The 72,089-nt window shown below is 45.6% G+C and overlaps 1 protein-coding gene and 2 long non-coding RNA genes across 3 annotated transcripts in view; 1 reads left to right on the top strand and 2 right to left on the bottom strand.

Annotated features, from left to right (window-relative positions):
- Positions 1-10,157: 10,157 nt before the first annotated feature.
- On the bottom strand, positions 10,158-36,419 carry LOC144141496 (uncharacterized). Its single transcript, XR_013316620.1, has 4 exons — positions 36,299-36,419; positions 28,472-28,572; positions 23,988-24,180; positions 10,158-10,212 (listed from the first exon to the last, which is right to left on the bottom strand). It is a non-coding gene; the product is annotated as an uncharacterized LOC144141496 (long non-coding RNA).
- A 6,260-nt stretch (positions 36,420-42,679) lies between these two features.
- On the top strand, positions 42,680-48,279 carry LOC144142486 (uncharacterized). Its single transcript, XR_013316996.1, has 3 exons — positions 42,680-43,190; positions 45,628-45,712; positions 48,176-48,279. It is a non-coding gene; the product is annotated as an uncharacterized LOC144142486 (long non-coding RNA).
- A 20,614-nt stretch (positions 48,280-68,893) lies between these two features.
- LOC144142487 (uncharacterized) overlaps positions 68,894-72,089 on the bottom strand; it is a 14,543-nt gene continuing 11,347 nt past the window's right edge. Inside the window, exon 4 of the mRNA XM_077674029.1 lies at positions 68,894-71,241. Within this exon, the coding sequence (XP_077530155.1) occupies positions 71,170-71,241 (72 nt within the window). The 3' untranslated portion in view covers positions 68,894-71,169. The remainder of the gene's footprint in view (positions 71,242-72,089) is intronic.

Raw genomic sequence — 72,089 nt, forward strand, 5'->3', positions numbered from 1 at the left:
CAGAAAATCTCACTTGTGAACAGCAATAAAATCCTTGTCCTACGAATAAAATCTAAAGGTCCCAAAAAAGATGGAATCCTTAACCTGGAAAATAGCACTCACATCACCGTTGGAGTCATGTCGTAAGTGACAAAGAAGAATAGACGTGTGAAGGAAGACACGCCCTTACGGCTCGTTGAAGCCTTTGTTGTTAGAAAAATCACCTAGTGCATTCCTTTTCTATATTTTAAAGCGACGAGAAAATGCAAAATAATGGCTTAATTAAAAACATTTTAAACAATCATATAGATGTATCGCTAACCGTGCCCAACGACTATTTCGAAGTACTAGGCTTCCACAACGCGATCGAAGAAATACTCGGAGCGCAGAAAAGGACAATCGGAACGCCTGTGTAAAATCAAAACGGGGAGACACATTCTGAAGTTGCTCGGATTTCGAATAGCAAGTTCCCTCCAAAACGAAGTGGACCTCCCACACGAATGGGAAAACTGCATTCGCATCCCGCCATTAGCAAGAAATATGCACCTTGAGCTATACGTGGAAAGAAGAAAAGCTCGAGCAGCACGAGACCTATAGAGAAATTGTGAGCCATGTCACCGTTGACGCTGCCGATTGTCTCAACGCCATGACAGTTCCAGTCATGAGCAATGATTGACTCACAGAGGCAACGGCATCTACGACGGCGAAAGATCCCTCATCTACCCGAGTGAGTGTGTGAGTGTGTGAAAAACGTTTTATTGAGCCGGTGAAGTGGGAGTGCTTCCCTATTCCAGGAAGTCATATGATGAGCGGGCAGCCTTCGTTCTCAAGGCTAAAAGTGTCTGGACATCCAGATCACTGCTGTCACCAGGTTCTTCCACAGCTCAGGGGCGGGAAGAGGGGATAGAAGAGGGGGATGTTGGCGTTGTGCTTGCACTCTAATATGATGTTAGGAAGAGTACCGGTAGAAAGTATACCTTGCGTTCAGTCGGAAATGGCATTGAGAACGTGCGCTGGAGGCGGACTGTGCGAGGGAAGGTATAGCTCTACAGTCGGCGAAGTAGAGATTCTTATTTTGAGAGGTTAGGATGTGGAGGAGGGATGTGCTGTAATTCGAACCGGTTATATTCGAACGGCAGCACTTCCCCCTTTCACATCCTAATCTGAGCGACAACAATCATAAACTACTCGAAGTACACTCTACTTAACTTTGCGAAAGGCAGGATCTCCCCTACGGCAGCCTCGCTGTTAGAGAAGACTCCCGATCAAAGAAAAATCTTTTAATATGAACTCCGGCCCATTACAGTCTACCGGGGCAATGAACGGACAGAAGCAACCACTCGAGCTTTTGAAAACCGAGTTGTGTTACCAACGACGACACGACAACCATCATCATCCCCATACCAGACAGCGCAGCAAGGCCACACAAAAGCACACCCAATAGTAAACTCAAAGACAGACTAGTAACTTGCAGGGATATTACGAATCACTACATGTTAACCAGATGCAACTATTCACCGGCCCAGCACACCCTTACGAGGGAAGAGGCAGTCCCGTGGCGGCACTTGGAGACAAACAGTTTTCGAAGCTTTATTTCCCCTAGCCGTTGATATCCAGACGTTTAGTCAAACCTACGCACTTTGAGCGACTGCATAGAAGACTTGGAGACCATGATATGGTCTTGCCCTGAGCTCCAAAAAAAACCGACTCTAATAACAACTCCGGTATGAATCATGAATACACTTAGAAGATATAATATTAGGGCTATCGTACAAAGGGAGACTGTTCTGCTTAGCTCCACACCGGAGCCGCATCTCACAGCAGTCCGGATGGCTGAAGCCGCCGCTAGAATTCGAGGAATTCTGGCGGACGGCGGAGGAAGCAAGGCCGATGTCTACCCTTTAGATCCCCCCTCGGGCTCCGAAGAAAGTCATAATCACCTATCTCTCGCTTTGGCTCTCTGTATCACAGCTAGAGCACGTACAACGGTGGATAAGTAAAATACGAACCCAAACATATCAGTCGGAATCCAGAAATAGCGCAATTGCTGTTTACGCAAGTAAATTGTCGCACGGCTCGACAACAGTAACAATGTTTGGAAAAGTGACTTTCAAATATAGAACAAGAGGGCCTTTAAATTATCTCTACTAAATGGAAGCTCACATTTGTGTGTTTTGGTTCATAATTTAATGTTCCCATTTCATTTGACCATGAGTAGGATTATTAATGCTGCATCGCAAGACTGGTTCTATCGGAGCTTGGATACCTTGAAAATGTAAGCGAAAGAAACGTTTTCACACTCTTATAGCAACCCCATAGTATTTCAGTTTAAATATTAGTGATAGCAGCACCTCAGCGTTTTGATGCAGGATAAATATTAGTGATAGCAGCACCTCAGCGTTTTGATGCAGGATAAATGATTGCCTAAACCGATGCATTAGCTCCGACATAGCGGCGACTCTAGTGGCAGCTTTTGTCCTTGAATGAAACGGCGGCCCCAGTTTCGTGACCAGAAAGTCATTGAATGACTTTGTAAGAAGCTTGCTGAGATGACGACGTTGTAGCGTCGTAGCTGCTTTACTTTCCACAGTTCTCGTTCCACTTTGCATCACTCTTAGAGCAAATACTAGCTCTGTAACGCGAACAAAATGATTATTCAGCGCAGTCGAACCAACAATAATTAAGCTACCATGTTAAGCAGATCTGAAAGCACGCCACCAACTGATCTGTACCAGTGCCAAAAGCCTTACGTAGGACTGGGAAGAAAGCGTGTAATAGGAAAGCGGGAAAGAATTGGTTGATTTGGAAATGCAGATGTTTACGTTACCGCTAGGGTACTAATGATTCCAAGTACAAAATTTTGCTCTTTTTGGCCGCCGTTTCTCGGTGTACCATTGTAAACAGTTCGTAGGAGGTTGCGTTCTTTTATTGGTAACATTTGCTGCAGAATTTCGCTTCAGAAATCTGTTCTTTATTTCCCTGACTATTACTTTCTCTACGTATCCAGGTAGCAGTTGCATTTTCACTGTTTGTGAAACATTGTCGAGAAACACTATGGTCGCTATAAAGACAAGACGTTATCCCTATCTCTCCTATGGCTGTTTATGACAGCATATAAGGGGGTACAAGCAGTACATATGATCAAAGGTCTTCTTTGCCCCACTCAGTCTTACTCAGTTTGGTAGAAAACTGCACGTTCTGGTATACGTCCCGGCTGCAGCAGCCCTGTTCCCATTGTTTAGTGAGACGCAGTATTGTCTAACCCCCCTCCCCCCGTTTTTATTCCGATGAAGCCGGCTTACTCTACGCCGCCCTGGCGTTCCATTTCGCCACCGCCCAGACCTCTTTCACAACTGTTATTTGTCGTGGTCTTGATGTTCAGGCACGCGCACCAAAGCAGCTGCCGGTGTGTGCGTGCACGTGCGGGAAGTGGAGAGGCGAAGGGGGCATGCAGTCCAAGCTATAGTTTCATGTCCTCACTGATGACATGTCCGTTGTGTTGGCGGCAGGCTTACACGCATACGTCAAACAGCAGAATCCGACCTGTCTGGTGTCTTCACCGGTCGAGCGGATCGGGTTGTGTGTAATAAAGACAGTACGATGCCTACGGCGCGGGACGGAAACAGACAGCCCCATGCTTGTTCGCTAGAGTAATGCTCGAGTCCTTCCAAGTTTCAGTCAGCTAAATGGCTAGGAAGTATGCTCACTCGCAAATTACAACCAAACGTGATAGTTTCGTGCACTCCGCTAACTGCTTCGAGCTTCGCAGGTCATCATTCAGTTGAAGAGCACTAATTTTTTTCTTTCTCGTCTGCTCTCATAGCTGGCGGTGGTCACCGATCGAATTGCATTAAAACCTGCTATCCAGTACTTAACATTATTTGTTTTCATTTTTCACATTATTTAAATTGTTTTTCCGCCAAAAATACTTACTTTTGACCGTCTGGAGTACCGCCCGTGAAGACCGCAAAGACGGTGACGTGGGAGCCGATTGGAAGCGCGAAACCAAACTCGTACGCATGGTTCTGCGCACAGAACAAGATCATTGTTTCTTGGTTAGAAGAAACAAATATATGCTATCGTATTCAGTTTCTCTACAACACGTTCTGCGAAAGTTTCCTTGAAACAAGTTGTTAGTCAATGCAGCACCTAATCGTTCCCAAATTCCTTGTCTTATATTAACCCTGTATTTTTTATCTACTCATTCAGATTTCTTTGTTAACAATGACATTCCTAATTTCTTTGGAGTCACTGGTATGCGATCGTTTCGTTTCTATCCAACATTAATTTCTGCGGTAACACAAAGTGTGGGTGAAGCTGACTGATGCAGTTGAGACGACTGGATATAGGCTCCTTCTACGTATGCTGAGTGAGGCTTGTTGCGAAACATTGCAATTACTTGCGCCTACAAATACCGGGCTTGCCAACCTCTTTCTAAGTTAAAAATGTTTGGTTAAGAGCAAATGCAAACAATCGCCACTCCTGCCGTCGAGTGTTGGATCACATTGCTATACGGTGAAAACTAGTTATAAAAATCTATCCAACTATTCAAACACTTGCCTTATCAGATACATATTTTCACTAGAAAATTTCTATTTGTTACGGCAAGGCATATTAACACAGAATAAATATTTTCACAATCACGCATTAAGGACTTGGATATTTCACAAGGGATGTGAATACCGTGATATGAAAGCACCCATGAAAATTCAGAAAATTATAAAAACATTACCCTCCCTAGTCAATGATACTGTCATCACCAAAGCCACTTAGTTTTATTAAAAATACCTAAATACGCAAGAAACGCGGGCACGAGAACAAAACGAACAGCTCGGACGAGGTGCCACTTCCAACTGAAATTTATTAATATATTAAAACTGCACATAAATGTTATTCGCCGATGATATCATCCACTGCTCCCGCTGCGGTGGTTCAGTGGCTGAGGCTTTGCGGTACTGTGCCGAAGGACGCGTTTCCGATTCCCGGCTGCGGCGGTCGCTTTTCTGATGGAGGTAGGAATGGAAAACGCCCGTGTGTCCGTGATTTCTGCGGACGTTAAAGGTCCCCAGTCGCAAAAATTATTCCGGAGCTCTCCACTACGGGTGCGCCTCACCGCCTGTGTCGCAGCGGCGAGTAAACCTCATTATCATAAAATCACCTAAAGTGTTCCAGTACACTTTTTAGAAATTCAGTCTCTCTTCCAGAAAGGGCAATAGATGGTGTGCTGATGCACTCCTCGCCCGCTTTTTCGATTAAAGACACTTCGATAATTTATCTCTCAAGAGTATCACTGGCCCCGCACTGGCATCTCGTTTGCTGTAACCTCGGTGCGCACTTACATTTTTTACATGGTCGGATATCTGCCCGCCAACTCTTTTTTTTCACAGCCTATTTTGGTTTCGTTAAAACAGTGATCAGCCTGCCCGATATAAACTTTGGAGAAGTCATTAGGACTTCATACACACTTTTGTGCTCTCAGTGTATTGCGTGTCGTGCTTCTTTGTTCACTGCGGGCCTTAGTCCTCGACATCATTTAGCAAATCTTCGACATCTTGCCAGGTGCCCTTAAAACGATATTCCCGCCACACCTTCTGGCTACTTTCTATGCCACGTGAGATGTGGGGTCTTTGGGGTATGACGTGAACGTTCTTCTTGTCTATCTTTAGCTGCTCATCCTCTTTTTTCCTTTGTGCTTCACTTCCTGCTAAAGAGGCTCAGAAACACGACACAAAAAGAAAGATGGAAGCCCGGTATCCTCGAGCCGTTCAATTTTGCAGTCAAAGACTTCCTGGATACAGGACCTGTTTACGCAGTGATTAGCCAACTTTTGGCCACAGCTTTTTTGTGCATTTTGAGAAGGAATGCGCCCTATGGCGCACTGCTCCTAAAGAGATCATTCAAAATAAGCGGAATATTTGCGAAGACATCGTCTTACGACGTCGGTGTGCCGTTAAAAGGTGCAATATGCCGGGAATTCCTTCACCGATACTAAAACACCAGACCAAAGTGTGGACCACTTCGGTGAAGTGGACAACATGGCTAAAAAGAATTACGATAGCAAGACGGTGCTTTGAATTCGTGTTTACATAGAGATAACCCACTAGTTGGAAGAAATTAAGTGCAGTTAACCTGCCAACAAGCAGACGATTTGTCATATATTGTTGATCCGTTGCACACTCGTGTGCTGCGTGATTGTTCTTAATCATCAAAACCATACTTTCAGAGCGAACAATCGTCCAAAAGGGCGTATTTTCTCGCATTCACAAACGCAGCTCACAAGTGATGAAGGGACCGCTTTCAAAACGACTTAAAACCCACACCTCTCCCAACCGGCATTTCTTCCATACCAAAACTACACCGAAGTATGAAGCCGCAAGTAACTACTGTCCATATCTGGGCACCTCATAGCATCACGTACGAAAGGGATAGTGAACACGAGGTCTACAACTCATAGCCATTTCTTCCACCGAACAGTGGACGATGTGGTTGGCGAGCAAGAACTCTATGGTCCAGCTTGACGTAGTGAAGAGGGCCCTCGCAGCCCGCAACTAATAACCAGGGTATCCCGGACTGAGGGCCTGTTTACAGGCGGGTGCCCCAATAGACACGTTAGATGCTTTTTAAAGATTTCATTCATTCATTCATTCATTCATTCATTCATTCATTCATTCATTCATTCATTCATTCATTCATTCAAACAAAACGTGTCAGATGTAAATAAGAAATAAATGAAAAATAACCTACAGTAACCAAGGGCAATCACCCGCTCGAATATTACTTATCGGCTTCGCCACATGTAAAGACAATAGAACTTCGCCCCCGGAATTCGGTAAGAAAGGGGTCGTTTGCATACATTAGCACCGTTTTGAATGTAATCTCTCTCAGGAGAATATAAAATTTCCGCAACATGAAAGGCTTCTGAAGCACAGCTAATTTCGCGTCAACCTTGGGCTTGCCGCCATATACCAAGGGACACGCCGTTCCAACTGTCCCACCCCATTTATGGATGCATGAATCACTGCTAAGCTTGAAAGAAGAACATATTGGGCCACATCTACTTTCGGCGTACCCTGCGCAGTAGGCCTCTTTAATTGGTGCGAGGCAGTGGGCACAGTAGGTCTATCTAATCTATGTAGTCGCGTTACTTTGTAACGGTAAATCCTAGGAGAGAAGACGATGACTATGTAAATCTTTGAAATGCACGGGGACTAAAATGCAACCGAGATGATGTCGACGAACCAGGCCTTAGCGAGAAGCGCATCATTATTACATCGCCCGCTTGTTGCTTCATCTGGCTTGCAGAGTACCCCTACTTAAAGGTCTGTTCTCGACTTTATTTCCGGATTCGGGCCTTCAGGGAAGTTATGGATTATTCTTAGGTGCACATTTGCCTCGATGTCGATAAGTGTAACAGAAAATATTTACAATGGGTGGACAACGTTGTTCATGAAAAGCATACATAACGTTGTTCAAATGGTAGGCGCTGTCAATGTAGACGGTGACGGGTGTGTATTTCTAAAAATGCTTCGGTTTCTGGTTTCTGTTTCTGTTTCGGCTTCTGTAGCCTACTCGAAGACCACATGTGATACTGCGCTAGTTGGAGTTTTAAAAGCGCAGCTAATGAACTGTCAGCACCACGCGATGGAGGCATGACGATTTTTGTGTGGAAATTACCCGATTGCATCTTCAATGACGAGCAGGTTGAAGTGTTGCAAAAATTGGCATGCGCTTCGATGAATGCATCACAACACTAATTTAGTTAGTTCGCGGACTCGATTGCCGACCAGGGCGGCCACTTTTCTGAAGGATTCGAAAAGCTAAAATGCTCTTGTGTACGAGATTTCTGCGAGCGTTAAAGATCCTCAGGGGCTTAAAATTTATCCGAAGCTCTCCACTTTGGCGCTCCTCATCACCTGCGTTGCGTCGGCGCATTACACCCTGCAATGAATAAATCAGATGAAGTCAACTAGTTTGAGTTATTTAATGGTGGATACATTTTCGACCTTTCCGCTTCTTTTGAGGTGAGAAAAATGGAGATGTGTCAAATTGCATGCATCGCAGGCGTGAGGCTGAATTTGCGTTCGTACCTCAGCCCCTTTGTTTGTTCGACTGCTTTTAGTTCTTGTTTTCTTATGCCACCCATTGGTTGAAAGTTTACGGGTCTTTTACTTCCAGTGTTTTATTCTTACGTCTAGATCAGTCATTCTCATCTTTTTGGACGCTAGACGTGTCATGAGACAGGGTAGTACAGTTCTGTGGCTGGAGGCAGGGCATGCACCAGGTTTAAGGGGCAAAATACAGGTGATGAAATGGATGATGATGGGTATAATATTAAGGGAAAAACAGGGAGCGCAGTGGGTCAGGAAACAAACGTGTGCTAGGCACATATTAGAATAAATTAAGATGAAACCTGTGTGTGCAGGGCATGTAATGCAAAGGCAGGGTAACCGTTGGTCATTAAGGGTAACAGAGAGGATCCTTAGAGAAGGCAAGCGTGGAATGGGGCGGCAGAAGGATAGACTGGCAGATGAGATCAAGAAATTTGTTGGGACAAATTGGTCACAGTTAGCACAGGACTGGGGTAATTGGAGATCTATTGGAGACGTCTTTGGCGCGCATTGGGCTTAGATAGGCCGCAGCTGATAACGATACAGGTGGCATCGTCCCTGTCCACGCATGCTCTAAAAAGACGCCAATCACTTTCTTTACCTTCGCCATCATTGTGTAGATGGAGGTGCGTTGTGCATATGAGATCAATGTTGCTTGTTAGGGAACCACCATAAACGCAAACAGGCGACTGTGTAGGGACAGGATTCATATTAAAAGCGGCTTCGGCAATATCTACATCACCGGGTTTGCATCTATAATGCGCTGCTTTCGAAGAACCACGATTCCATCCTTTATCTGATGTGTGTTTAGATAAGCAGAGAATAGGATGGGTTGTGAACGCAGGTATGTGTGAGAGCGCGTGGAAACAGAAAGTGCTGGCACTAAAGATGTAGCTAGATCCACTGAGATGCGTCCAAAAGGGAGGTGGGAGACTGAAAATGTGATTCTTTCAAATGATCGCCCTTGAAAACTGTCTGCAACTACACCATGCCCTTGAGTCAAAAATCGTCAGGAAGGGACGCCAAATGGTCAGCAAAAAGGTAGCTCCATACAGGTCACAGATAGTCACCAAATATGGCTTGCACATGAAACAAAGGACAACATTTAACATCAATCTTTGAAAGTACCTGGGTAATAATTATAGAAAAAATGCTTTACTTACCAGGCCTGCGGATGGGAAGCTACTGCCAACTTCATCGCATAGGTGAAGCGAAACCATATAGTTAAGCCCAGTATAAATTTTCGTATTCCAATTTTCGTCTGTTAGAAAAGAGCAGTAAGGGTACTTTGTGATAACGAATTAAGCATCTTTGGACCGAAAGCACATCTTCACGGAAGAAACAAAAATTGGCCGGGTGAACGACAGTGCTGCTTGTCATCATCATCTTCATCATCATCAGCCTATCTACGCCCACTGCAGGGCAAAGGCCTCTCCCATTATTCTCCAATTACCTCGGTCCTGTGCCAACTGTGACCAATTTCTCCCCGCAAACGTCTTGATCTCATCTGCCCTTCTAACTTTCTGCCACCCCCTGCAACGCTTGCCTTCTCTAGGGATTCATTCTGTTACCCTTAATGACCAGCGATTATCTTGCCTTCGCATTACATGCCCTGCCCTCGTCCATTTCTTTTTCTTAATCTCTACTATTATGCCCTTAACACGTGTTTGTTCCCTGACCCACTCCGCTCTCTTCTTGTCTCTTAATGTTACACCTGCCATTTTCCGCTCCATTGCACGCTGAGTCGTTCTCAATTTCAGTTGTACCCTCTTAGTGAGCCTCCAGAAGTATGTTTCAATGGAATGATCAAAGATGTTAGAAGTAGACTTTTATTGCGGCCGAAATTACCACCTCTTAATGCTATAGGAATTCTGCGTACTGTCTTTAGGATGCAAAAATTGAAGTTGGATCTATGTCACTGCCGCGCCGTAACAGTTGACACTCTCCTATTGTTGCCTTTGCCAGTGTGTCTTAATACCTAATGCGGACGTAAGAAATCAACAAGGGCGAGATAGTGCAATAGCGAATGCTCGGGTGCTTGGCTATCGCTGTAAAACAAACGATACTCACTAGCGATTGTTTTACCTATGTTGTATCCAGATCCAACCCATTCGTCGACCAAAGGCTGGAAAAAGTTAGGAAAACGTAGCACTTTATTTGTTTGTATTTGCAGGAGTGATGGTCGTGCATGGTGGTTAACGGGGCAGCGAAGATCAAAGACGAGTTTGGTTTATTGAAACAACTTTATTGACCCAGCAACAACGATTACAACATTAATTCAAACGTCCAACGAACAAGCTATAACTATTACGAACAAACAGTAACTAGGAAAGCAGAAGAACTGGTGGAGTTTCACGGGCCACTATCCAGGCAAATGGCTTTGACGTCAAAATACTTTAAAAGAATGCCTGTATCCGGAACTAGCGCGAAATAATTGTTTTTTCTTCTGTTTCCATCACGGGCCGCTTCGAGGTAAGCCTCGCTCAACCGTCGCTCAACCGTTTTTTTAGGTTTTTCAAAATTTTCTTCGACCGCTTATATCCGCTAACTCTAATATCACGATTACTGGTGGAACTTTCGCGAAATCTGCATTATAGTGGAAATGCAGAGTGTTAGTTGGTTCGCGACTTTCCGTAATTTTCTCACATTTTTTGTTTTCTGGTTTTTCAAAATTTTGTAAGACTATCACCATTTACGCTATATAACGTTACTAATGAATCTTTCGCAAAATTTGCATATCTGTGGATATGCAGGATGTTACTCGGTTCGCCATTTTCGGTATTTTTTATATATTTTCTTATTTTGTAGGTTTTCCAAATTTCTTTCAACCAATTATCTGCGTTCACGCTATTATGCGGATTACACGTCGAACTTCCGTGTAATCTGTATTTTTGTAGAAATGAAGGGCGTCACATGGTACGACATTCTCCCCAATTTTTGTTCATATTTCTCTCATTTTTTAATTTTTCAAAATTTTGTTTCACCAAGAAGCTCCATTTACGCTACTGTAATGATTACAGTCGAAACTTCAGCAAAATCTGCATTACTGTGGAATTGCTGGGAGTCACACAGTTCGCCATTTTGTGTATTTTTATATTGCATAATTTTTTTAGTAATTTTGTTTTTGTTCAACCGAATAACTCCATTTACGATATTATGATTATTACAGGTGGAACTTCCGTAAAATCTACATTTTCGTGGAAATGCACGGCGTTACACGTTTCGCCATTCGCCCTTCTTTTTCATATTTTTGGTATTTTTTAGTGTCTGAATATTTCTTATCACAAAGTATATCCATTCGCTCTGTGATAATGATTGCAGGTGAAACTTCCCGAAAATCTGCATTTTTGTGGAAACTCAGGCAGTCATATCGTTCACGATTTTCTGTATTTTACAATATACCTATTTTATTTTTTATATTTTCGAAATTTCGTTTGACTAATTCTCTCCATTCACGCTATTGTAACGATTACAGGCAGAACATTCGCGAGATTACCATAATTGTGGTCATGCAGGGCGTTACACGGTTCGCCATTTCTACTAATTTTTTGTATTTTTCTTTTTATTTATTATTTCAGAATTGTCGTTCGGCCTATTATCTACACTTACGTTATTATAATGATTGCAGGTGATACCCTTGAAATCTGTATTTTTGTGGAAATGCAGGACGTCACATGGTGCTGGCTTTGGGCGGTACTCGCAAAGAATGCTGTGTATAGGGTGTATTCATAGGGCTTTTGGCCGCGCCGCTGCGCAACCTGCGCGGCGGCGACGACGCCATATTTGAGGTTGCACTCCGCCGCGTGGGCAGCTCGTTTCCCGACGCGAAACGTGGTTTGCGGCGTGGTCCTGCCAAGAACCTTCGTGCGGACGGTGTTTTTTCTGCGTGATTCGTGGGTGTGAGAATGCTTTGTCGTAATCAGTAGTCAGCATTGTTTTCGCTGCGAAATTCCGGACTGCGCTGTTCACGTCTTCTACAACCTCAGACCCGAAGCATGCCGAACGACGAAATCAAGCGCGCTGGGTATTATTTTTTTTTTTTTGTTGTTTCGAAGCGAAGGCCAGGGCAATGCTTGAAGACGGTATAATTTCGCGCGACGAATACAACTGTCCAACGGTATGACAGGCACCGCCAGCGGCGTGCATAACCCGGCCCGTTTCGGCGATTTCGCGCTATCTTGGTGTCATCCCCATGCGTCGATTTCCTTTTTTTCTGCGTTGCTTGAAACGACCGTGGCTCGAGTTGAGAAAATTTCTTCATCCAAGGCTGCGAAGATATTTGATGTGGTGGTGGCGTGTGAGATGAGGAGCTGGTTTTACGGTGTAACCCAGGCATTTTGCGCGCAAGGTAAGTACGTGGTAAAATTAGGTATGGTGGCGACGACAAATATCGCGCCGATGATTTCCAATTACTTTTCTTTCGGTAAAGAAGCGACATTTATAAGCAGAACAACATTATGGAACACGCTTTGGCTACTTCGAAAGCAGCGCAAAGACAAGTGACAAAGAGTGTTCTAGTTTATCCCTGCATACGCTTTCGTCTCTGCGCTTTTCTTGAAGTAGTCAAACTGGGTACCCAGCTTCAAGCTGTAGTATCTGGTCACATAACACGCATGGTCATTATAGAACAGTTGAAAGCGACGAGGAAGAATTGGATGCCCGCAAGTACCCGGGAAGCGACATTGCATGCACGCTTGCGTTCATCTCAACACAAGAAGGAATCCATGTTAAGGCTGGCCGCCCAGTATGGTTCGTCTCATACATAAGTACGCCGGCTACGTTAATTTGTGAACATATTCAGCACTGCGTAATCTTAAAACTTGTGTCCAGCTACGAGGTGAAAGCTCCGACGCCATCGATCGTCCCGAAGCCCACCTGAATGAAATCAGCTACAACAGATTCGGTATTGATTAGCCATATTATCGATAACTTCTTTGGGAATTCGTCGAATGGAGACAGACCGTCTTCAAGCACTGCCCTAGCCGTCGCTCCAAAATAGCGAAAGAAAAGAAATACCCGGCGCACTAGATTTTGTCGTGTGGCCTGCTTCGGGTCTGCGGTTGTAGGAGACAAGCGCAGTCTGGAATTAAGAGGCGGAAACAATGGTAGCTACTCGTTACGACAAGGCATTCGCATACTCACAAAGTACGCAGAAAAAACACCGTCCACACGAACGTACCCGCCAGCACCACTCAGCAAACCACCTTTCGCATCGGGATACCCGCTGCCAGCGCGGCGGAGTGCAACCTCAAATATGGCGTCGTTGCCGCCGCGCAGGTGGCGCCGCCACCCGCTCCAACGCCCTGTGAATACACCCTATTGCTAGAGAGTGTCTGTACGTTGGTTGTGCCAGCCGGACGTTTTACTTTGGAATACGCTTGACGTAAATTCAGTTCAATTTTCTCGTTACATTCAACATATGTGCAATTTTCACTTCGGGTTACGTCGGAAGTAACTTAATGCATTGGGTTACTTTTCAGAAATTGCCCGCTGCTGTCCGAGTAAGATGAGAAAAACTGAGTCATTTGGGGAAGAGGCGAAATGGAAAAATTCGAAACGGGAAGGAAGGGGACAAACGAGAAAGCTGAAATGAAAATGGGCGCAAATGGGAACAGGCACAGTAGGAAAGGGTCAAACTGGAAGGTTGCTTCGCATCGGGTTGAAACAGGAGGGACCAAACAGGAAGGTTGATATGGACAGGGGATCAAATGGGAGCGTCCCTTTCCTAGTGCTATCACAGCTTCCCTTTAAATGCTCTCCTGATGTACCATGCTATCTATCAACTTGGTCCGGCCGTCGCAAACGAAGATTTTTAGTAAAATAATATTTTTCATGAGGTATATACTTTTATAAGAAACGATTTCATTGAAACGCCAACATAAAAAGTGGTCACCTAGCATAGAATTTGTGTATAAAAGTGGAGTTACTCTCCAGAAGTTCAGTGTGAGCTCGGGATTTGTAAGCAGGGTTTTCCACAATTTGTGTTCCACCGTGAAGCCTGCTCACAAGGAAAGGCGCCAGGGGGGACTAATGTTACAAGAGAAGACCATCGACTATGATCGGGGCGCGGCCGCGAAGCGTATGCGCGATGCCCGTCGGGACCGCCATTACCGCGAGGAGGAGGGCGCAAGACATCGGCGCGGCTACAACCTGGTTGAACGCTTACCCGGCCCCACGCCGCGGCTTCAGTAGCACTTTGTTGCCAACCAATAGCCAACAAATAGTTCCGGCGGTTATCCAACTCAACGGAAAGGAATGGCTCGGAATACAGTCGACTCGCATAATTCAAACTTGAATGGACCCCAGGATTTTTTTTTAATTATCCCAAGTTTGAATAATCGGAAGTTCTCGTATATATGACTCTGTGCAAAGTGACAGCACGCACTATGGTTAGGCGTTGATTTTAATCGCGTTATTTTAATTTTAAGCGTTTTAAAACCATAAATGCGCCAAATAAACATACCAGAAAGACAGATAGAAAAAAAATTACACCATCTTCCCACGTGGGAACCCTGAGGGGATGCAAAGCCGTGGAGTAGTAGCGTGTTAATTGGTTGTTAAAGACACGTGTAGTAGCGTATTAAACGTCTTCTTTATTTATCGAGTAGTGGAGAACGTTTTGCGGCTTCTCCTTCTCTAAGCGAAGAATCCCCTGTTGGACGTTGTCGTTTCGAAGCGTGGTCACGTTGCCGAACGCCATCTGGATCAGCTATTCGCCGCTGGCGTTTCAAAGCGGATTCTCGTTCTCGAAGCGAGCAATCCACAGCTCCACGCTGCCGTTCGTTTACGTTCGGCGTCGCGCGCTCGCCCCTGTGCAGCCTTGTTTTCGGAGGTGCCCGCGGTTCTGACAGTGTTCTGGCTGGCGCTAGTTGAAGGCGTGACAGCCAGTTCACGGCCAGAATCGTTGGCCTCCATTGTCAGCTCATCGGACGGCGCAGCGTTGTCTCGACAGACAGCATCAACTGAAGGAGCAGCGGCGCGGACCTGGTTATCTGAAATAGAGAGGAGGAGGAGCGCAGAAGTGGTGGGGAGATGGGGAGAGCAGGAGCAGCGCGCGCTTATCGCACAGGTGGTCTGGAGTAGTGGAGGGGAGAAAGAGCGGCGTTATCCCAGCTGTTGTGGAGAGGAGGAGAGGTGTGAATGCCGGACCTCGGACGACGGAGCCTCGACTAAGATTGGCTTTGCATCAAAACTTTATTCCGGGTAATGCCATTCAGGTCGCGCTCTTAGCCGGTGGTATCCACTCACCAGCGACCTCCTCAGCCCTGTCGATTAACCGGACCTGAAGGTCGGAATCGGAGCAGCGGGAGGGGGCCTCGCAGTGCCTTTCAATGGTGTTTAGTGAGAACGTGTCCAGCGAGCATGCCCATATTATGTGACATAGGGTGGCGTGTTCACCGCATAGGTGGCCGGCTGCGGTTGGGTAGTGGTTTGCGTGTATGTGGGCAAGACGGGCTGGGTTGGCGAAGTGTTGGTTTGCAGTAAATACAAAATGTGAGTTTTGCTGCTATTAAATGGCTGGTCCGCCGGTGGGTAGATCCGGCGGGAGAGGCGGTAGTGTGTGGTGATGTCATTCAAGTGACCAGGCGATCCCTCGCAGACTGCGCCCCGTGATAGGGATAGAGATAAGGTCCTGCCCCGACCGTGAGCCCTCGGGCGTGTTCATGGGCTGTCTCGTTTTCCTCGAGGCAGGAGTTGCCGATGACAAGGTCAAATGAAATGTGCGGCCTGTGGATGTGGGGGGAAATTTTTAGAGAATTTTGAGTGCCACTCGTGATAATCGGCCAGTGCCGAAATTCGGAGTTGCAGTCTTTAAATCAATAATGGTTTTCAGAGGCGTGGGATTCTGTATTATGACTAAGGGTATGACCGCCTCTTCCACCGTTTCTGGGCAGGTGGCTCGTATAGTTGCCGAGTTTAGAAGACTTTGTGAAAGGCCTGTTGCAGCGACTGCTTATGCACTGTGGTGCCTGTATTCTGCTGTATCCCCATAACAATGAACAATGAACTTTGTTGACATCATGTACATAGTACACAATGCCGGAGGCCGTCAGAATAAGCCATCTGAAGGACAGCTTGACGGAGCTGCGGGCCCCCGTTTTGGCACCAGAGTACAACAGTGTTCTACAGTACAAAAAATAGGCCACGTAGAAATATGACACCCCTTGCGCAATTGCAAGAACGTAAAAAAAGAGATAACAACAACAACATAGCATTTCGGTGATTGCTGCGTATTTTGTGGAGCCCTTCAGCTCGTTCGATCTCTGGCTATGGGACGTTCCGGGTAAATGTGGCGTGGCAGTGGTTTTTATTAGCCTTGCGTAGATGTGTGTTGGTATAGGGTAGAGGTGTGTATAGTTGGTGAGGTGTCCGTTAAATTGTTCTAGGAGTATGTGTCTCCCTGCGGCTTATCGTTATACTCTTTCGTACTGGTTAGTTAGGTGCACCTCGATAAATTCTCTCACTGAATTGAGTACGCCTGAGCCTCCGAGGCGAGCAGTGGATGTGCCAGGGATGATGCCAAGTGCAAGGTTATACATTCTCCTAATAAGGGCATCGACCCGTTCTATATCTTGCCTAGTCAAGCGAAGATAAGGGAGAGAGGGCATGAGTCGACTTAAAACGAACGCGTGTAGAAAGAGGACCTTCTGATTTTCTTTCTCGCCTCGATGACTATTTATGATTCTGCGTATTAATTCGGCTGTTTGGGTAGTGTTTCTTTTCATTATATTTAGGAACTCGACATTAAATCAGTCATTTTGAATGAGTAAACCAAGTTCACAGATGCGTGAGACCTATGGGAAGGTGTGTTCTGGAATCTGTAGCTAAATGTTGGGCTTCTCCAGTTTACGGGTTTGTGGTGATAGCAAACGTAACTCTGGCTTAGAAGGTCAGCGTGAAAGTGCTGCTTTGGCGGCTTCTTCTACCACTACCTGAATGCCTTGCTGGAGGACTTCCTCGATATGCACGGCGCTGCCTCGGTTTGCCGAATTATAATGTCATCATCCTATAGGCTATGGTAAATTGTTGGGATGTGGCTTAAATGCGGTATTGTTAGAATGGCCAGAGTAAACAGAAGTGACCACATTACCACTCCCTACGGCATGTCGCGACCCCCCACGCCGTTGGCGGGGTGTTAAGGCCGTTTACGTGATGGGCGACCGTTCTGTCTGTTTGAAAGTCCTTAACATAGTTACAGATTCCTTGCCCTTGGTTCACTCACTGTAGGCCTTTAAGAACTGCGTCATGGGTGACATTATGAAAGGTTTTTTTCAGGTGCAGAGTTGTGGCAGAGTCGTGACCGTTTGTACTACGTTCTATAATATGATGGTAAAGCCTGAGCATGACGTCCTTGACAGAAATGTTTGGCCGGAAGCGCCCAATGGTGGGCGGACATTGATTAGTATCAGTTATATAATGCTTCAGCCGTGCCTGGATGACATGCTCCATGAACTTACCCTGACATGATGTCAGGGAGATAGGGCGGAGGTGTTTCACATCGAGGGGTTTATTTGGCTTTGGAATTAGGAATGTTTTGGCGTGCTCCCACGATTTCGGTATAGTGCCCAATCACCAGCATTCGTTATTATACTGCGTGAGTATGCGATTGAGTTATTGTTCAAGTTGCGTAATGCATTATTAGTTATTTTGTCTGGCCCAGGGGCTGAGTTGGATCGGAGTTTGGGTAATGTGGCTCTGACTTCATCTTCTGTAATTTCTCGGTCCAGATCCAGATTGGCTAGTCGCGAATAAGATGGGAGAAGCAATTTCGGGGTAGTTGGAAGGTAGATGTCGCGTAGTGCATCTAGAAGTCCCGAATCTGATCCTTGGTACTTCTGTATTATCTGGGTTAGGCCACGACTTTGTTCCGTCATACTTGTAGTGGGGTCAATTGAGTGCCTAAGTATTTTCCACGTCTTCTTAAGGTGGAGGTTTCCGGGCAGTTAGTCACTTATCTGGTCACACAGGCTTTAAGCAAGTTCCTCTGCGTGTTTTTCTGTGTCAGACTGAAGGGCTGTTAGTCGTAATTTGAGCTTACGCTTCCATTTATTCCTTCTCCAGCGTGTGTGAATGCTTTGGAAAGCTTCCCAAAGATGGGCAAGCCTGGAGTCCTCTGTAAGGGAGAGAATATCTTTATCTATCTGTTTCGTTACGGTTTTGACATGAGATAGCAGCTGCGAGGCCCAGTTGTCAATGTCTGTTATGGGGGTCTCTTCTGCATTGTTTTCTCGCAGCGTGCGAAAGTCATCCCACTCCGTGAGGGTTTGTTGTCGGGGGACATATCTAATCCTGTCAGTGTGCGCAATAATGGTTCTATAATATCGTGGTCACTGCCTAACGTATGTACTGCTTTGTTCCATTTGTCTTGTTTTTTTTTAAAGTAAATATAAGACGGGGCTGGTGTCTGCCTGCGCACTATTGCCGACTCTGGTGGCAGTGTTTGGGTCGTTAAGGATGTTATTGTGGTGTTGTATCTTTTCCGAGAGGCCTCCTCCTTTTGCACTGTTTTGTATCAGCAATGCAGTTTGGGTTGCATTAAAGTCCTGTAAAATTATGAGCGCATGCGCTCCGGCATCTTTATGAGTCACCAAAAAACAGGCGGTTGAATTTATGCTCGAGGTGTTTTGGGGAACTGGATACGTTGAGAATAAAAATTTTGGTGTCGGTCTGTTTTCTGGCGTACAGTAATAATAATCATCATCATCATCACCAGCCTATCAACGCCCATTACAGGGCAAAGGCCTCTCCCATTATTCTTCAATTACCCCGGTCCGGATCTTGTTATTGTTCATCTCATCTGACCATCTAGTGTTCTCCAGTCCCCTGCAACGTTTTCCTTCTCTAGGGATCCAACCTGATACCCTCAATGAGCAATGGTTATCTTGTTGTCGCGCAACATGCCCTTCCCACGTCCATTTCTTCTTAATTTCTACTAAGATGTCCTTAACACACGTTTGTTCCCTGGGATGCGGCACATCCAGCGCCTGCTGACCGTACGCTACGGGGCTGCGCTCTTGCAGAGATTCCGTAGCCAGCCCAACTCGCACATGGGAGCGCTTCTCACTATCTTCGAGGAGGGCATCGAGGTTCCGAACCGACCCCATCTGGAGCCGCCACCACCAGACACCAGGGAGGCCCTGAGGATCACCACGACCCTCCGCGGGGTCCGCAACAAGCGGACCACACCACCCCAGGCCATCCGCCACGAGCCGGCCGCCCTGCTGCAGGACGAGCTGAGCAGCTACCTGCGTCTCTACACGGACGGCTCCGTCAAGCACAGCACGTACGAGGGGGTGGCTGCGTGCGTGGTGCCTGAGCCGGGAGCCAGATGGAGCTGCCCACTGCTCTTCCCCGCTTCCTCCACACGGATGGAGCTGGCAGCGCTGCACCTGGTCGCCGACCTCCTCCTCGAGACTGGGCCCCATAACCACCCCGGGGCGGTCATTCTCACGGACTCCAGGACTGCCCTGCTGCGTCTGCACGCGGCAGATCAACCCACCAACAGCACCAGCTACCCGGAGCGCTCCTTTGTAACCTAGCTGCGCACTGTGGCCTCCCCAGGCTGCGACCTGCAGCTCCACTGGCTGCCGGGCCACAGTGGCATGCGGGGAAACGAAGACGCCGACGCCCGCGTCAGGAAGGCCCACCAGGAGGGCACCCCAGTCTCCCAAGACGTCACCGCGTTCGACGAGATGCACACTGACCTGACCCGCATGGTGCAGACGATGCAACCCTACCCTTGGGTCGTGAGTGGTCTAGCGCCCAGACCGTTGCCCGCTCGCATAAGCAGAGACGCCCGCTGCCTGCTTCTCCGCATGCGGCTCAACTGCTGCAATGTGGCGGAGCGTCTGCACCGACACGGGCGCAAGGACTCCCCTACAGGTGCGGTCTGCTCCGAACTGGAGACGCTCGAGCACCTACTCTGCGTCTGCCCCCAAAACACGCGGGGCCAAGAGCAGAGCTCCACCGAGCGCTTCAGCGTCGAGGCCTTCCGTGCGCTGGCATGGAGAACCTTCTGTTACCGGAGGGGCCTGCGGCAACCCAACGGGAAATCGTCGCTTATGTGCTCCATTTCCTGGAGACGACCGCCGTACGCAGAGGCTGTAGCCCGGAGTGCAATGATTGACCGTTGTACCCGGACTGACAGGTTTCTAGAACTGACAGCTCTCTTTATACCTTTCTCTCTCTCTCTCTCTTTCTACTTTATTCTATCACTCCCAGTCTACTTCTCTTCCCCTGCACTGGGTTGTATGCAGGTGAGCTCCCTGCCTAGCTCAAAATATCCCCAGCGAATTTACTTTACTTTTCCCGTCGCAAACCACAACCACCACCACTCCGCTCTTCTTTTAGGTCGTGGTCGTTGTGAATATCAACACTGTCAAACTGCTTCCGGGATGCTGTGAGGTTATGGTTGACCAGTACCTCTGTTTTCGGGTCACTGTGGTTTAGAAAAGTCTTGTAGCCTGCTAACCTCTTGTGCGTATTTGTCTCTTGAACCCAATTATATCGGCCAGACTGAATTGAGATTGAACCAGTAATTGCAAAGTGGATCGTTTACGTTTATATCCCCGGCAATTTCACAGACAGACTTTACCCGTGTTGCTTCTTCCTTGCGCGTTTGACATGTGGTGCTAGGGATTGTTGCGGGGTGCCTGTTGGTACGTGAAGATGCTGTGTTGATTCAATTCCTTCCATAATGTTTAGGAGCTCCATGGTGCTGTGGAGTTTCGTGTCGATGTCCTGAAATTCAGTTTCGAGGGTTTGTTCTAACCTGGTGAGCCTGTTGTTGATGACGTCGAGTATTTCGTCATGCTCAGTGACTTTTCTATTTCCTATTCAGTGACGGGAGTGTCTACAACGCTTTTTTGACAGGAGGAGAGTCAAGTTCTGTTATGGTTGTGGTTGTTGCCTAAGCTAGGTCGATGAGCGGTGCTTGATTCCCTGACTCCAAGCCCAAGTTATCTTTTTGTAGTTTGGACATGGTTTGTTTGAGCGCTTCGATTTACGCTTGCACGCTAGCTAGTTCTTGTGCATGTGCCAAGGAGGGATGGAGTGTTTGCTGTTGATTCTGAGGAGGATGGTAGCCCGCGCCACCCCAGTTTACCTGCTTATTGCTGGGCTGGGACGGAGGTGGTGGTTGTTGGGTTTCTCTTATCTCTTTGCTTGTCGAGCGACGCTTTTGGTTGATCGATGAATTGGAGCGGCTTGTTTGAAGTTCCAAAAGCCCAGGCAAACTTTCTGGGCTCCTGAGTTCAGGTAGCGGTGGTGGTTGTGGTGGTGTAGGAGTTGGTTGTTGCTAAGGTAACTCTTTATTCAGGGTTTGTGGTCCCCTCCTTGGTTGGAACCTGGATTGGCATTCCGCAGAGCCGGTGATATGAGGGCCGTTACATACTGCACATTTGGTTTTGCACAGGTGTTCCGGGTTTGAGTTGATTAGTCCGCACTTTAGACTAATCAAAGTGCGGACTAATGCGGTTTGCCAAACCTGGGAGGTTTGGTAAACGTCCAGTCGATGTCCTGTGCGCCAGCATCGGGTGCTTGCTTCTGTTCTTCCTCGGAAAGGTTGGCATCAGTATGAGAGATAAAAGGGTAAAATAGTACCATCGAACAGGAGTTGCACCGCGTTGCAGTTGCCCATCCTTCTGGCGTTTAGGATGCTGCTTTTCGGGTTGAATTTTATGAGGCTTTCTGTAATGGCCTTAGGCGGATCGTCAACGGAGACGTTGAATATTAACCGGTCGCTGTTCGAGATCGGGCAGCGACATTCTTGGTGATCTCGAAGTTCCGGCCTCTGATGTTGATATGTTTGATCGAGGCCATTATCCTGCATCTCCCTTCCCAAGGGGTTTAACATGAAGTAGTTGGAAGTCACGTTCATTCTTAGTTGCTCACCTTGTACATTTGATAGCCACGGTGACTTGTACACGGCATCTAGGATGTCGGCTTGGCGTGTGCGGACATTGAGCCCCTCATGAGGTCGGAATACAATTTTGAAGTCTCCTTCAGGGAGCTTCTTTGGAGGTGGAATTTCTCGCTTCGGGCGAGGGGAATGCTGCTTTGTCACATGGTAGGCCAAGGCAGTTGGGATGGGCGCTTCAGCGATATTCTTGGCGGCCACGTTCTCACGATGTGTATGGTGGATGCACTTCCAACCGTTCATCGTAGTTCGTCTGGGGTGATGTCTTCTTTTTCCATGACGACTTCTGTGCCGCCGCTATGCGTCGGAGTGGAAGCTAGGCCTAACAGTGTAAGCCTAGTTGCGGAGTGGTTTTCTTTGGTGGCGGTGCCTCCGAAGGTGTGGGCCCGGGGTCGAAAATCTCGCATGGGTTGAACATTTACACAGAACGGGGCCTTTTCCCTAAAACACGTGGTGAAGAACGGTGTGTGGCGCTCAAACGCCTAAAAACGACGGAGCCAAAGTGAGGCGCCTCTGTTCGCATAAAGTCCACAAGCGAATGCCGTGCGCGATCTTTTCGTAACCGCCATGTTGTTTTTTTTAGGTTTTCCTGGCACACGACCCCCGAATGCGCGACTGCGCTTTTTCCTTTTTGTTTCTGCGACAGTGGCCCGCGTGGTTTTTACCACTTCGAAAAGTGTAGACAGTCGATCATGTATAGTCGTTTCTTGAGGCCTGTGCATTGTTTTGGTTTCTATGGTAAATACGGCTAAATGTCACGGTATACTTGTGCTTCGTTTCAAACGTTTATTTACAGCAACGCCCTTTTCTTGAAGGCTCGAACACTTATTTTTCTTTTATCAACTACTCTGATTATATAAGCACGCAAATTTTCAAATAGTTGTGGGAACGCAGCACATATTTTCAATATGGACACGCAGAAAAAGCGAAATAATCGAATGACGGAGTTTGTATTAGGTTGCTTTTGAGCACGTTGAAAAGATAGCGGGCCAACCAAAAATTTGTTTTGTTTGTATTAACTGAAAGTATGAATTATCAGAGTTTGAATTATCGCGAGTGTACTTTATTCCCTCGCGAAAACATTTTTAATGACTCCTTTATTATTCATTCCATACACCCGCGTGGGACATGCTTCAATAGTTTTAATAAAAGTCTGTTAGTGTAGCCTAAACATGCTTTACTAAAAGAAGGCCTAGAGCCTCCAGGGCGAACATCTTACTCCGGAAATTTCTACGTGCGCAGCAAAAAATGGTGATCGGCTTTGGAAAATTTCCACTGTGGCATTAAACAAAGCTTTCACCGCGGAAACCCGCCCCGCTAGGGCACAGAAAATCAGATGTGAATGTTTGGGTGGTGGCGATAGCCACCAGGTGCCTCCACAATTAATTTGTCACCTGTAATCACACGCTGATAATAATTTAGGGCTAGCCTATATTACTTCGGTAGAGTGCGAAATTTGAGTTTTCATTTTTTTGCGTTTTCTTCTTATTAAAAGCCTTGCGTGCTCTTCGTTTTGCGCAGCCACGTATTTTGTGGCTACAATAGAGCTTAGCCAGCAACGAAGCCTAATTCTTTGGAATTGAACAATTTTGTAATACGACTCCACTAGAGTGATAGGATCTTTGCTGTGGGTGCTCAATACAGCGACTGAATGGCCAGGGTTGGCCCTCGGCTCCATACCCGGTGCCCCGGACTAGAGGAACCTACTTCTAAAAAAGTTACCTCTCTCGCTCTCTTTTCCGAAGTGAGGATGCGCGGTAAAATAATTTGCTCAGGAAAAAAAGTATTTTTTGTAGGTTACGCATTTATTCTTTACTTAGGGAAATTCAGTGAAAGCGAAGCAAGTCGTCCGAGCCGAACAGCAAAGCAAAGGCAACTGAGGCAGATTTACTTCGCCACGGATATCATTGTTCACCGCTCAGAGAAGACAAAGCGTGCAAAGGCAGGAGTGGGACTGGTGGAAATATAGAAGGAATACTTACACGAATCAAATTTCCGTCCATGCGAAGACCAATGGAAAAAAATCTGCCAAGCGAAATTGGACCTGTGGGATCATTGGGTTGGGTTTGTTCTTTTCCATCTCCGTATAAAAGCTGGATGGTTGAGTTACTTAAATGTACGGTGCCATAGTATTCGAAGGGATTTGTAGGCCAAGCCATCCGAACTTTTGCAAACCTGAGAGAAAAGATAATAGCAATAAATATGCAATTTTTCTGCTCCAGTCAATGATACCGCACAATGACGGAAACAACTAAATAATTTTAGCCGTTCCACTCAATGTGAAAGCTGTCGGAAGTGCAGAGCAGTGATCCGCCGTAATATGCTGTACCGCCGTTATCCGCTTACTGCTACCACCCCAAGCAATTCAAGTTTCCCGCCTTGGCAGTGATCGCAAGCACCCTGCCGGCAACTGCGCCAGCGCGAGTTCTCGATTGCATTGAATTGGATTGAACTAGTTTGGCTTGGGTTGGACTAGATTGGATTTGGATTGAACGATAAGCAGCAGTAAGCATGATAATCGGCTAATAATAGGCAACCAGTAAAGCTAAGAATAACCAGCTGAGCCTTAGCTCATGCTCTCTATACACTGGCCTTGCCGCTTGACTTTCGAAGCTTCTGGGTTACGCCGCGGCACAGAGACCGTGACAGGCTACAACGTAACACCGTGGCGACATATTTGGTTCGAGCGAGCGAGCTAGGACGACAAGGCGAGCACCTAAAGTGCCCTGCACTTAAAAATTGAAACAGCCCATTGCTTTTGTCGTTTCGCGCAATACCTGTACGAAAATGGCAGCAGCTGAAGGGAGTTCACATGAAGTCGTTCGTTTTGCGTCTTTCCTACGACACCGATATACTTTATTGTGAAAATACTTTATTCCTCATTCAAGTTTTGTGGGGCTAAGCCTGTGTAAATGAATAAGAAATACGGGAAAATATTCAACTCTTCATACAACCGCAAAAATTAGCGATCCCCGTGGGCTCAATATTGTCCCAAAAGGGTAAAGGTATGTACGTAAATAGTTCAGCTTTATGCTTTCGCGATATCGTGCAGATCAGAGACGTGATATACGAAATTAACAGTTTTGCGTCGGGCTGTTGTAAAATATTATGGGTGGGCACATTGGCCTGCTGATGCGGCAAACTTCATTTTTACAATTTTTATCGCTATTTTTTTTATTTAAATGAAGCCTACTTGCTTTACGATTTCTTTCCCCAACGTGAGCACGCGTATGTGGGAAAGCGTACGTACTTGATTGATTGTAGGGTTTAGCGCGCCGACGCAACGCAGGCGATGAGGCGCGCCGTAGTGGAGGGCTCCGGATTAATTTTGACCACCTGGGGATCTTTATCGTGCGCCGAAATCTCGTACACACGGGCGTTTTTGCTTTTCGCCTCCATCAGAAAAGCGGCCGCCGCAGCCGGGAATCGAACCCGCGACCTCGTGCTCAGCAGCGCAACGCCTTAGCCACAGAGCCACCGCGGCGGGTTGCGTACGTACTTGGCAGTTCACGTTGGGTCGGCAAAACTTCGTGGCTGCACAGTTACGACAGTGCCGAGGTATCAACAAACCGGTATGGCTGTGGCTTGCTGTAGCTGCTAGTCACAGCGAAGTTTTACGTTTGCGTAGACTCTGTTCGCTGTAGAGGTTTAGCAAAATATGAGTGTTATCATCTATTTCAGTGTCTCGCGGGTGATCCGCCCAAATAAATCGCTATAAGACGTAATCCCAAAGACTTAACCTAGCTTATATTACTACTGCCAAGAAATAATTGGGAAGAAAAAAGAAATACCCAGAAAAATGCAAGCTTATCACATAATTTCTTATTCAGAGTCCCTGCGCCGTATCCTAATGGTGTCACTGATGAATAGCATCATTTTTGTCAGGACAGAGTTATCCGCAATGCAGCGAACTAGCATTTTTCTGCTATTCTTCCGCGATCATTCCGCAATCAGTCATTGTGTTCTTTCTTTTTATGGCCTACGACAACCGAAATTGTATCTCAAGCTCTTATCGCTATGAAAGGCGGTGGCGTGGTGTTAGACAGCACCTGTCCTATGATATAGAAGCGGTAAGAGGCGATACACACAACGTCCTGGCGCATGTATGTAACAATATTTTAAGCGGGGTCTTTCCCAATGCACTAAAATGAAGTAACATATGATGAAGAAAACAACCTGTGGAAGAAAGGCGAGGACGAGGAAGGCTACGAATACAGCGCTGTGTCAGTGTTGGTAGCCTTCTTCGTCCTGTGTTAGTGTTAGTGCTAGTGTTAGTGTTAGTAGCCTTCTTCGTCCTCGTCTTTCTTGCGCTTGTTGTGTTCGTCATCATGCCCGTATTAACTCGCCCAAGTTGCCATCTTAGGAGTAAGATAGCAGAAGATTTCCCGGGGAAGCCCAAAATATTTTTCTGACACCAGTCTTATACCGATATTGCCCTGTTTTGTAACGTAATTGAAAGGCTGATTGAAGCTCTATAATTGAACTGCCTTACAAAATTTAATCTTTAATAGCTACAAAAGTGCAAATTTAGGCCCAATTATCCAACTGAACTTCCATTCATTGAGCTTATATACTGTATGAAGCAGTGTTTCAGCAATTGCTTTTTTTGCGGGATCATAATATTTCATTTCACGGAGACATTCAACACCATTAACAATGATATTATACTGTTTTTGTTAAAGTTACATTTCTTGGCATTTGTGGCATTTAAATATATTAACAATTCCCCTAACAAACTCAAGAGAGTTTGTGATATGCGGCAACCTTAACATCTGACCCCAGGGCGTTCGTGATGAATCAATGCTGGGGCCCCTACTATTCTTCGTGAGTATGAATGACCTCCCTACCTACGTTAAGAACAGCACCAACATTTTTTATCGTGAAGATAATATCTCAAATACGGGCACAAGGTTGCCTCCCATCCCCCAAGCGGTTCAGGAGTAATGAAGAAAATCTCCTACGAAGTAATACGGTCAACTCTACTTTTATGTTCGTTCATTCTGCTCTAGTTTGGGTGAAACGTCGAGGCCGTTATTCGGGTGCAGCCAGCCATGGATGCATGCCCATGTGACAGACAGAGTGATTGATCATCAGCGGCCATCAAATCCGTGTACTCGTGACAACATAAATTTCTTGAGTAGATTCCTGCAATGGCATAGGGGCCCACTAGGGCTTCATGTTTGGAAAATACATTTCTAAGCATGTAAAAGGTGGTTAATTGAGGACTGTACTGAACTCGATCGGTTTAGACTCCCAGACGATATACAGTGGAACCCCGGTTATACGTCCTTGGTTATTAGTACAACCGAGTTTTACGACGAACTTTTCGATGCCCGTCAAGGTCCCAGTAGTAAAAATGCATTGAAAACCTTGGTTCTCCGAAGCGACTTCATGCCTGATCTGCGTTATCCGAGTAACCACTTAAAGCACAAGACCGAGCTCCGGAACAAATGGAAGTGCTGTGGGCCTGTTGCGCCTACATGGGTTCTCTCCGGAATAACTTTCTTTCATCTTTCTTTTCTCGCCCATCCAGCAGCTGCCCGCTCCCCTGCAACATTGCTTTCTCCTACACCTCGCTTGGTTCTCCTCTTGAGCGCCACCGTGGCGGGGGCGGTGTGTAGGCGTTCATTTGTCCCAATCAGCAGTGAATCGCCAGCGAGGTTACTATGACAGGCTCTGGCTGCCACATGGGTTGGTCGGAATCTAGCGTGCCATGATTCGCACTGGATGGCGGGAATCACGGCAGTGGACTGTGATTTAAGGTTTCTTTTAATACAGCGAGATTACAACTTCCACTTCATTATTCTTTTCGTATATACTTTTTTTTAGTAATTTGGTTTACCGAGCTCTGGAAAGCTATAGTTTGTAGTTTACATTGAAGTGTTTTGCTAACCCGTCGCGCTTCACTGTACTGATTGCCGTAATTTTCTTTCGGGTTTTACAACGCCAGAATTTAGGACGCTTTTCATGGTTGCGAGAAAGGTGTATAATCCGGGTTTTACTGAATCGACTGAGCAGGTGTATGTCCCCGTGAATGAGTTGCTTACGCTTATCTCTGAATAACGAAGGAGGTACGTCTTCGCAAATCCGACGAGCCTGTCTTCCGGCAGTTCGACTAAGCAACGCCACTTTTTATGAAAGTAAAGTTTTGTATAATTTTGTTCGTGTTTCTTTCGCACCTGCCTCGATTTGGTGTCACCTAACGGAGCAGTAAAAATTAGTGAAGTCTGAATGCCCATTAGGGGTATTAGAAACTCTTAAAGCTCAGTACTGGTAAAGCGAAACTAAGGACATCGCTTGTGACAGTATAACTATTGCTCGGTGGGCGAGTACTGAGAAGTGGTGGGCCACAGGAATAATGTTGGAACACAACGAAAGACATTCTCCAGTCGGCGGAAATATAGACGCGACATCGATTGAGGCGAAGGTGCGTCCTTGGAATGCTGTATTTACTCTGTGTACTCACGTGTTAACCCGGTTGTAAATGAACACTCGAAGACTGCAGCCGTTGTACTTAGGGTCGGGCCATTTGAAGTCCCAGTCATCTTCATTGATCTTTATCCCATACTGCACAAGAGGGTACGTGCGTTAAACAAGAAAACGAAAATCAGTAAAGGGGTGTTCTGCACGCAAATGAGGAAAATGCCAAGTTTACCTACATACGAACAATGGGGTTATGCAAGCCAGGGAGTTTTTACATACTTGCAACTAGAGGTGGATAAGGTAAACTAAAACGGTGTAGTCTAGTGATCGCAATTAGTAACACTTCCGATGTACACATTCTTCTCATACAGGTGTACTACGTGTTCGGTGTTACAACGAGTGACAATCAGTGCTTGCCCTCTCGACACACCCGGGGTTTTACTTTCTGGTACGAGCAACAAATATAAAAGCAGGATTGGTCGTCACCGGTGAATCTCACAGGGCCATAACGAAAGCGGTAACGCCGCGTCGCATGGTAATAGCTTTTCCGAGCGTCCCAAAGGAGGATAGTCCCAGAGGAATATTACAAGGCACAATATTCAATATTAGGCTTTTTTTCCTTTCAGAACCTTTCTGTGCAGTTTTTTCTTCGCCACAAAAAAAATATGCACAGGAAACAGCAACCTGTTATCCTTATAGGCGGTGTGACGCCTCCCCTGTAAGCCTAGCCTAACGTCAATCATTTCGGCCCTCCTTCGTACAGCCAAGTGGCCCAAGGACTTCCCAGATGACCACACGTCGGTCACCAAACGCAGGTAAGCCCCCGGAGCCTCCCAGTGACCCCAAGCGCTCCTCGCACCCACTGTCACACCTCTCCCAGCACCACCTATGATCACGCATTCGTGAAATGAAAGTTTTGCGCGAAACTGCCATTCGCATCCAACAAGAAAACGCCCGCTTAGGGCAAGAAATCCAAACGCTGCGCCAACGTCTTACCACCTCCCCCACTATCCCCGCCACCCCCTCTGCAGTGCCCTCGTCTACTCAGTCATCACCTCCTCCTATGCATGACCAAGCACCCCCCCCCCCACCCCCCTTGAAAGGCAAAGCGGAAAGCGATACTCAGCCAGCCTCCACATATGCCCCGTTACTCTGCATGAACTCCGCGCGGACTATCACTCTTTTCTCGCGTCGCTTCAAGGCCAATTGACGGTGCTACAACTGTCCACAGGAGAATTTCATTCGTAAATGCTAGAGAGGAGGCGCTCGTTCGCCCAGAACCCACCGCCATCCACGAACCTAACTCCTGTGGACGCGCCCATACCCATAGATGCGGAAAATGTCCTCTAAAGACGTTATAGCCTGGTAATTGAACTGCCGCGGCTTCAAGACGAAGCGGGCATCGCTTCAAGCTTTCATCACCACACAGTCTCACACGCCTACAGTCATTGCACTTCAGGAGTCGGGCCCTAATGGCAAACTCTTATATTACAAAGCTTACCGACACTCCCATTTTCCTCATCTGTCAACTCTAATACACCGCAACTGCAGTGTAGAACAGCGCAGCCTGCTTTTCGACATTCCACACATATTCACGACCATTCTACCGAAAGATATAGAAGACAGATAACTTAACGTACTTAATATCTACAGCTCTCCCCGCAACACGCAACACACATTCGGTGACATCTTCCAGTGCCCTCTACAGCACGCAGTCCACCAACCGCTCCTCATTATGGGCGATTTTAATGCCTCGCATATTGCCTGGGGCTTCTCCCGCACAACCCGTAAAGAGCCCCTGCTTTGGGAGGCGATCCAACAACTCCACATCACCACTCACAACGACCCCGAACTCACCACACGCATAGAAAACAGTGTACAGCGCGACACACCCCCCCAGTATTGCTTGCTCACATCGTCTCGGTCCTACCACTTGGCACCGCCTCCCAAATAGCTTAGCAGCGACCACTGCACCACCGATTTGCACACCACAATATACATCTCTTTACACGAGCACCCACAGCACATGCATATAACGGACTGGGATGCATTTCGCTTACCCATTCAAAATATCGAATTACATCACTTTATTTTCCACAAGTGGATGGTTCTTCGGGTAAAAGAACTTTTGAGGTTTGAAAAAGTCCGAGGAACCGGAACACCAGACAACGGTATGCAACCGGTTTGCATGCTACACAGGAACAAGACAAATACATTCCATGATAAAAATAAAAAATCGCCACGTGTTCTATGTTTTTAAAATAAAAACACCAAATAGTGCAATCCTTTCGTCTTTTAGATGCGACGCTGAGAAGAGCATCTCTTGCTGGTGGCCCTGTCCTGCGTCCGTCGTCGTCGTCCGCGTCCGTACAGATGCGTCTCTCCTCCGCTCACCCCCCTCCCCTCTCTCCGATAGCGAACCATCTCGCCCAATATCTGCGGGCGCTTGGCGCAGCGCACTCTCACTCCGCCGGTGGGCGGCGCTGCGCGCTGTGCGCATATGCAGTACTCTCTCTCTCCGCGGTCTTCTCTCCTCCGGGTGCGCTGCGCATATAAGAGGAGTGCCGCACTCCGGCCGATTTCTCAGTTGACGGTCACCCGCGCTTGCGACTGCGCTTGCTCACTCGCAGTACCGACGATTACTTGATGGGACGGTTCCTTGCGTGAGTACATGCCAAAAGCGGCCGCACGTCCAAGCAGTACGTCTCCGCAGACGCCAGCTCCAAGCGCGACTTCCTCGACCACAGCTTCGGACACGGCTGCAACGTACTTGCCGGTGACTTTAACGCCAACGTCAAGACCCACGACTGGTTAGAGCGACACGTGGCCGACACCTACGGGTTCCACTTGGTCTCGGACACTGCGTACCCCACCACCGTCCATGGGTAGTGTATAGATTTGGTGTTTACTGATCGCAAAGACTTGATCGTGCCCGTGCTACGCGAACCTCTGACGGTGCATTTCACGGACCATAAAGCCATCGTTCTTGTGTGTAATAAAGCCTAAGTCTAAGTGACAACAACAATGTCTCTCATGCTCAAAATTACGCCCGCATCCCCTCGCGTGGAACCCAACGATGTGATTGAAACGCAATTCATGTTAACTACGCGTTTCACGCAATTAGACTAATCTACCCAACGGAAAAACCCAACGAAACCCCCTTCAGCGTCGCAGCACACCAGGGTTCCCGCGAGGGGAGGTGGGCGTAATTTTTGTTAGGTATTGCATATGAAATTACATTTGAGCACATAAATACATATATTTATAGATATATTTACAAATATATCCATGTATATCTATACATATCTCATGAAATGTACACATCATATATGCATATACGGCAAGAAGCAAGAGAGAACAATAAGAAATACAGAAACAGCAAATAATAGTTAAGTACAAGATGAAACGAAAATAAAAACCCCAATATTATTTCTATCATAACAGAATTGTGCACAAGATAAGAATGCACTTTGCACGCGTAAGATAAGGATTGTAATTATTGACATTATAATCACCTCTTCTTCAGACTCGAAAAAAATGAAAGATGTTAATCGCAATAACTAATCATCCCTGTTACAGCACTAAATGATTACGCCTGTGTTTTTGTGCTGATTCAGCAATGTTGGAATGTTATATGATAATGACTGTAGTTTATAGCTTGTGGCAAATAAGGGTACAGCCCATAAAGTTCGATTTGGTGTATTAACATTAGTGTAGTGACTTTGAGTCCAGCTAATTGTTTTAGAAAGTCTGCAATAACAGGTGAAGCGTAATACATTGTATCTAAAAGCCTGAATTATTACATGTCATCAAATCGGATGATATTGTATTTTACAAGGGCCTCTTTTGTTGTTTGCATTCAGTCGATGTTATCGATGAGACGAATAATTTTCTTTTGAAAGATAGAAAGTCTTTTTATGTTGGTTGATGTTGTTGTCCCCTACACTACGCTGCAGATCGTTGAACGTGAATGAAATAAGGCCTAATATATGTGTATATTTGCCTGCAGTGGGATTACGGAGCGACAACAAAATAAAACTCCATTTACCTGAGCCAGTTTCTTGCATATATAGTCAACTTGGTGGAATACAAAAGCGCTCAAAAAACAAGGACGAAGGAAGAAGTAGACAGCACGGCGCTTGCTGTCTACTTCTTCCTTCGTCCTTGTTTTTTGAGCGCTTTTGTATTCCACCAAGATGAACACATACCAACTAGCCCAACGTTCCGTTCTTCTGCAATATATAGTCAATATAGGCGTCCAAGCTTAAAATTGATGAAAAGGGAACGCCTAGTGTTTTGTGGTAATGGACTATTTCAACAAGTTGATTATCAGGATAAATGCTTTTTTGCAGACTAACCTTTTTATTTCGTCCACAAAAAATGACAGCCTTAGTCTTTCTAGGGTTTATTTTCTTATCGTTTGACTCGGCCCGTTTTTATATCGCGCCCCCAGATCCTGATGAAGACACTGACCTCGAGCAGTAGGTCACCAACCTGTTGCAAGATAAACAACAACACGAGAAACTCGTACACCCGAAAATTCCCTCCGCCTTCGTGGACACCAAAATCTACGTGAGGTTTATACTAGATTCGAGAGATGGTGGCGCAAACACAAGCACCGCCGAGCCCTGCGCCGCCGACTCGAACTCCTCCGCACCTAAATTACACGACACGCCGAATACCTTACGCCGGCCAAATGGCAACACCTGTGCGATGAAATGCGGGGTACCCTCAACATGCGTCGCACCTGGGCTCTATTACGACACCTGCTTCACCCTTCCAAACCCAAATGCAGCCGATCCTTACGTATTACGCAGCTTCACCACAGGCAAGATGGCACCAAGCCAGATATCATATCCCGCCCTAAAGCCCTATACATACCAACCTCTAATGCCTGCGCTGCACCCATTGCACGCAACGCCGGAGCTCCCAACCCCACCCTCGATGCTGAAATTTCTCGCAAGGAAATCATACAGGCTATCCGTTCCATGCACCGCCAAACCGAACCAGGCACGGACGCCATCACTGATAAGCTACTCCGACATCTTGACGATACTTGTATTGGTCACATCACCACTTTGTTTAACTACCACTGGGAGCACAGCCCTCTACCCAGCTCGTGGAAACACGCAAACATCTATCTAATTCTGAAACCAACCAACACTCTTGCAATTAAACATCTCTGCCCTATTTCGCCTACTTGCTGCCTAGTCAAACCCTTAGAGCATGTCATCAACCCCCACCTTACTGCTTACCTTGAAGAGAACCAGCTACTCCCACCCAATATGATTAGTTTTCGTACTGGCCTTTTGACCCAGGATGCTATCCTCCAGATTCACGCTGACATCCTCGCCCATCCGCCTAATTCTGACAACGCCGCAATCCTCGCACTTGATCTGCATAAAGCTTGCGTTCATGTCTATCTCCACGCCATCCTCGACTCCCTCAGCCACCACAATCTCGGCAGTTACACACACACCTACGTAACAAACTTAATTTCTAACCGCACCGTTACACTGCACCTCGGCTCACTCCTCTCCACAGCTTTCCCTATGCCCTCTCGTGGCGCGCCCCAGGGCGCTGTCCTTCGTTTCTTTTTCACCTAGCTGTGACGCCTCTCGCTCGTGCACTTGAACACACCCCGAACCTCCTATCTGGGATATATGCTGACAACACCACACTAAGTGTGCGCAGCTTTAGTGATGCCATTATCCAAGGAACTCTCAATCAAGGAGTCTCTATCGTACACCAGCATGCCCAAGTTGCAGGTCTCTCCTACTCGGTCTCAATATCAGAATTACTGATATTACCTCCCCGGCGATTCCGGTCCACCTCCCTACACGGTGCAGCTGATTTCATCCAGGTCGACCTCAGTGACACCTTTATTCTCCATGTCTCACAGGTCCGCATCCTTGGCTTTATCATATACTGAACTCAGAGCAGCACACATACCATTGCCCAGCTTGGCACTTACACCACGCAGATAATTGGCCTCATTAGGCGCATCACGACCCGTACAAATGGCTTCGTTGAATCTGAGCGCCTTCGCCTCCTTCATAGCTTCTTTATCTCTCGCTTCTGCTACCACCAACCGTACGCCAACCGCACCCTCACTCAGCAGCAGTCCTTGGACGCTCTTTTAGGACGTTCTTATCGTGCAGCACTTCTCTTGCTGCACATGCCCCTACCGGACGACTTCTAACCCTGGTGACGGAGCTACTCGAACCGCACTTCACTGCCCAAATCACTAGCCTAACCTAAACGCCTACCGGCCGCTGCATTCCTATACGAGCGCATCTCAACCACCCATTCTACTAGATCCTATGGCTACGTTCCTTCTCTCAATCCGCTCCAGCATCCACACCAAACCCCTTCCTCGCAATATGAATCCAACCTTCCACCGCTGTCGCCGTTTAGCCCGCGCCCGGGATCATCTCAAACGCTGCCCCTTCCCCGAACGTCCTATATGTAGACGCGGCTGAGTATCCAAGCAAGCCCACTTTTGCATTGCGGTCATAGGAGGACCTGGCGCCAACCCGCACGCTTCAGCCACGGTGCTCACCTCGACTTCAGTCACCGCGGAGGAGGCGGCAATTGCCCTTTCTCTTACCCAAACACCCACCCTTCTCGTTATATATCAGATTCCCTACCCGCCATCCGAAATTACCTCAAGGGCACCATTTATTCACTGGCCCTCCAAATTCTTCGTAGTCGACCAACTTCCGAACCCGTGACGCTGCTGTGCACCCCGGCCCATGCCGACATAGGTGGCAATGAGGCTGCCCACCACCAGGCCCGAGCTTTGAAACACCGGGCAGGCGCTTTTTTTACACCTGAACACGGCGTTCCCGAGATGTCCCACTCGGTACTGCTCACACACCGGGACATCACCCAGCATTACCGCCTCCTTCACGGACAACTTCCCCCTCCCAACCACGCCCTCACAGCTGAGGCTCCCTACGTGAGACGCCTTCTTCAGACGCACTCGTTTCCGCACCGCACTCTATTAGTGCATACGTGTCCTCACCTCTTTTCCTCTTCTAACTGTCCCTTGTGGGATGCGCCGAACACGCTCTATCACTCGGTCTGTGAATGTCCACGTGACCCTTTCGCCCCTCTACCCTTCCCCACCCTCTGGGAACAGGCTCTGGGGTGCTCGGACCGCGACCGCCAATTACTGGTCCCTGGTCACGGCCTCGACGTCACGGCGGCCCTCTGGGCCATCGCCACTCCCCTACCCCAAAACCACAGTACCAAATAAAGTGGATTCTCTCTCTCCCTCACACTCTCTCTCTCTCTTTCAATACCATACATAGTCTCGTTGCGTCGCCCATTGCGCCAGCTCACGTCGGTAGCATTTTGAGTTAGTACTTGAATAGTCCTGTCAGTAGTTCCGTTACACGTAATGCTCCTACCAACTGCTATATAACTGATACTCACGATATCTAAATGGTTACTTCTCTGAAGCAATGCTTCAAGATAAGGGTAAGCTTTTTTGGTGCCATTGATTGAATGTGATCACCAAATACCACCGGTCGACATGAAGCCGAGTCCGTGTGGGATTCGCATCGCAGGTGGCTATTCTGACAGATCACGCAGGCATCTCAGCTTTGGACTTGTGTTGAAACGCCTTCCCTGACTTTTGCCAGTCACTTGCCCCGTGCTATACATCGCGCCACGCGCAGCCCCTGTCTCCTACCACCTCCTGGAGGACGCGCATCCAAGTAGTCTGTCTTGAACTAACCACAGAGCATCACGTCCTCTCATTCCACCTCCTATCGAATGAGATTAATACCTTTCCATCGCAATAAAAATCCGATGTTGTTTCGATTTATACATTTCAATATTTTTGCTCCTAATTCGAAGTTACCTGATAGTCAATGTGCAATCCATTCTTCTGTCGTAGAGAAACAACGTGTGAGAGGGTTTTAAGGTCCATTTTTTCCGGTACCCCAGTGTTTGTGGCCATGGCGGTGCTTCAACTTTGCCCTGCGATGTAAAAGAATACCAACGAAAGTTTCAAAAATGATGGTATTTCCTGGGCTGCATTACTACCAAAATTGTATGCCTGTCTGTCTGCCTCCTACCGGGCGAAGTGTTAAAACATCTTGAACTATGCATTTCATATAGGCAAACACTTCCAAACATATTCGGCGGCTAGCGCACTACAAGCTTATTGACATTGTTCAGCAGATAAAAAATAATAGGCATGGTTCAAGCATAACATAGAGACATAAGTGATGCTGTTATTTTAATAAAAATAGACGGGTGACTTTTAAGGCAGCAAAAAAGAGACGTTCTGAAATTTTTCAAGGAATACAAAAAGCTCGCCTTCAATCCCGGATCTGGGGCTCAAGCGTTAGGTGGAACAGTAACGGAGCGCACCAAAAGGTGGCGCGGCACCTGAAACACGGCGGGAGTACTGAGTTTGAAATCCGCTAACCTATTGCGTTTTTCATGGGAAGACCGAGACAGGTGAAAAAGAGCCTCTTATTTGGGTGTGAAGAAAGGGGAAGGAGTTACGTGGGAGGAGCTGCAGAGGACTGTCCTCTTTCAACGACATTTGCAGTGGAGCGAGCGAATACACGGCCAATATTTGCTTTGTTTTGTTCCCCTGTTTAGATATTATTACAAGCTCAGCTTGAACAGAAAATGTGAGCATGATTTTAGATTTTTGTTAGATGTATTTCGTTGAAAGTAGAACCAGCACATGAGCAAGTAAATCCTAGGCAATTTTGGGCTTGCCTCAAAAGCAGCAAGTTAAGATATAAGACGGAAGGAATTGAGCTGAACTCGAAATTACAAATTTTAACGTTATTGCCAAATGTTCTTTTAGAGTCAGTTAGATAAATCACACTGACACACCTGCAACTAGAGTCAAACATCCGAAGCTTCCGTTGGTAATTTGAAATGATAAACTCCGATCGATTACGTAGTGCCCGGTAGAAGCAACTGGTGTGCAGTTTTAGAATGTCAGACGAACAAAAATGCAAGCTACATAATAAGGGTCCTTAACTGGCATAAATACGCGGGAAAAGTGCTCTAACAGCATATCTACAATGTTAACTACGTCAAAGAATGAAACTTTGCGACACCCGCAATAAAACCAAGTACCATTCGATGTGTACTAATATCTGCTTAATTCTGGCTGAGCTTTATTTTGGAAAGAACGGCATTTGGTAAGATAACATAAGATGTGGTAAGAGTTTTCTTCCAACTAAAAGCAAACATGTGAATAATACAGCCAGCATAAGCCCTAAGGCTTGTGTGCGAGGCTGGACAGTCCGGCTAAAAGCAGTTCAGCCAAAAACCTGATGAACCGACAGACAGAAAATACATCCTTGAACATATGCATAAAGATCACTCAAAAAGGAAGAATATTTGCTTTCAGAGAACACAACAGGAAATACCGAACAATACTGATCTTATACAGGTGACAACAAATATATAATACTGACTGGAGAAATCACTACAGACAATGCGGTCGTCGTTTTGACATAATAGTCAGATATTTTCTTGGATAATAATTCATGTCCCCGAATAACGTTAGTCTATCCTCTGTTGAAATTTTGATGAAGAGAAGTGGATTCTATTATAAACCAGTGCTTTTGCTGTAATTCGTGCATGTTCTCGGAACAGTAAATTATCAACATGTCATAGAGGCTGTACTTTTATTTTGGTTTTTTACAATGTAGAGAGGAGTAACGTTTTATTAGTGCATCGAGCATAAATTCGTCCTCAATGGGAAGCAAGCTAAAATCATTCATGCGGCGGAATTGCCTTCTACATGTTGGGACGTTTTGTAGACCTTTTTACGTAAAGCGCAAGTAGAACGTGCCCTAGAAACACTCCCGACCACATTATTCACCGTCGTTGTTCGGCCTCAAACACCTGAGACAAGCGCTTGAAACATGTGTGACGCCCAAAACTGTAGGCACACTAGCACCCCACCTTAGCACTGCGCCAGCCTGGCTGAATCTGCAAGGGGCCCTGTTTCTCCCGAAACTGCTTCCCTGAAATTGTGGTCGTCTGTCTCAGGTCAGCAAAATATCAGCTTCTCAGAAAGCGCAGAATAGCATATACGCAAGTTCTCTCCCAATTACTACAGACAACGATCAAGATCTCGGAGAGTGCAAGTAAGTAAAATGCTTACTTTCAACTGACCAAGTTACTAATCGTAACCGCGCTAAAATGGTGCGAATCTCTAACGTATCATTTCGTTAACGCACCGGAAGGCAAGCGAATAGGAGTATAAATCCTAATTGCTTGGGAGACTAACGAAGAAGGGTGTCGATTTGGGCGAGTTGGAAAGACACCGTGAATAGAACCAGCGTGAGAGAACAGGACACAGAGAAAAGAATAGGCAAGCACAGCCGGTGGCTCTCCTTTGCGGTGGTCTATGTGGCTGTTGTGTGTTATTTGCTGTGTACCTGTTTCTATCTTGCTGGCTTCATTCACGGCGATAAGAGGAGTGCTAAAAGGCGCACTAAGAGAACAGGGCTTTTCAGTTCTGTTAGCATCCACAAGTCACCTCCTTGCCCTTAATGCTGGCTTCTGTTTGTTGCCGCAGGGATTACTTCTGTTGCAAGCAAACTAGAGGACATCCGGGCGGATATATGGCTCGCGGGTTAAAGCGCGCCGTGCTGCCGGCATTTCTGCAAAATATTGGCGCTTAGCACCTCGGAGGGCACGTGTAGGGAAATGCTGCCGTTCTTGTAAGTTGTTAAATGTTGCCATAGCAGAATCAGCGCCTCTGCGAAGGACATGACATTTCATAACTTCATTCCTCGTATTTTTTTTCTCGCAAGAGGGACTTTATTTTATCCTGTGCTGTCTCAAGAATGCGGTAATTACCTTTTTAGGTAAGTTAAATAATAAAGCCGTATTTTGTCAGAATGGAACTTGTAATATACGCCTCGAGCTTCGCGACCGCTGCGCCGCCTGCCGCCGTTTCTCCGCGGCGCTAACGGGATTTGCGCGGCGTGGCTGATAGGGGCGCGTGCAGTGTTTTGGTTCTGTTTCTCTTCTTTTCGCCTTTCTGCGCCCTAAAAAAAAACTTGTTGTGGTGACGTCTTTAGGCAAAGAGTACGTTTAGGTCACTTAAAAAGCAGCTGCGTCTTCGTAGAGTACGCGATCGCCTGCAAGAGCTACCCGCGGACGCGGTTCTGCGCGCTTCGTCGCCGCTCTTCCGGGCGTCGGCGACGGTAGCAACATATCACCCCTGTCACCTCCAAAACATCAGGCTCAAATGAATTCTACTGCCGCTTCGTTTAGACCTGATACTGGCACAATGAGCGGTTGGCTTCATTTTGCAGCGTGGACAACGAATGCGGCTTCGTTTCGTATATATACGTCGCAGAAAAATATGTTTCGGGGATGTGATTACCCAATCCCGGGCAATAACTTATGCCTTTTATAAGAATATAAACAATGCGAAAAGGTTAAGTATATTCCAAGCCTGTGCGTCGTTAAATATGTGCCCACACACGCCATATAGCAAGAACCAAGGCAAGTTAATGAAACCACTGAAAAATAAATGCTGTGAAAGTGCGGAATTAAGAAACATAATAGCTCTAACGGAAATGAACAAAAAAAACAGTGGAGCTTCTGACATGCTAAAGGCGTTTGTCGAAACTTAAGCCAGGTAGGGTTCACTAGACCAACTATACGCGAAATGCACCGCTATTTCGCGAGACATCGGTGGGGGGGAGTGGAGGGGGACGCTGTGTACAAATGCGGAGCGGAATCAAGCAACTACGTTTTAGTAATCACACACACACAAATCTCGCGTTAACTTTCCTTGTTTTTATACTGCAACGAACAGCTGATCGTACGGCGGATTCATTTTTGGAAGTATACAGGGTAGGCTGTTCAACAAGCGATGAAAGGTGTCGTTGGAAGAGTGTGGTATGTGATAAGGCGCTCTGATTTCAGTTTCTGCTTTATTCGAATAAAGAAGAAACTGAAATCACAAACATTTAGTCGCGGTCGCGGATTATATTCCAAGCCCGTCTCCGCGCTGCTCGCAGAGGATATATGTAGCAGATGAATGTTTGCGGGCGCTCACCTCACGACGAGACGACTCTGTCGTGTGCTGATCCCCGAGTATAATTATGCATTGTCCATCGTGCTTTTGTTGAATATTCCCGAAATTAACCCAGACCAGCTTGTAAATGGTGGTGATCAATATCTGAGGTATATTGGCAAACGTAACTGCAGTGTGCTGTCAGGTATCAGTGCTCCGCTGATTATGTAAGCGCACAAAACCGATTTAAATCGTAGTGTATAGCCGTCGAATGAACATCTGAGGAACCGGTGAGAAACTGCTAGTAAATTCAGGTCAGTGTAACTACAATCTGCTCCATCATACTCCGGTTCCGCGAAGCTGGCCTGTGACACACACCTGGCGTTTATACAGACCGAATATACCACACTAAGATCGCGTCAGAAACATTTACACTCTCGTATAAACACCCCCCCTTATGAAAATGAACTTTTCCTTTCTGTTTACTTTGTGTCGCCTGCATGTTGACTGTGTGGCCTTTCTTTTGACTTTTCCTTTGTGTTACCTCTAGGACATAAGCAGGCTGTGTACTTTTTATAGACTGCCGGATAAACAGTCATGATGTTTTACCTTTATATGTACTATGGTAAAGACAAAGTTTAAATTTCTATACGAAGATTTTATTTCGGATGAGAGGTATAAAACTTTAAAAATGACTTGCTTTCTTCTCTTTCTGAGTTCCGCAATGCTTTTGCCCATGTGTGTACTCAAGGCAAAATGAAGTCAAAAGACTTTGGCCTGTTTCCCCTGTGTTGCCTCTAGGACAAAGGCTGTAAGATAGAACTTGAATTGCTGTCTTAATTCTTCTGTGTGCCGTAATGCTGTTGCTTATGTATGTACTGAAGGCAAAATGACATCAAAAGACTGACTTATGTCTTTTGTGTTGCCTCTAGGACACTGGGAGGAAGGATAACTATTTGTTGCCTTACATTCTTTTTCTGAAGATTGTGCTTCCTCAAGTAAACATAAAGTCGAGCATGTAAGCCTTAATTATAATCGAAAGGTTAAGTTTTTTGGCTTGGCTAGAGATGGTAAGAAACAATGCCGATGGTTTGTGGAAATTCTGCAGCACTGTATACGTTATTTCGTGCTAGTGAGGTCTGATAAATTCGCAGAATTAATATTACCAACTGGTACGTTTGTATGAAACAGTGGCGTAAAAAGGATACATATTGAACGAGGCTGTTCGAAGTGCCTCGTCCCTCCCGTTACGAAAAAAAAGTGGGAGGGAGAAGAATATACAGACCAGAAAAAGTAAAAAGAACACAAAAAGCCGAATAGAAAACGAAGCAATGAAAACAAAAACAACCTAAAAAGTGGCTTCCGATTGTCCTAGTCTGTGTTTTCCTTCAGGGTCGTTGTAAAATGGCTTATCCTTGCAACTAAATGCTGAAGCGGTGTACTGTTTTTTGGGGCAGAGCTAGCGGTAGAAATATATTGCGACAGAAAAAAAAGGGACACAGCCAGACGAGAGCAACAAGAGCAACAACAATGTCAAAATATAACCTAAGGCAGAAAAACTTCAATTAAAACACGGTTAAAAAAAAAAAGAAAAAAATAGGTCACTGAGCGGGTTTCGAACTTCCGCCCTTTGAATCAGTAGGCGAGTACTTAACCTCCAAGCCACCAAAACAGCGCACGATCAGGTCGTAAACCTAGGTCTAAATACTTGAGCTCACATAGTCTTGCTAAGCCTCCATTTGAGTGAATTGTTTGCCTGCGTGGATTTGACGCACGGTGCTTTTGTGTGTGTGTGTGTGTGTGTGTGTGTGTGTGTGTGTGTGTGTGTGTGTGTGTGTGTGTGTGTGTGTGTGTGTGTGTGTGTGTGTGTGTGTGTGTGTGTGTGTGTGTGTGTGTGTGTGTGTGTGTGTGTGTGTGTGTGTGTGTGTGTGTGTGTGTGTGTGTGTGTGTGTGTGTGTGTGTGTGTGTGTGTGTGTGTGTGTGTGCGCGCGCGCGCGCTCGCGTGTGTGTGTGTGTTTGCGTATGTCTGCGGGGAATAATTTTTTTATCCGGCCGTTCTGTTTGTGAAAAGCCCACAAACAGTGAATGGTGCATGCTTGGACGCTGAACAAAGCACAAAACAGTCAATCTAGATGTAGATGACGATGATAATAACTTCGTTTGTTAATCCATTTTTATTCGCTTTTGAGTAGCAACAACTTACGACAACAAAAAACGTTGCTCGCATCAAGAAAATATACTGCCATTATATATATGCTTGCTATTATCAACTTTAACAAAATACTATAATGGCGTCTGCCTAGTTTGCTTCAGGGGTGATGATGAAGGAAGAAAGTAACTGCTAAAACTCTATGACTGCTAGATAGCCAACTGTAGTAATAAGTCTAGTCTAGGCTAGCATATATGCAGTCATTGTTATAGGTGCGCAAGAAAAGACGTGGTTGGTTCGTTGTGCGTGGTTTTGGTGGTTTGTTTTCGATTTGCTGGTGTTACGTGAATTACTACGTGCTCCTCCTGCCGTAATATTACGTGTTAGTGCTCTTGTGCCACCTGAAACATCGTGAGTGCTGGCAAAGCGTCTGTGTCGTCGCCGTACTGCGCTGCTGTAACAAACGCACATCGAGGTCGCCATTTGACAAAATACCTGACAAGTTGTGTGTGCCTACGTGAATCAAGAGTCTCTACTGCAAGTTCCAGTCTGTCGACGCGACGTGTGAAAAATGCTGCGTGTTCTGCCGTAAGTGATTGTTTATCGTGGTGCATGTTAAAATTTTATTACGCGTTGCCGCAGTGCTGTTTTGTTAAACGTGTTGAGTATATCCCTTGGTGTTCGGCTCGCCGCGCTTCTTTTATTGTAAATTACCGGCTGCGTCGGCGCGGTCATAATGAGCTGCCAGGAGCGGCGGCCAGTATGCTGTGTGAGTGATCGACCCCCTTGCCATTGCCGGCAACGAAAATATTATGCTGACGGCCCAGCGGCCGCCGCTTGGCTTGGGTGGATTCGACGCTAAAGCTTGTTGCATAAAAAAAAAAAAAAAAAAAAAAACTGCGTTAATGGTTGTAAAACAAAACGCCCACTCCCCGATTTTTTTTTTTTTTAGGAGGCAGTTGACCCACAGTATATTTTTTTACAGGACGTAGGCAGCTTAGCATTGTTCTAACGGGTAGTTTTCGTTTACGGGTAAAGAAATGCAAGGAGGCTGCATTACATTTGTAGTTATAATACGTAAGAGTTGCATATACGTTGAATTTTCAACATTTAAGCATTGCTAGCAACTTTATAAGTAGTACCACATGCACAAGGTGTTTAGGCAGTGAACATTTGACCAGATAATTGTTTAGACGTCGCAGCTTGAAAACATGCTGTTCCAGCCTGCATTGCTGGTGCAGTCACAGGGCAGCTTTCACTGTTTTAATGCAAGAAATTTTAACACCTTCCTAAGCTCATCCAGCATCGTCATGATCAGACAGAAATTCTTGTGTGGTGTGACATTATTTGTAGCTGGCTTGCATAAATTGTGTTGACCGTAACATGTTGAGCATGGGTTAAACGTGTTGATTCTTACAAATATGCATGTGATGGGGATACAATCACGGTGCGCAAAAGATTAAACAGGGCGTGGGCTTGCCACCGTGCTCCTTCGCCATCCTGTTTTTTCGTTTCGTCAGCATTTCAACTTGCCTACACCCCTTGGAGGTATTGGCACGCTGAGACGTTCACCATGTGCCTCAGAGAGAATTTTAATGGCGCCATGAAGACAAAATACAAGTTTGTGTTATTCGAAAGATTTCGTGTGGTATGGTGCACCCAGCACTTGTCCAAATGCAAACGATGCTTTATTCACTGAGAAATTCATTACTTGAAGCTAAAATTTTGGTTTTCCCGCTAAATCGTGCATTTTCAGGGTCTGCAATGACATCACAGGAACCGACCGCTCTGCAGCCGATTGGGAAACCTTCTTTACCGTTAGTTAACCTAGATGGTGCCACCATACCGTGGCAAGCCGCTTTCTGCTTTTGTTTTGTTTTTACCGTATTTAAACGTGGCTTGTTTTTGTTCAGCGAGAAAATAATCGTTTCATGAAACATAGTGCTCGCTCCACAAATATGGTCACGTAAGACACCGTTGCTTGTGTCAATCGGCCATTGTTGTCCGAGACAACCCCAAAGCCCCGCAGTCCTGTGCAGCTAAACCAAGCATAGTGCGCGCAGTACCAACAGCAGTACGCATCGGTACTTCTATGCTTACGTGTGCTTTCCTAACCTTTACTGTTGGTCCCACCATTCTTACTACTGTAAAAAGAATGTGCCCTAAATTTAAGTGCAAATAGTTCGTTCGGCAAGCTTATAGCCTCTGCCTAATTCGTGTTTGCTGTTGCCGCCCTCCGCTAACTGCAGAGCTGGCTGGTATGACATAGGTTCTGTTGCGGGAAATGAGCTAGTGGGTCGCATGGCCATTTCCTTTGTTCCTAATTTGTAGCTTATTTGAGTGGAGTTTATGTTAAAAATGGTGTCAGCATGATTCTAGCAACGGAATCCTTTGAATGAACCAAACTTGTGTTTTCTCTTCATGGCTCCTTTAAAAGCCGTAACCACGTTTCGCACCCTCTGGACCAGAGAATATGCTTGCACAGTGGAAATCTGGGGCCACAGATTTCTACCACCTAGGGATATTTAATAGGCTTAGTTTAACATTAATTCAGTGTAAGGATGCTTCTGTTCCTTTAAAGTATGGCTGAAAGCCTTGTAAGGATTGTCATGTATGTACAGTGCTCACGGATTGAAACGCGACACTGCAAGCGCGTGGCCTGCGCTACATGCAGCGCCGCCAGTGGACGCCCGTGGAAGCTAGGTGTTGCATTGTGGTATACCACGAGGATGAGAGTGTTTTGACCATAAGCTTGCTGCTTCCGGTTGCCAATAAGCGGGGCAGTGGTTCCCCGCAGCGACAGCGGCGTCCATGGACGGCGCTGCATGTATTGGCGGCCACGCGCTCGCAGTGTTGCGTTTCAATCAGTGAGCACTGTACTTATTTTTTAGCTTGAAAAAACTGAAGGTGCCTTTTTTGCACCTACAAAAAAGAAATTCTGTCATGTCCTGTCAGAGCGAGTATTTCACGGCATTATACCGCATATTTACGGCTTGTTTACTACTTGAACTTCTATTTTTTACAGGGCCAGGTGTTTGACATAAAGGATGTACGTTGTGAGCTACCAGAAGAATTGGCTGCCTCCTGTTTCTATCTACCCTGCACGACCTGTAAGTGGAATTCATTATGGCTGTGAAATGCATGAAAATCTCGATTTTGAAGGCTGAGAGAACATGAAAACATAGAAAACCATTGTGGCATTCTTGTGGTACCTTAGTGATATTAAGACATAAGAACATTGCAGAGATGGGGCAAAAAATAAGGAACCGATGAGGGTGAGAAACTTCCTGGTACCTTTATTTTTTTTGTCGCATCAGGGCTGCGTCCTTACCCCATGAATTAATTAATAATGACTTTGTCACCCTTGTTCACTGTGGTAGTTGCGTGGTGCCCACAGACAGTGTGTGGGGATTTTTCTTCTACCGCCTATTACAGATGAACTAGATCTTTAGACTTCTGCTGAAAAGTCATATTATGGATTACATTACATGAGTGAAACAATTCCATGCACCCAGAAATAGAATTTAGGTGAATTCACTTCAATGCCCTAGATGCAACTTGTGCCTAGCAGTGAAAAGGGTGTATTGCGTGCCTTTTTGCCACTGTGTTTCATGTAGTGTAATGAGTCTCACTGGCCATCGTAGCCCCCCCCCCCCCCCGCCGAACAGCTATTTACTCTAGCAAATATAATGATGGTCCTAATTGTCGCCGCGGTGGCTCAGTGGCTAAGGCGTTGCGCTGCTGAGCACGAGGTCGCGGGTTCGATTCCCGGCCGCGGCGGCTGCTTTTCTGATGGAGGCCAAAAGCAAAAACGCCCGTGTGTACGAGATTTCGGCGCACGATAAAGATCCCCAGGTGGTCAAAATTAATCCGGAGCCCTCCACTACGGCGCACCTCATCGCCTGCGTTGCGTCGGCGCGTTAAACCCTACAATCAATCAATTGTAGAAGGGTACTCAGCAATTGAAGAAAGAGCTGTGGGGGGTTCTGGTTTGTGTATCAGACTTTGTTTGGAATATTGTTATGTAGCCACGGATAATGCAGGGTTTTTGTAAAAATATAGATTATCGGAGCAAACTTGTGCTCCGCAGTAAACATAAAAAAACACAAACCTCGAAGGAGTCAGCAAAGGGACGTGCATGGATGAGCGTTGGCGAATTGAATGCTGCAGGGTTTCTTTTGCACTCATTCATTTAGATCGAGAACATTTTCAATAAAAAACAGGAAAAGCTAGGATAGGGATCGCAAAGCAACACCCTTTCCATATCAAACAGGACTGCTGGTGCAGCATACAAAGGAAAAAGGGGAAAAAGACGGTTCCCAAAAAAGGATAAGATAGCAGGCTGTGGCCAGGTGCTTGTAACAAAACATTTTGTAAACAAATCAAATGGCGTGGTTGGGGGCAATATTATGATGTTTATAGTAGGAAAAACCTGCATTATTTCCGAACAGTATGAATGCTCTGTGTGCAAACAAACATATGCAAAAATGCTTGTGTGTTTTTAGCATTTGAGTGCACGTTACAGAGTAGTCAGCTCAAGTTACTGCGGTAGCTTTCCTCATTGCTGGTAAGCATAAACCCTGAAATTAAATTTGCTGTATTCGACCGCTTTAACCCTTTCGCTGTCACTGATGTCCTGGTTTGTCTTCGAATTTTTCCTCCACGGTGTCACTGACATACCGGTGCGTTTTCTGTTGTGCATTGAAAAATTCGTGCCATGGTGCAAAGTTGGCGCACCTGCACTGTTTGTGCTATCTGTCAAATCTTTCTTGTAGCTTGTATTTTCACAAAGTACAGAGCGACCACGCCCAGCTTTCGCTGCTTGGGGGTCACTCCGTGCACTGTACATCTGTTGGGATGAGTGACCACGTGGCACGCGTGCAATGATGGGTGCAAGTGTGCTATCCACCACGTTTTTCTAGGGTTGTTTTTTATTTCTGTTCCTGTGTCTGCTACCCATCGACACAAGGAAATATAAAAAGTGAGGAGCCAACCTAGAGGTTGGTCAGTTCATGGTGATGTACATTTTGCTTTTTGTAAGCAAGCACAGACAAACAAACTAGACAATGCAAGTGCTGTCTCGTAAACGAAATGCACAATAAAACTGCTGCCTTTATAGGTTCCAAAGAACGCGTAGACACAAGCAACTACTCATGATGACGACTGATCAATGCCTGTCTTAGCATGTTCATGCAATTTTATGTTGCCTTCCCTGCCCCCCCATATTGCTTTGTTCCCACAGTGCTGCTGCAATAATCTCATCTCAAATGTTCTTGCGAGGCTGTATAAATGCCCGTCATGAGGAGGCCATGAATCTAAACAGTACTTAGTTCTGGGTTGTGTTGCCTATGTAACAGTATGTCATATTTGATGTTTGTAAGCTCATTAGTTAATTTATGTGGTCTAAATTTTGTGGCTAATTTTGCAACCTAGAAGTTGTACCTTCTCTTTCAGGATACTTGGTTCAGTTTTGTATGGGAACACTCCTTTATATTTATAAGCATAACCAGCAAATGTTTGAGACGTGTTTGTTTAAACCCCTTCATATGCGATCAATGCGTTTGTCATTTCAGGTTCAAGCGTGGCAGTGGCTATCCCGTCCTGTGAGGGGTAAAGATGAGGCGACACCTGGTGTGGCAGGCGGCACCAGCACGTATGGATCCAACCTGAATAAAATAGTCAGGTTTGCAAGAGTCGTGTGATTCATGTGATTTTCGTCAGCTTGCTCTTACAGAAACAGCTGCAGCATGAAACAGTGACCGTGGAGCTGGCTGACATTTTCTACATGCAGCTGGCTGTTGGGCGCTGTTATTTGACAGCATGCAAAGGGCACTCAAAAGGTGGAAGCTTGTGGGATACGTAGAGGACGGAAACATAAAGGATTCTTGGAGGACGCAGAAAGTCGGTGGCGAAATTTCAATACAGGGGACACACAAGGGACGAATGCGGTCTGTTGCCTTCAAGACATATAGGGGACGCACAAAGGCCGTATGGTGTCTGTGTTGCCTTTGGGAGATAGACTGGACGCATGGAGGACGGAAACACACGGGACACTTGGAGTACGCAGAAAGTCGGTGGCGAAATTCCAACACAGAGGAAACACACAGGACGCACGCAGTCTGTTTCCTTCGGGACGCAGACTGTCTTTTGACTGGACATAGAAATTTTCATAAGGGCACTCTACTTCTATACACAAATTCTTTGGTGGGTGACCACTTTTTATGTTGGCGTTTTAGTAAAATCGTTTCATATAAAAATATATATATATACCTCATGAAAATATTTCTTCTACTAAAAATATTCTTTTGCCAGGGCAGGACGAAGTTTATACGCAGCATGGTACATCAGGAAAGAATTTAAAGGGAAGCTGCGATAGCACTACGGAAGGGAGGTTCCCATTTGAGCCGCTGTCCATATCAACCTTCCTGTTTGGTCCCTGCCGTTTCAACCCGGTGCGAAGAGACCTGCCCGTTTGACCCTTTCCTACTGTGCCTGTTCCCATTTGAGCCCCTTTCCATTTAAGCTTTCTCGTTTGTCCCCTCCCGTTTCAATCTCGTACAAAACGTACTTCCCGTTTCGAATTTTTCCATTTCGCCCCTTCCCCAAATAACTCAGTTTTTCTCATCTTACTCGCACAGCGGCGGGCAATGTCTCAAAATTAGCCCCACGTATTGAGTTACTTCCGACGTAACCGAAGTAAAAATTACACATATGTCGAACGTAACCAGAAAATTGAATTGAATGAATATCAAGCATATTTCACAGTAAACAGACTTCCGGATGGCAAAACCAAGGTGCAGATCTACTCTACCAATACACAGCATTCTTTGCGAGTACCGCCCAAAGCCAGCACCGTGTGACGTCCTTCATTTCCACAAAAATGCAGATTTCAAGGGTATCACCTGCAATCACACTAACAACGTAAATGTAGATAATAGGCCGAACGACAATTGTGAAATAATAAATAAAAAGAAAAATATAAAAAAAAATTGTCGAAATGGCGAACCGTGTACCGCCCTGCATGACCACAGTTATGGCAATCTCGAGATTGTTCTGCCTGTAATCGTTATAATAGCGTGAATAGAGACCCTTAGTCAAACGAAATTTCCAAAATACAAAAACATAAAATCAGTTTATGTAAAATCCAGAAAATGGTGAACGATATGACTGCCTGTATTTCCACAAAAATGCAGATTTTCATCAAGTTCCACCTGCAATCATTTTCATAGAGTGAATGGATATACTGGGTGATAAGCATTATTCAGACACTAAAAAATACAAAAAAATATGAAAAAGTAGGGCGAATGGCGAAACATGTAACGCCCTGCATTTCCACGAAAATGGAGATTTCACGGAAGTTCCACCTGTGATAATTATACAGCGTGAATGGAGTTATTCGGTTGAACAAAAACAAAAAAAAACTATAAAATATGCACTATAAAAATACACAAAATGGCGAACTGTATGACTCCCTGCAATTCCTCAATAATGCAGATTTTGTGGAAGTTTTGATTGTAATCACTATAGTAATTGGAGCTTCTTGGTGAAACAAAATTTTGAAAAACTAAAAAAATGACAGAAATATGAACAAAAATGGGGGAGAATGTCAAACCATGTGACCAGAATACAGATTTCACAAAAGTTACACCTGTAATCCTCATAATAGCATAAACGCAGATAATTGATCGAAAATATTTGGACAACCTACAAAATAAGAAAATATTGAGAAAATAGGGAAAATGGCGAACAGAGTAAGACCCTGCATTTCCACAAATATGCAAATTTTGTGAAAGATTCATTAGTAACGTTATAATAGCGTAAATGGTGATAGTCTTACAAAATTTTGGGAAACCAAAAAACAAAAAATATGAAAAAATTATGGAAGGTCGTGAACCAACTAACACTCTGCATTTGAACAATAATGCACATTTCGCGAAAGTTGCACCTGTAATCGTCATATTAGAGATAACGGAGATAAGCGGTGGAACAAAATTTTGAAAAAACTAACATTTATATAATTAATTTCGGAAAATGTCGAACCCGGCATTCCCCCAATATCGATGATTTTGCAAAAGTTCCTCCTGCAATTGTTTTAATACCGTAAATGGACATAATTGGTCGAACGAATATTTGAAAAATTAGCGGTGGAAAAATTATACAAAAAATTACAGAAAATTGCAAATCGTATAAGGCCCTGCATTTCCAGAATAATGCAGGTTTCGCGCAAGTTCCAGCTGTAATCGCTATAACAGCGTAAATAGAAATAATTATGATGAAGGCTGCTTGAGACATTAAGACTGCGGTTGGCTCCTAAAGAAACTTTGGGCCCCAAACCAAAACCTCTGTAGCGCATGCAACTGATGACGCTGGCCGGTCACCGTGATGATGAATGTGACGCTGATTATTACGATGACGATGGTGTCGCTACACCTCATTGCCCCCTAACCTTACGGGCAGTAAATTTTCAGCATCGCCCATTTTTTAGGCTCATATGAATGTAACCAGAGTTCAAAGCTGTCTTGCACATTTCCAAAAGTAAGGATGCGCTGGGAAAAACAGAAGAGACACTGGGTCGCATGTGCAAACCACATTGGCCCCGTAGTGTTAATAGCAGCAGCAGAGGCCGTTACTGTTGATCATGTCACATCCCTTAGGCTCGTAATAAATGAAGCCAAAGCTCGAAGCTGCCTTGCAGCTTTCAGGACGGGAGGATGCGGGGGCTCAAAAAGAGAGCCAGTAGGCCACCATCTTAAATTTATTTGGCTCCCGCAGAGTGTGCAGCAACTGCAGAGGCCATGAGTATTAAGAATCGCCCATTCTTAACGCTCAGATTTTATTGAACCACTGCTCAATATGTTCAAGAATATATAAGAAACCAAGCGCACAGTAGGCATTGCTGCTGAGACATTGGGCTGCAAGCTTAAACACCATAGGCTCCCGCAGAAAGGATAGCAATGGCAGAGGCACAAAATATTGAGCATCTCACACTTTTAGGCTCATATAGAATGCCGGCATAGCTCAAATCTGCCTTGTAGCTTTTAGAAAGTGGTGCTGCCGGTGCCCGAAAGGGGGGACATTTGTCCACAATCTTAAATTTCAGTGGCTCCGAAGGTGGGACAGCGACAGCACAGGCCTTAAATAATGAGCATCACCCATTATTTCACCCATCTTCTACAAGGCAGCCGCTAAAAGCCATCTTGCAGCTTTTAGAAAGTGAGGGTGCGGGCACCTAAGCAGCGGAGACATTGGGCTGCAAACTTATACATTATTGTCTCCCGCAGAGGGAATAGCAGCAGCAGCCATCAATACTGAGCACAATCCTACCTTTAGGCCCATTGAATGGGGAACAGCTTTAAGCTATCTTGCAGCTTTCGCAAAGTAACGATGCCGGCGTCACATAAGGGAGACATTCGGCCACAATAATACATTTTATTGGCTTTCCCAGAGGAGATAGCAAAAGTAGAGGCCATATATATTGAGCAGCTCCACTTCCTAAGGGTCACATTGAATAGCGGATGAGCTAAAACTGTCTTCCCGCTTTCAGATACCAAGGGTGCGGTTCACTAATCAGGAAAGACAGGGCCCCAAGCGCTAACTTGATTCGCTCTAGCTTCCGCAGGAAGGATAGCAACGGCAGAGGCAGAAAATATTGAGCATCTCACATTTTCAGGCTCACATTGAATCCAGCCACAGCTCCAAACGACATTGCAGTTTCAGAAAGTGGTGCTGCCGGTGCCCAAAAGGAGAGAAATTTGTTCACAAGCTTAAATTTCAGTATCTCCGCTGGTAGAATAGCAACAGCACAGGCCATAAATATTGAGCATCGCCCATCTTATTAGCCCTTCTTCAATGTAGCCACTGCTAAAAGCTATCTTGCAGCTCTGAGAAAGTGAGGTAGCGGGTACCCAATACAAGGTGAATTGGGTCAAAGGCTTCAATTTTATTGTGTCCCGCAGGTGGGATAGTCACAGCAGAGGCCATACATGTTGAGCATCTCCCATCCATAAGGCTCACATTCAATTGAGCCGTAGCTCAAGGCTGCCTTTCAGCTTTCAGTAATGCGGACGTGGGTGCCCAATAAGACAGATATTTGGCAGAAGCATAAATTTAATTGGTCCCGCAGAGGTTGAGCTTATCCCATTGAGCTTATCCCCTCCTTGAGGGTCATATTAAATGAGGCCGCAACTCAAAGGTGTCGTTCAGTTCTCAGGAAGTGACGATGAAGGTGCCCAATCAGGCGAGACGTTTGACTACAAGCTCAAACATCGTTCGCCTCCGCAGGGAGAGAGGGAGAAAGCTTTAATGAACACTGAAAAGGTTAGGCCCATGAACGGCGGGGCTTGCTACGTCACAGGGGGGTGATTGTGGGAAGGGGAATTTACACAATAAAGGGGGAAGAAGTACGAAGTAACAATAAATAAGAGACAGAAGAAAAGAAAATACATCGGAACATTGAAAAAGTTACAACACTAGCAGAAAATAACTCTCAGGATCTCAATGTTACAGGACCTCAAGTAATTCCGAGTCAGACAAAAAGTTTAAAAGTGCCTTTCTCCCTTGGGCGCCGGCAACGTGGTTTTGCCAGGGACCAAGGGAGTGACGCAATGCTAAAGTCTTTTCAGGCAGCAGTTGCATAAGGGCCTTTTTCCCTGTTGCCATCTGCGTGCTGTAGCTCCAAAGAGACGGTTTTTCTCCTGTCACGGAGCACACAGAGCACAATGGCAAGTCCTTCCTGCCTATCCCCGTCGGGAGGGTAGCAACTGCAGAAGCCGTAAACATTGAGCATCTCCTATACTTTAGGTTCATATTGAATAGAGCCACAGCTAAACGCAGCCTCGCAGCTTCATAAAGTGAGGATGCGAGTGCCTAATATGAGAGACATATGGCCACAGGATTCATTTTTATTGGTTCCAGCAGAGAGGATAGCAGCAGCAAAGGCCATAATCCGATCCCTTAGCCTCATATTGAATTCAGCCATAGCTTGAAGCTTTCCTCCAGCTGCGAAGACTTCTTCTTTATGTGCACCGCCACAGGGCTCATATTTCATGGTTTAGGATTTTATCCGCGCCAGTATCCAGCTTTCTCAGAACATTTCAGTGTACGCCAAATGATATCCCTAATATATGCTACGACATACATAATTGGAGTACTTCTCATATCAGAATATCCACCCAATAAATAGCCCATGGGCTTCTACGCGAAAAAACACAATTCATAATTTTGACAATCAGAGAATACGGAGAAAAATTCTATCCTGACAGTGTACACACAGCGCGAAGACAATTATACGACCACACGAAACACACACTGATGTACACCTTAGGTGATCTCCGCGTGAACGCTCGATAAACTTGACTGCATCTGTGGGTCGTCTTTGGTATTTCTGTATGTGGCCTTTAGGTGCCCTTAAATACCTTGCTTTACACCAACTCGCCGAAACCAATATTCTGGTGCGTGTAGAACCCCATTTAACATTTTTTAGGCTTGTCCTTACTTGTTCCCCTAAACCCGTCTTTCGCACACCTCCTTTTCTAAAGAAAGAAGCAATATACACTGTCAATATAGAACGTCAACGTCACGTTCAACCAAAGCCAAGCCAAAGCGTCGGCTTAGATTTTACTGTACTTGAGCCTGACGGAACGCTTGGCGGAAGCTTCAATGAACGTGCCGTCTCCTTTGTTTTCTAAACCCAGTAACAAAGCTTGATTTCTAAAATGATGATGCATTGCCATCGGACAAATCTAACATTTCTGCTTAAATACATAGAAAACAAAATAGCATGGACAACAATATTCCCCAGATGTATATCAACGGCGATAAAATCATTAGATTCCCATGGAGGAAATTAAGGGATTCCAGGAATACATGGTAAAAAGCGATGTGTTCGGGGACCCTAATGTATATTTTAAATAACTGATAGAGATAAACGATCTTCTGCATGATGAACACAATTACACAAAAATATGAGTGACGGCTTCTCTCATTGGAACCTCTCCTTGCTGATCATTTTCCTCAGCGTGGCTTACCTCGACTCTTACCTTCCACGGATTTCAGATGAAGAAACTTACACAACCTCCATCCTGCCACTTCGGGTAACTACCCGGCCTGCCACCTACCCATAACCAGGAACATCCGACAGAAAATACTGAATATTTGAATACAGCATCCCTTTCGGAGCCACATCGGTCGCATCACAACTAACCGCGGTGTTGCTGCCGACTATTTTTGCACAGAATATTTGCAAGATCGTGCAAGATCTGTGCGTTCTACTGACCGAATCTCAATTCCCCTAGTCTCACCTTCGATGAATCGGTGAAGACATTGTACCAGTTATTACATTATTGTGTGTCAATGGTACTATCATTTTTCTATTACTTGCTAGTTTTTGGGGACAATGAACGAACCTTCACACCGACAACAATCCTTCTCCCGCATGCGTAACGTCATCGCAAGTTTCCTGTAACTCTTGGAACAGTTGTGAAACGCCGTTGTTCCTGACGTCCATTTCAATATGGCCGCCTAGCCTACCATAAGAATTCAGGTTCTTCGCTTCCCATCTCTGGTTGAGGGATTAGAGCAAAAAGTAAAACATATGAGGCGGGTCCTCCGACATGTGCTAACAGTAATCAAAACCATCGAATATCCAAATAAACTGAAGCTCCTCTGGGTACGTAATTCAATTAGCGCAACGGGAACGCGAATATCTTGTCATGCTTACCAAAAACTTTGGGAAAGGTGCACCGCATGTGCTGTTCCCGCTTGGCTTTTATTTCTTCCTCAGTGGCCCAAGATTTTTGTAGATATTAACTGGAAACATCCGCCCCACCTTCCCAGCGTTACACATCTGCGTGACTTGAAAACACCTGGTTTACTACCGTGCTTGGAAGGTTGCATGTAACGCGGATCACAATGCATAAATTTTTCTGTCGCCTTCGCGAACATAAGAAAATAGCGATAGTTGCTATGCACTGAGCTGTTCATTCGGGCCACGTTTGAAGTTGAATACGAACTAATAGGGGCATTTGTTAAATCTTCACAGTGGCCGATATTTCCTCTTCCTGACAACAACTGTTCCAACAATGCCCAAAAATGCGGTGACTCAGGAAACTGGCTGCGTGAAAGCAACGAACAATTTTCGGCAATTTCAATGAAGGTTAAAAATTATGGGAACAATCCAATAATTGTGCTTACCGCTGTTCAAAGGAAATTGACGAGTGACATTGTCACTGTACGATACGTCAAACCCACATGACCCACATGACATTGAACACCCTCAGATTTTCCAAAAACTTGTGGCGTCTCAAGATAAAGGTGGTATTCTGTTTACCGGTCTAAATACTAAACATGAGCACTTTCTCTCTAGGGGGATTTTAGGGGCGTAGTACCTTAGGACCTCGCTCGGCCCGGGGCTTGGCGAATGTGTACACATTGTTGTGCATGCGCGAGGCGCATTGAATTGAAGTGAATTGGATAGGATTTGGATTGTATTGTATTTTATTGGATTAAATAGGATTGTAATAAATTGCATTGGATTGGATAAAATTGAATTTTATCCGATTGGATTGAATTGGAATTGTATATAATGTACACTCTCGTTGTCCCTTATTGACATGCGCGAGAGGACAATTCCCCGTGTAATTTACGGTAAGAACGATACCCCAGTGCTTCGCCTACTCGTCAAGATTCAGTTCGTGGAGATGCGTGAATTTTTTTCAACTCATATCGGCTTCCACGGGAACAAATTTCCCTTCTTTTCTACAAAATCGCATTTTCTCGCTACACAGCATGCACACAGTGTCTTTTTCATTGGTACGTTCGCTGTTTGGCGCAATCCCCCCGAAAAATTTGCATTAGAACAGCTACCTCACGTGCGGATTTTGGAAACGATGTGCACCAGTGTATTGGTCTTGTATAAACCCCTAAAGCACCATATCGTTTTTTATTCCGCTGGTAGGAAAATGCTGCACACTATGCCTTTCTACTTTTCTTGTCACGCCTACATTAAAACAGCCATGATGATAAAACACAACTCTGGTTCATTGAAAAGATCCCCTCGTTAGAATCATACACACACCACTTTTAAGATAAACTTGGCTCAGATAAGCTACATAATTAGGAATGAATGGAATGGCCATGCCACCCACTAGCTCACTTCTTGCAACAGAACCTATGACGTCATACCAGACAGATGTGCGATTGGCGGAGGGCGGCAAAAGCAAACGCAAATAATGCAGAGCTTATAATCCTGCTGAACGAGCTATTCACACTTAAATTAAGGGCACATTCTTTTTAAAGCAGTAAGAATAGTGGGACAAATGGTGGAAGTTACAAAAGAACAAGTAAACATAGAAGTACTGATGCGCACTGCTGTTGGTACTCCGCGCCCTATATTTGGTTTAGCTGCGCAGGACTGCGGGGCACTGGGGTTGTCTCAGATGACACTGGCCGATTGACGCAAGCAACGGTGCCTCACGTGACCATATCTGTGGAGGGAGCACTATGTTTCGCGAAGCGAGTATCCTCTGCCTGAACAAAAACAAGCCAGGTTTAATAGGGTAAAAACAAACCAAAGGCAGTAAACGGCTTGCCACGGTATGGTGGCGCCATCTAGGTTGACTAACAGTAATTGAGGGTCCGTAATCGGCTGCAGCGCTGTGAGTCCCTGGGCTGTCATGACAGACACGAAAACGCGCGATTTAGCGGGAAAAACAAAATGTTATGTTAAATTGAATTATTTTTCAGTGTATAAAGCATCGTTTGCGCCCGCCCAAGCGCCGGGGGCACTATAAAGACGAAATATTTTCAATACAATAAACTTGAACTTTGTCTTCATGGCTCCTTTAAGGGCGAAGCAGGCAACGACAAAAGGCAGGTGCCGAGTAACCTGGCTGCTCGTTGACGCTGTCAAGAACTTATGGCATGGTCAACATGTCATAGTTGTCTCAAAAAGAGCCAGCGCTTTTTTAAGGAAGCTGTAGTGAATAACGCTATTCTCGGGGTATATGAATCTGGTTGGCCATTAGGCCGCAAGCTTAAATATCGTTGGCTCCCGCAGAAACGATAGCAAGAAGAGAGGCCATCAATATATAGTATCTCCCATCTTCTAGATTCAGATTGCATACAGCTGCAGCTCAAAGCTGACTTCCCAGCTGCCTGGATTGTTTCAGCGAATCCAACGTCATGAGACTCGCATGCATCACGTGTGAGGATTTTATGCGCTTGGGATTATATACATCAGCGTTAAGTTGTGTGCGGCCCGCCGGTTCTTTTAGGTATCGCACAGTAAATCGGCCAATGAATGAAGAAATCAGGCAAACATACAAAAGCTTACCCTCATCGTTTAGCCGGTAAAGCGTAACGAACACAATATTGTGAACTTACAAATTTGTAAACATTTCTAGACCAATTAAACATGTCAGCTTACACCAGAAGAAATTTCTTATATGTTAACGTTGAAGTAACTGAACTACGACTAGGATCCGAATGTCAACCCATTCTGTTAGTACCCGCATTGAATGTAAAGCTTGCTGTGCCGGATATTATATAATAACTGCTCGGGATTATTCCAACATCTTCGAGGCCATTTACCACCTACTGAGTGCACATTTACACGCCTTCTTTGACTTTCTTTAAACACTTTTAAAGAAAAGCTTGCCGGATATCTTGTAGCGATTTCACCATCGCTGTGAATTAGAGCTTCATTAGACCGCAGCTTCGCCGCACGCTTGACAACGCAAAGTTCCTCAACTATGGCATGCAAAAGAACAACGGTGGCCATTTTGGTGTTTATCGGTGTTGCGAGATTGCAGCTTCTACCACCTCGCCGATAACTCCGACCGGGTCAATTGTAGCAACACAGCCCAAGATGCAGCAGAAGGTCTTCTTACGAAGCACTTCTGCTGCTGAATTGCTGCTACACGCGTAATCTTTGATTCGCGTTCGGAAGTATGTTAGTCGCGCCCAGCCGCCGAGCAGGAAGGACAAGCTAAGTCCAAAAGAGTTGTCAACTTCAACTTCTCGTTTCAGTTTCTTTCCCCTGCATCATTTGAGTCTAACAGGCGCGGTAAACAAATCGTTAAGACAAACGGAATGTTGTTCAGCCGGGTTGCTTCGTTGGTAATGTTTGTGTAAGCGTACGACTCTAGCAGCGATAATACTTCTATTGATCATAGCGGGATCTTTGTCCTGGCGAGGAGTAATGTCCTCGCCCTTTCGGATAAGCTTGCCCTAATCCTGGTCATAACGGCGCTGATAGGACCTCCTTTCTCCAGCCCCTTTCCGAGTTCTCTCCTTCAGCAGCAGCCGTGCGTTATTTTGTCCATACTGTTATTTCGAGCTCCGTCGACGGTCGCGTGGCCTAGCCACTCCCACCCCAGTTTCGGCCTTGGCGCATGTGCTCTCCGCAGCTAGGTCGCCGCCCGACTACGTGACTCGCCACGCGCATGCGAGGTTGACCCTGAATGAGAACAAGGCTGGGCCGTCTTCAGTGAGCGCTTCGCGGGAGCTGGAGGCTTCGAGCCATCGTCGGCAAGCGGGGTTGGACAACGCCCCGCATATACAACCGCTTGCTGCTTCAGTGTAGAGGCTCCAGAATGCCAAGTTCGCAACGCTAGGGTGGGAGACTGAGGATAAGCGAGCCGTTCGGCTCGGAAAACGCCATAAGTAGGGCGACAATCTAAGACAAAGGCAACTTTTGGACAAATAGAACAATATTTGCAGCTAAATCTAACGTGTACAGAGTGAAGCGAAGTCTTCACCAGGATGAGCCATGCTTTCGCTTCGCATATCCAGAGATACGCGAGCTAAGGGGCAGCCATTTTTTTGCTTCGTGTCACTACATATACTTTAAGTATACAAGGTTATTTCAATATTGACATACTTGATGCAACCACGTGCCAAGACAGAGAGCCAAGACAGAGGAACCAGTTAAACGTTCTAGTAAGTCTGCTGCATGAGCAACACTGCGAGTTTATATTACCCGCGCCCGTAAATACGCAGATTTAGTCGTGCTTCCTATTTGACGCAAAGAAAACTACCCTTACATTAAGCCTTTCAGGCTGGACATACGTTACAAGGTTGAATTGAGGCACTTCACCATATCACGCATGCCGTTAGTACAATCATAACGTGCAGGGCGTTAACTGGGTAGGGTACATGTACGACTCTCGTTATGGAAAATATCTTTGTCAAAGGCAGGAATGCCGTTATAGGTGTATCTAGCATCGGAAAACGCGTATCACCTCGGGTTGCATTACCGTTTGAAACGTGAAGCTGTTACTTGCGCATGTAGCACCATAGAAGTAATAGATGGTTGGAACGGAGGAGGTCATTTAACAGAACAGTCGTTGCGATAACCCTTTACCAACTTTCACTCGAAGATATAAACACTCATCAGCTCATAATATAAACATGTTGAGCTCAGCGGTACCCAAGGATGCTCGCACGAGAGCGAACACTCACCACATAACTGCAACGAAACGTGTTGCGAAGTTTTCCCGGATTTTTGTCCTCCAGCGCCACCGAGAAGCAGCAGTGCTACCATCTTGGCATCCAAGTGGCGCGGTCCATGCTTTTCTCGTGTTCGAGCATGTTTTTTCACCGCGAGAACACGCAGACAACGCAACAGAAACTTTTCTCACTGCTAGAAGCAGTTGCCTTTGCCGTGCGCGACATTTAAAAAATACAGGTAACAAGAAAACTTCAACATAAATGTATGGTCTCTCTAGCCGCAACGGGAGGTACGCGGCGCTGCAAAACCGAGACAGGAGCAAGTGCGACAAACGCGCCTTATGTCATTGACTCATTCAACCTACGTCAAGAAGCTACTGATACAACGAAGGCGCGCGAAGCTGAACGTCAATAGAAATGACGAACTGAAAACTTTAGAGGAGGATGTTAACGTCTCTTGCTAGGGGGGATGTCCCACGTCCGTACCCCGTCCGCAGCGTCTCTGATGATGATTGTGGCAGGATGCCCCTAGGGACTGGCCAACCAAAGAATCCATCACGAGATAGCTTCGCGTTCAACCACCGTCGTCATCTTCCCGTAGGGGAACCGCTGAAGACGAAGAAGGAGAAGAAGACAAAGCCGCGAAGAGGAGGGCGTGTACGTTGCTCTCGCCCCGTCTGCAGCGCTTCTGATGATGATTTCGGCAGGATGCCCCTAGGGACTGGCCAACCAAAGAATCCATCACGAGATAGCTTCGCGTTCAACCACCGTCGTCATCTTCCCGTAGGGGAACCGCTGAAGACGAAGAAGGAGAAGAAGACAAAGCCGCGAAGAGGAGGGCGTGTACGTTGCTCTCGCCCCGTCTGCAGCGCTTCTGATGATGATTTCGGCAGGATGCCCCTAGGGATTGGCCAACCAAAGAATCCATCACGAGATAGCTTCGCGTTCAACCACTGTCGTCATTTTTCCGTAGGGGAACCGCTGAAGAAGAATACAAAGCTGTGAAGACGAGGGCGTGTACGTTGCTCTAAGCCGGTGCACCAACATCAACAACCTTTACCTCACCAACGCTGACGGAGACGACCCATTCTACCACAGAGACGACAACATCGACAAGAACATGATGGACGAGTTTCGGTGCCTCGAGCACTACCACCTACTCACCGTAACATTACAGTAATTGCTTGCCTTTGCCGTCGGTGTGAACCCGGACGTGGAATTCTCTCTGGCTCTACTAAACACCAGATCACTCAACATAACGGGAACACGCCAGCTGCACAATAAGCGTGCATTCGCGTCTCCCCTCTCATCTTTTTTTTTTTCGAGTTTTTGCCGCGCGGCATATGAGAGGCGGTTTAAAGATTGGAGGAGGGAAGAAAGTAAGAAGAAAAGAAAAGACAAGAAAATACGGAGAGAGGGTCTGCCAAGAGCATAGATGGTTACGAAAACGACAGGTTTTCAAGTATACAGGTATGCCTGCAGTTGAGGGGCGTGCAGAAAGTCCATCAGTGGCGTGCAGTATTTATCGTCCTGCACCCAGCTGTTGCAGTCACCCAGTTTTGCCCACCGGAGACAACCTTTCTGAGCGCATCGTCTCGAGCTGTCCTTGTTCCCGCGCACGTCCACAAAAGATGCTCTCTCATCTCCTCCTCTCTACTCCATCTGCTCTATATAATAAACCCAGTCCTCGCGCCGCTTCCTCAGTTGCTACTTCGGTTGAGACACGCTAGACCGTCCGATGAGCTGAATGGACGCCAACAATTCTGGTTTGCATCACCACATAGTTCCCTTCGAAGAGATGGTGTAGTTTTTAAATTCAAAGCATCTCTTGTTCGGGGCTATGTCTGGAGGCCGTTCGTTGTCCGCACTTCTCCCCCTACACTATAAAAAAAACAAATAGTTAGCGGCGCCCGGTTTCGATCCCACGACTCCGGCCGCCACGGGAGGTACGCAGCGCTCTTCCCATTGCGCTACAAAACTTTGGTTTTCTTTAATACATGGTAATTTTAGAAAGACGTCAGCCAATACAATTGACACCCAATATAAACACTAACAAACAGCAAAGGGTAAGCACGTCAGTCTAACAAAGGTCGGCACCAATTAAAAACTCAGGCAAGCAAACGCAGGCATCCAAAAGATGCAGCCATTCTGCTGGATAACTCTGCGCAACATAAACGCTTCGTATCAACGCCGCCTGTTCCCGAAAAATGCACTTGGTCGGCATTGGTGGTTCAGCATGCCGATCACTCATGCGGCACTTCCACAAGCTAAACTATTCTAGGAGCACAAAAACGTCATATGGAACCCGATTAACGTCTTCAAAGGGCAAGAAGCGAATGGTCCGAGAGAGAACCTGCTACGACCGTGCCTTATGTCTTTGACTCATTCAAACTGCGTCAAGAAGCTACTGATACAACGAAGGCATGCCAAGCTGAACGTCAATACAAACGTCGAACTAAAAACTTTAGAGGAGGATGTTAGCGTCTCTTGCTCGGGGGGATGTCCCGCGTCCATGCTCCGTCCGCAGCGCTTCTGGTGATGATTGTGGCAGGATGACCCTAGGGACTGGCCAATCAAAGACTCCATCACGAGATAGCTTCGCGTTCAACCACCATCGTTATCGTCCCGTAGGGAAACTGCTGAAGACGTAGAAGGAGAAGAAGACAAAGCTGTGAAGAGGAGGGCGTGTACGTTGCTCTCGCCCCGTCCGCAGTGCTTCTGATGATGATTTTGGCAGGATGCCCCTAGGGTTTGGATAACCAAAGAATCCATCACAAGATAGCTTCGCGTTCAACCACCGTCGTCATCTTCCCGTAGGGGAACCGCTGAAGAGGAAGAAGGAGGAGAAGGCAAAGCTGTGAAGACGAGGGCGTGTACGTTGCTCTCAGCCCGTGCACCAACGTCAACAACCTTTACCTCACCAACGCTGACGGCGACTACAGATTGTACCACAGAGACGACAACATCGACAAGTACATGATGGACGAGTTTCGGCGCCTCGAGCACCACCACCTACTCACCGCACACAACCGTACTTGCGTGCCTTTGCCACTGGTGTGGACCCGGACGTGGAATTACCTCTGGCGCTACTAAACACCAGATCACTCAACATAACGGCAACACGCCAGCTGCGCGATAAGCGCGCATTCGCGTCTCTCTTCTCATCTGCTCCTCTTCAGTCCATCTGCTCTATATAATAAACCCGGTCGGCGCGCCGCTTCCTCAGTTGCTGCTTCGGTTGAGACACGCTGCACTTTCCGATCAGCTGAATGGACGCCAACAATTCTGCTTTGCATCACCACATAGTTCCGTTCGGGGAGATGGAGTAATTTTGTTACTATTTTATTCATCAAATGTTTATTTAGTTATCAAACAAAACATTAGGCTAATCTAGTTCTAGAATAGCGGTGGTGTCATATTTATGCTGTGGCATGATTATGTAGTGGGACAGATGAAGAGGAATGTTCTATGTGGATAGCTTAGGTCGGAAACCCATTATTGTATTTGGAAGGGGTTGTTTTTGCTGAAACGTCTTGACCAAAGTGTTGTGTATAATTGGTTGCATGAGGTTTCCTAGGCAGGAGATGAGGGAGGTCGGTGGAAGATGCCTAAATGTGAGTGGCTTTCCTAGTAGGATGATAAATGTGATTTTTGAGTGTTTCCAGTATTGAGGTAAAGTGCATTGAGCCCAATGGTGACTAAAGTTCGGTATAGGTATAACAGAGTCATCATCGAGATTCCTTAGCGTCCTATTGGTAACTTGGTCTACCATCTTCGAAGAGTTCGGTCCAACTTTAAGGACAGCTTCCCTAACCTCTACCTTGGAAACCTCTTTAGCTAATTCAGGGTTTTCTGGACCAGCGTAGGGTGGAAGTGTATCATGGGTGCCTTTAGGTAAGCACGTGTCTATAATTTCGTTGAGGAGTGTTGCATCAGAACCTGGTTATTTTGAATGGTGGGAGTAAGCCTGTGTTTCAGCTCCGCTTTGGAGTGGTTGGTATTTATTAGATGCTTCAGTAAATGCTCTTCGCGCTTCATACTCAGGTTACCCTGTACCTGGTGGCCAATTATGTCCCATTGACCTTGTGCAAGGTTTGCTGCATGTTCGTTTATGTGCATTTCCAATGTGGTGAGTTTGAACTTATGTTTACGATAGTGTTTATTGCATCTACACTGCTTACGCAAGCGCTTCTGTTCCACCCATAAATGTAGCAGATGTGAGTCTGTATCGTTAGCGGGGGCCGCTAACGATGCAGACTTTGTGACCTCCCGAGAACAGCCTACCATTGTCCCTGAAGAAGAAAGTGTATGACAGCTGCATCTTACCGGTACTCACCTACGGGGCAGAAACTTGGAGGCTCACTAAGAGGGTTCAACTTAAATTGAGGACGACTATCGACTATAGGGAGGTGAAGGAGCTAAGAGAATCACGATACCTCCTGGCATTGCAAGGGATAACTGAATTTCCAGGCTAAGGATGACACCTATTATGATTGCTTGTCCCGCCGAGTGGGATGGGTGTAGAACGTTGGAGCACCGTTTGCATGCGGTCACCACCCACTGGACGCAATTTGTGGGCTGGCTTCTTTCGCTCAATTTGTAATACAGCAAAAGAGATGAGCCGTTATCAGATACTAGATCGCGGGTTTTTGGGGCCTGTAGTACCTTGACAAATGCGTAGAGGGGACTTCAGCAGGTGCGGCAAGGGGAAGCATTTGTAAAATCAGTGCAGCCGTGGTTCAATTGCGCTCGATCATAGTAAGAGCAGAAAAATCACGAAGCAGTTTATTGGAATCGAACGTTTTTGGCCTACCTGCTTACCTTTACACTAAAAAATTACACATCATGCTCATATTACCTTTACAACACGAGCACAAACCTACGACTACAGTATTTTAAATTTCTGCAGATTTAAATTTCTGTAGATCAAATTTCTGCAGGTTTAAAATTCTGCAGATACGAGTTAGATGCAAGCTGGAAATTTTTTCTTTCTTCGTACAGCTAAGCCATTCTGGGGCATATTCACTAAAAAGTTCCTTAAAACAATAAAATAGTCAGCTGAAAAAAAAAACATATGCATTATTCGCCTGATCCCATTTGCATTGCTCGCATGCCGCTGCCAACAGGATCTGCTGCTTCCGAACCCTGGCGGCCATGCGGACGAGGTACTTCTGAACCCGCGCGTGTCTTAGATCACGAGAAAGCATCTGTCGTGCTCAATCCGGCATCTCTGCTACCCCCACTATTTGAGGAATCGTTGCCGGATGCCGTAAGGTTCGGTGGACTTGGACAGATGTTGTCCCACGAGCTGGTGCACGCTGTGCTCTCAGCACTTACTACGAGCAACAGTTTCCGTCTGGCTGGCATTTTATCCCGGAACGGGGCGCGTAAGTGTGCCTCGCAAGTGGAATTGATCGTATTGCACCAGAAGTCTCAGCACGAATCGCACTAAAGAGTGTTTGTCGCTAAACAGTACTTGCAACACCTATTCAAGAAAAAATAAACCAAAACAGCCAGTAATCTCAGAATCAAGTTAGTGCATTACAATGTTACGCTAAAGTGAATGGTCATTTACTGGATATAATAAGTCGGGAATCTAAGCTCAACAAGTTTGGGTTCTCACGTGAAGATTTAAGGACATTTTTAGCAAAAGTACTCATGATATTGTCGTAATACAGTGTACACTAATGTTTAAACAGGCCGAAGTAAAAAAAATACTAAAAGCGTAATGTTCCTCTCCTAGCTCTGCTTTTGATTTTGCGGCTGATAAGGACGGACGAAGCAAGAAGCGTTATCCAGAATGGCAAAACCACAAAGGCGGTGGGGTAGCTTAAGTTACAGTCGGGATCAATATGAAGGTTATCGCGGGAGCACCGACCGACCGCGACGACAGCGCCTCAGCACCACACTTTTTAGCATCAGCCACAACGAGATTATGCTAGGTTTTCTTCTCCCATGGCTGTTCCAGGCAGTGCGCGCACTGCCTTCAAAAACGATAAAGGCCACGTCGTTTCTTTTTTTCTTTATCCTTTTCTCTTATCATCGACATACTTCACACTGATACGCAACCTTCTCAGGGTAACTATGCCGGTATGCCGGGGCATTGTTGTGTAAAAAAATTGTAATTTGCTTCCGCAATGCGGCAATCCCGAGGTATCTTCGGTGTTATCAGGTTGCCGAGGAACGAATCGCGGATACGTCATCCGAAAAGAAATGAAGAAAAAGAATGCGGCAGTCGTCCTTTGCAGAAGGTGGTGAGCGAATTTTATCCAACAGCCAAGGGGTGAGGGAGGGCAGCATAATCTCATCTTTGCGAATTAATAAAAGTGCCACAGAACGGCGCTCTGGTCTTGCTTGCTCGGTGCTCTCGCGATAACCTTCAAATTGAGCCTGACTCTAAGCCGCTCTTACATGTCCTACTTTAAAATGCTACATTATGGTCTGAAAATTTCACAAAACTCAAATTTGAGGCATAGCTTACGACATTCAAACACAATGTTTGGCAAGCTTGTGTGCATGCTAATGAATATTTCTGGGCGAACAACCTGCGATAAAACATGTGAAGTTGGACACGCGCTTCACGTAGCTGTACAGATAGCGCGTTCAAAATGCGCCCCACAAATCAGCTCTTGGGAGGGCTCCTGTCCTACCCAATTATAGAGGATACCTTATTAACCTTACAAGTTTATCAAAACATTAGATTTATCGCATCTTTCTGGCAATAGACATTCGCGTGGGAAGCAAACATGAGCGTCACATTTTTATGTGCAGCACCGGGTGACTACTGCTTAGCGTTCCTCCATCAATGTGGAGAAGCGTACCTCACAAGGCCTGTCTTAAGGGTGAAATACAACCATGACAATAACGGTGTTGCAATATTTGTGATACCCTTCCCAAAAAATGTGCGCACAAGTTCTTTTCGTTCTCATCAGAAGAATTTGGTATTCCTTGGCGTGAACGTATACAAACGTATCGCCCTTTATAAGTTGGTTTGGCAATTTTATAACTCCGAGAAGCAGGATGGCTTGTCGCCCTTCAAACACAAAAACCACTCGGTCGCTGTGAGGTTTATTGCGATAAACTAAACCTATTTAAACTCATTCGTGACAGCAGGGGATACGAGAAGCACTTAGCGTGCTTTGCACAGTTCTAAGCCCGTTACGACACGGGCTTGTTACTATCACGGAGGACCCTGTTGGACGCCTAACGCATTTGTGAGCTCGCTTCGGCGCGAGCGCTATGAGATGCTTTTTTACGACACCGTGATGCGACGGCGCACTGACAGGCCCCAGTGTCCGGACACTTGCGGCTACCGGGCATGCAGAGAGTGGGCGACAGGGAGCTCTTCCTCCTTGCCTACGGCCTTACCTTTTGCACGGACGAAGAAAATTAAACATCAAGGGCACCACAAGAATTTGAATACACGCCTCCTCCAGAGCAACTCCGCAACTCGCCGCTGATGTAATTGGAGCAGTTCTCCAGCGCATTCAGTTGCAGAAAGGAGGACCGAATGAACCAGGCACCTAAATGCTACTTCTGGTAAAGGGACACGGGGACAAGCCGAGGCAACGAACGGCTGTACGACAGGGCAATACTCGTAATAGAAGTCAGCAGACTTTTAGGAATTGATTTTCAACGGAATTTTTGCAAGCGTTGTAGGCTGTAAGTGTATTCTAGTGTACGTGTCTTGCTCCAACGTTGGGAGCTACGTCTGAACTTCGGGGCTTTACAATTACAAGTGATTGTATCATTATGCGAGCTAGGAGGCTTTTCAAATCAGGAGTGTCAGGATAAGAGTGGCGGAGGAATTCTTTTACAAGTGCGAATATCATATTTCCTGTCTTTATTACATACAGATATCCCATGGATTTTGCACACAGGCCACCGTACGCTTTTTATCGAATACGTAACATGGGACATAAAGTGGGCAAAGATTTGCAGGTACCGCTCGACATGAAAACTCTGGCTGCAGATTTGTGCAAATTGGTGTGCGCCAAACAAACGTTTTCGATTTTTTTCACGCTTTATTTTTTTTGAAATAATTTATATGAACTTTACGTATGTGAAAATAAGTATTGTCCACAGAAAAGGCCATTTGAACACACCGGGCAAAACAGGGCTGCTAATCAATCCAGGCGCACGTAAAATATCAGAAAAAACAGAAACGCCCAGCCATAGTTATTGGCTACAAACTTGTGGCACAGAGCTTCATAGCGTGTTTTTATTTGTTCAGTGAGGCAAGGTTTTCAATACCGGAGCTTGACTACATTGCGACGTAGGTTTTTTAAATGGAATGATCGCCTTTTAAAATACTGCGCTTTGGGGCCGCCTGATGCCTTAATGTTACTGCGAACACGCTACATTCACTACTAAAGAGATAAATGCATACTTTATCACAGCAGATTTCACAACCAATTATCAACTTTGTAACTGCCCAACAAACACAATCAAAGTCTTTAGAAATGATTGGCGAGTGGCATTACAAAACCCAGCGCAAGCAGACACGAGAGTGCACTGCAAGTGCTGTTAATACGCGAGGCCTGTGAAACGTAAAATTCGAAAAAGTGCGCGTCTCAGTCCATGTTTAAGGAGATTTTCCCTAGTCGTGACATTATTTATCCTGCTGCAAGTGGCGTTTCGTGTTAGGAATTTGTTATTGCAGGCATCACTATGTATATATATATGTATATATATATATATATATATATATATATATATATATATATATATATATATATATATATATATATATATATATATATATATATATATATATATATATATATATATATATATATATATATATATATATATATATATATATATATATATATAATTGCCGTAATGTGTCGGGTCATGCTCTTTGAATTCGTTCTCCTGTTACAATATTCATCTCTCAAAAATGAATGACGCTTGAAGTTGTTTTATTAGCATAAACCGTACATTGAGGTAATTTCTGTTAAACCTGCCGTCCTATACGTATTAGTGAGCTACAAGAATCTGCAGACACACAGACAATGTCGCCTAATGCTGCAGAAAAGTAGTGCTGGTAATGTAATTCTTCATAATAAAATGTGGGTGATAGGGGCGAGAAGGTATGCAAATTTATTTAGATACATTTACAATTGACTTATGGTCATTCTTTACGACATTGCGAATCTTCAGTCTAGTGGGACTGTGAAATAGTGGTGCCTTGCACCTGGTACAATTAAACAGGAGACAAATTATGAAGCATTGTAGACTTCGAAGCTGTGGAGAGTCGGAGACACACTGTGCACTTCACGCGGCCTTGCTGTGGTACGCCTTTGACCAACACCACCACGCCAGTGGTGCGCTGTTGCGTTTGCGTCTCAGACCGGTCGCCGCACTGGCCAAGCGCCAAGGGTGCAGATGTCGCAAGCGGAAGATTTGAGGTATAATTAGAAGGAACCCAGTTTTCGAGCATAAAGCAACTTTTTCTAATATTTCTTGCTATGACGCATCATCAAGCTACGACTTCACGTTATGCTGCCGTAGCCCACCGCGACCTGTTGTAGAGCATCAAAGCCTAATACCAGTTGTGAAAAAACGGCTTGGTTTTGGATACCAGCGCAAAGACAGTGACGAACTCATTCCGCTGTAGGTAGCGATGGCGTATGGCCCCGTGTGTGTTAAAAACAACTTTTTCTCTTTGGGGACTTTCCCAATGAATTCAATTCAATTCAATTCAGTTGAGTTTATTTATTTGCATCCTTAAAACGCGGTAGGCCCGACCGAAAAGTGAACTACTCCCCTGAAAATAATCCTCGGCTCCCGAGTACATGGCATACGCCGCCGGCAAACAGTACTTCTTAGTACAGAGGAATAAAATATAAAAATACAAAAAAGCCTGCCACTTCCGATACTCCTTCGACTATATGAAAACCCATCTGCTGTGGCTTGGCCACTGTTTCTAATCATACATCAGAATGTGTTACTCAATTTATATATGCTACAGTGTAGAAATCAGGGCGGCGATCCGAACACACTACAAGAAAACTATTAATATAAATTGAACAAAGATAACGCAATAGATGAATACAACACCGAAAATATGTATGTGAATCAGAATTATACAGTGATATACATAAGGTCTTAATGCAGCATGTTCTCACTGTATTATACATCGTTAGGTTAACCTACACAACATCATATATATGTTCGCAAGTTGTTTGCAGCATGATACCAGGAGCAGCAAAATATATAATGGACGTACATGAAAAACAGAAAAGGAGAAATAGGCTGGAACAGCACCTGCAATAGCAATGACTGTCAAATAACACAAATATTACTGCTTTCTATATCTATATTTCTATATAGATATAGATATAGATATAGATATATTAGAAATATCTATATCTATATTTCTATATATCTAATACATAAATACAACACCAAAAATATGTATGTGAATCCGAATTATACAGTGATATACATAAGGGCTTAAAGCTGCATGTTCTCACAGCATTATACATCGTTAGGTTAATCTGCACAACATCATATGTATGTTCGCAAGTTGTTTGCAGCATGATACCAGCAGCAGTAAAATATTTTATGGACGTAATGAAATACAGAAAAGAAAAAATAGGCTGGAAAAGTGCTTGCAATAGGAATGACTGCCTAATAACACCAAAATTACTGCTTTCTCTATCTATATTTCTACGTATTTCTACATTTATACATATATTTATACATAAGCGCATGATTTTGCAGCCGAACAGCAAGGATTCCCGTGTGCACGAGATTTCGGCGCACGTTAAAGATCCCCAGGTAGTCAAAATATTCCGGAGCCCTCCACTATGGTGCGCCTCATCACCTGCATTGCGTCGCCGCGTTAAACTTAACAATCAATCAATCAATGTACATTATTACGATTTAATTGTCATTTCGCAAGTAAATCGATTTTGCCAGAATGACCATGAGAGCCTTTAATTATTCTGTTACCAGTTTTGAAATGAAAGATTGAACAAATGTTCGCGTGAATTTCTCATCAGGTCCCAAGCTGAGATTTTGACTGTGATCTTAAAGTGAAGATTCTGCGGTCTTATTTATCGGCACCCTCATTCAGTCCAAGGCGAGAATTATGGTGCATGTGAGATTTTCAAGGGCTTTCATCACAGCCTTTCAGTTCTTCGTTGTCGGTGACTTCGAAACGTATCGCCATCTTACTTCCCTGCACAAGGAGGGAGAAGGAAGAACAACATTACGGGAAACAAAGCTTCTCTTGTTCATGTAGTATTGTGTTCATTTTTTCTCTCTCGAATGAAACTTTGAACACACTTGCAAGCTACAGGGCAGGACTTGTAGCAATAAGTCCCTCAAAGGAGCTTTAAAAACTCGCCAGCCTTTTCTTGCAAAAGAATACACTAAGAGAAATGTACTAAAACCAATTATGGATCGAGAAATTACAAAACGCGAACCAGCAAATTGGTTTTAGGCATGAAAACAACAAATATATAGTTACAATGCGGAAAAAGATAGTCTGTTTCAATTTTCTATGCCAAGCTGAAAGAACGCAGGCCGCGAAAAATTTCCCATTCAAACTTACGTCCCAAGCGAGGCTCAAACGTTTGATATGGGAAAGCTTGAGAAAGCACGTTTTTTCCTACTGTCATCTCAAGTTTTTATAACATTTAAAGGTAAAGCTTGTTGTTTGAATTCTTTGAGCATCAGTAAGCTTTGGTTTCGCCCAGTAAATTTCGACAAAGGGTGTTGATTTACATGGATCAGCAGGCAAACGTGCCGCAAATGCTTAAGGGTGAACTGTTTCCCGAGTTAACAACGAATCTTCTTCGTTTTGTTCTTGATTTCTGGCAAAACATCATTGCTCGCCTAGTTCTCGTTTATTAGTTGCACCGCGTTGCATGACTTCCGGCAGAAGAAGGAACATTGTTGTGCTTGCGAAAGAGAACCGACACGTATTGATTTATACTTGCTTCGATGAACCAGGTAAGGGATAGTCGTGTATGTTCAACTGAAGTACGTGGCACTCGCGACAGGTCTAGTCTGTTAAACAACGTT

The sequence above is a fragment of the Haemaphysalis longicornis genome, unplaced genomic scaffold (genome assembly GCF_048455015.1).
Source record: "Haemaphysalis longicornis isolate Haplotype H1 unplaced genomic scaffold, Haemaphysalis longicornis Haplotype H1 scaffold_6, whole genome shotgun sequence".
In the NCBI taxonomy this organism is placed as follows: Eukaryota; Metazoa; Arthropoda; class Arachnida; order Ixodida; family Ixodidae; genus Haemaphysalis; species Haemaphysalis longicornis.